Source organism: Hyaena hyaena, unplaced genomic scaffold (assembly GCF_003009895.1).
Source record: "Hyaena hyaena isolate Hyena2069 unplaced genomic scaffold, ASM300989v1 scaffold_114, whole genome shotgun sequence".
In the NCBI taxonomy this organism is placed as follows: domain Eukaryota; kingdom Metazoa; phylum Chordata; class Mammalia; order Carnivora; family Hyaenidae; genus Hyaena; species Hyaena hyaena.
The window spans coordinates 1,462,678-1,527,939 of NW_024080746.1; the positions used below are offsets into that span (position 1 = coordinate 1,462,678).

The 65,262-nt window shown below is 45.0% G+C and overlaps 1 protein-coding gene and 1 pseudogene across 1 annotated transcript; one reads left to right on the forward strand and one right to left on the reverse strand.

The window, feature by feature from the left end:
- Positions 1-15,031: 15,031 nt before the first annotated feature.
- SLC34A2 (solute carrier family 34 member 2) lies at positions 15,032-41,464 on the forward strand. The gene is made up of 13 exons (XM_039236674.1): positions 15,032-15,069; positions 25,559-25,673; positions 25,760-25,897; positions 27,161-27,289; positions 28,726-28,869; positions 30,209-30,320; positions 32,709-32,904; positions 33,691-33,786; positions 34,206-34,326; positions 35,443-35,610; positions 37,005-37,121; positions 37,209-37,333; positions 38,874-41,464. Exons 2-13 carry the CDS (start codon positions 25,562-25,564, stop codon positions 39,498-39,500), a joined length of 2,085 nt encoding a protein of 694 aa, XP_039092605.1. The 5' UTR covers positions 15,032-15,069; positions 25,559-25,561; the 3' UTR covers positions 39,501-41,464.
- A 14,226-nt stretch (positions 41,465-55,690) lies between these two features.
- Positions 55,691-61,266, reverse strand: LOC120234694 (annotated as a pseudogene).
- Between the last annotated feature and the right edge of the window lie 3,996 nt (positions 61,267-65,262).

Consider the following 65,262-nt stretch of genomic DNA (forward strand, 5'->3'; position numbering starts at 1 on the left):
CTCTCTCTCTCCTAGAAATGAATGAAACATAAAAAAAAAAAAAAAAAAAAAAAAAAGAATGAGGTCACCAGAAAGGGCAACTGCGGTTCCGAACAGAATGGAGTCAGATCCGTGGAGTCAGCCTGGTACGAGTTGAAGTCCCACAGCCTCTGTTTCACACTTGTGTATGAGTCAGAGAAATGTGCCCTCTCTGGTTGGATGCAAGCCCTAGGTGAAAACCAAAAACAAGAAAAGCTCCTATGTGTAGAAAAATAAAGAAGAGGAAGGAAATGTACCCAAATTGCCATGGTGGCTATTCATCAATAGTAACTTGTTCCCTCCCCCTTTTTGGAAATTTCATGATTTTCCACAGTAGCTATAGATTTTTATTTTTTGAAATTTGTTTTTAATTTTAAATGTTTTTTTTTTTTCATTTATTTCTGAGAGAGAGACAGCGTGAACAGGGGAGGGTCAGAGAGAGGGAGACACAGAATCTGAAACAGGCTCCAGGCTCTGAGCCATCAGCACAGAGCCCGACGCGGGGCTTGAACCCACAAACTGCAAGATCATGACCTGAGCCAAAGTCGGATGGTTGATGGACTGAGCCACCCGGGCGCCCCTATAGATTCTTTTTATAATAGAGATCTTTGATAAATTTCTCCCCCCCCCCCCCACGTGGGTTAGGTTTTCAAACTACAACTCAGGACGACCAACAGCTTTGGAGCCCCCTTAAATACACACCCTACCCCTGGGTTATCCTGGGAAGGATATGGGAGACAGGACACCAGGTGGGGGGTAGGGGGGTCAGATCAAGCAATCAATCCTGTTATCTGTTTTATGTTTGCCCTGGAAAATCACTGGACTGAGATGATTTCTAAGGCTTGTTCCAACTTAAACATTCTGTGCTTCTCTTCTTCCCTATAAATTCAGGTGATAGGAGCAAGGTGATTTTATCTGAGCAGTTTTCCACGGAATTATACACAGGATGGTCTCCTCAATTTTGGGGAGAGAGGAGAGTGTTTCTGATGGGTGAGAGGAGGGTCAGTGGTTACCACAGTGCTTGGCTCAAAAGAGGTTACTCTGGAAGCTTCTGAAAAAGAAGCAAATTTGGCCAGACAGACCATAAAGGAAAGAGACTATGTGACTTGTGCAGTGACCCCAGGTTGGGAAAGGCCCACTTCCTGAAATAAGATGAGACCAGGTTGTGATTGCCCCACTGGGGCTGTCCACTGCTTTTCTGAGTCACATTCAGGGCTTCTACCCCCTGCAGATCGGAAAGAATGAAATAAGTTAAAGGTAGCAGTGAAGAATGGCCAACCTCCTTGCCCTTTCTCAGGGATTATAAAGCCTCTAGCAACGGAGGAGGGGAAATATCTTAATTTTAATGGGTTCTTGTATGGACAAAGAACTTGTATTGTTCATGGTAGCCATCTGTAGTTCCCAGTGTGCAACCCTCTGGGTACCCGCTCAGTGTAAACATGGATAATCATAGGGGCAAGGAGCCTTTCCCTGCTTCTGCGTTCTGTCATGGGAGAAAGCCAAAGAGGCCACCCACCACATTGTCATTAGCAGTGGGAGAGCACTGGGTGTCCTGGAGAGTGACATCAGGTGGGCTCTTAGGTGCCTTCCTTCCTGAGATGAGCCAAGTTCAGATAAGGGGGGAATCTGGTAAAAAGAGGGGCCGTGATGTTGATGGTGTAAGGCTGGCCTCTGTTATTATTAATTCATTCCTCGAATGTCAACTGAGCTCTGCTCTGAGCCTGGCACCCTCCTAGGTTTGGGGAACACAGCAGTAAGAGACAAACCCAGGCCTTCATGATGCACATACTATATTGTGATCAAAAACTCATTCTAGGAAGAGCTAAAGTGGTGCAAGGCAGAGGTAGTAAGCTTGCAAATGCTGAGGTTGCACTGCATGTGGTCTGAGATGTGCTTTATTTGGCTCCTAAAGTTGGTTTTTGGGAGTTTTGTTTTGTTTTTGTGTTTTTTGTTTGTTTTGAGTCAACATCTAAAGGTCCTGAAATTTTACCTGAAGGTCCTAATTTGGCTTCTGAAAAGTGAGCAAAATAGCAACTCCAGTCCCCATGCCTTCCCAACAGTAACAGCCAACTGAAACTCAGTAGTGGCTGCCCCTTTTAGGGGGGAATTAAGTGGGTGGGTTCACTATTCTGAGACCTTCTGTGGCACCTGGCCTTTGTCACTCAAGTCTTGTGACTGCAGCCCGAGGCCATTGGCCAGAGTTCTGGTTCCGATAGGGGTTGACTTCTCCATGGTAACCACACCCTGAGCTCCACTTCGCACGTCCTGCTTTGATTTCGTTGTGATTCAACAGTCATTGACTGAGCAGCTTCTGAGAACCAGGGACACAAAAATTAATAAGGCAGTGTTTGCCCTTCCGCAGGGAGGGCTTCCTGGAGGAGGTGATGCAGGGAGAGGGGAGAGATGAGGCTGGAGGTGTGGACAGAGGCCACGGAGGCTCTGTTAGAGCAGAGTTGGGGTTCTACGTTACACAGGTCAGCTGTTCTCAAAATTAAGGGCACACCAGGATCCCCTGCACAGTTGCTGGGCCACATCTGTGCACTTTCCATTCAGAAGATCGGGGGTGGGCGGGGAGGGCAAGGAAGCTGTGTGGCCAACAATGTCTTGGGCTGGTGTTGCTGGAGCTGCTGGTGCTACTGGTCTGGGAACCACACTAGGAGCTGCTGTTGAGAGGATGAGGAGCTGTTGTGAGTTCCCTGGCTTCCCCCCCAGCTCTTGGCTTGGCTTGGCTCAGCTGGCCGGCTTTAGTGCCTGGGCGAGTACAAAATATCCTCGGCCATTTGAGCTGTGTCCAGTCCTGCTAGACCACTCGGCCATGATTTCAGTTCAGGCTAGCTGGCAAACTGTGCCAGCACACAGAGCACACTTCCTCCTTAGAGGCCACTGGCCCATAGATTTGTGCCCCTAGAAAGCCAGGAATGGAGGGACCACCCTGTTATGCTTCTGGAGCTCTGAGCTGGGTTGGGGCAGGACAAAATATGAAGGAGTGTACAGGTGGAGAAAGACTATGTTTAACAAAACCTCCAAGCTAAGATCTTATCAGGTAGGAGATGATGCAGACATCAGCAAACTTTTGGGGGTCCTATAGGAATGGAGATGTGCGCACTTGCACGAAGCTGATGGTGAACATTTTGAGTTCTGCATTTTAGGTGCCTCTTGCCCAAGCCTGTGCCTAGACCTGAACAGAAGCATAAGCTTTGGAGCTAGGCGGGCTTGAGTGAATCCCAACAGGCTGGGGAGGTAATGAACCTCTGTGGTCCGGGTTTCTTATCTCTAGAATGTAAACAATAATCGAGTCATCCTCACGAGTCGCTGTGAGGATGAAGTGAGGTAACGCATGAGTTGCTAGGAGTTAGTGCTGGGAGCAGAGAGGATCCTTACACGGAACTAAAGGTAAGATCCACAGCTGGGTGCCTACTATGTGCCGAGCATTATATTTGGCGCTTTGCGAGTAGCAGTTAAATTACTCTGACAGTCCACCCTCTACTATAGCACCAAGAGGGTGGGGACCAGGCCTTCACATACAGCCGGACACTCGGCAGATGCTCCATGAGGCTTGACCGATGGCTGTGGAAGGTCTCTATCTCTAGAATGCGGAGGCAGCTACTGGCCAGGGAGAAGGAAGAGGAGAGACCAGTTTCCGGGGGACAATAAACAGGAATAATTTGTTGCTGTGGCAGAAGTGACAGAAGGAGTTGGTGAGGATAAATTAAGTCCATAGCCGTGAAAAGATTTTAAGGGAATATTTTAACTTAAAAAAAAAAAAAAACCAACACAACTGTTTTGAGGTGAAAAGTTCAAGGTTCTGAGGCCTGATTCATTACACTGATAATTACATATTATATCTACTCTGTGTTCAAAATGTGTATATAGTGTGGTGGGAAAGGTTTGGGAGCCAGAGAAGCCAGGATTTGAAATCCTGGCTGTGCCTCTAATTATAACAGACCCATAACTAAAGGAGTAGATTGCATGATAGCTATTTACTGAGTCTCTACTATGGACCAGGCACTATAATAGTTTATAGTCATTGACTTCATAAATCATTTATGATATTTATGAAGTTCTACAAACTTAATTAGGATCTATTAGTTTAAACATTTTTTTCTATGATTTTATTTTGTTGTTTTGAGAGAAAGCGTGAGCAGGGGAAGGGCAGAGAGAGAGAGAGAGAGAGAGAGAGAGGAGGCCAGAGGATCCAAAGCAGGTTCAGCAGCCAGCCCCACATGGGGCTTGAAACCACGAACTGGGAGATCACAATCTGAGCCAAAGTTAGATGCTTAACCGACTGAGCCACCCAGGCTCCCCTAGAATCTATTAGTTTTGACTTGGGTAAAGCATTCTTTTCTTACTAGTACTGTCATTACTGTGATGTATCTCCTAGGTGCCAGATGTCATGCAAGGCACCTTCTCTAAAATGTTTAGACTCACCAGTTTCATATGAGTTTGTTGTGTCAGTGACTAACCTTCTCGAGCTTGCTACTGGACACAAGCACAGTATTTGACTATTGCACACACTCAAATGGTTTCATTAATACAGTTTGCAAATCTTAGTTAATTTCACAAAACATCATCTAATTTGAGTACTCAAAGCTACATTTGGAAGTGGGTTGAGCAGAGATTTCCTCCTTTGAGAAATGGGGTGAAATGACCCCCAATCTGGGGACTCAGATGGGGGACTCAACCAGCATCAACTTCTTTAAAAAGCATTTATTTTAAAAATCTCTGGTTACAAAAGGAAACTATGGTCTTAGAAAATACAGAAGGAAAGCCCTGAGCATCTCATTTGTTTTCACCTGATGGACCCTGAGGGTTTTTAACTGGTGCTTTTTCCTTCTTCTAGTTGGTGACAAGACAACAGAGAAGTAGCCTTAGCTTCAGCAAGTGTAGATAGATCTACTTTTTGTATGAAGTTCAATCACATGATGTTGACCTAAAAAAATGATAATCTCATGCATTTCAACTTCTTATGTAGCTGTAGCCTCAGTATCACTTCCCAACGTTTCTCTTTGCCTCTTCTTTCACTTATTTTGAATCAAGTTTCCTTTGTTCCGTAAGTTGCCTTAAATCTGTTTTGGAGCCACATACAAATCAGGAAGATGTGGTTTATCTGTACAATGGAATACTATCTATATGGCAATGAGAGAATGAAATCTGGCCACTTGTAGCAACGTGGATGGCACTTGAGGGTGTTATGCTGAGCGAAATAAGTCAGGCAGAGAAGGACAGATGTTTTCATGTATAGGTGGATTAGGAGAAACTTATGGAGGAAGTTAAGCTTCCTTAACTTAATGGGGGAGGAGAAGGGAAAAAATAGTTGGGGAGAGGGAAGTAGACAAACTTCCTTAAGACTCTTAAATGCTGAGAACAAACTGAAGGCTGATGGGGGTAGGGGAGGGGGGAAAGGGGGGAAAGGGGGTGATGGGCATGGAGGAGGGCACTTGTTGGGATGAGCACTGGGTGTTGTATGGAAACCAACTTGACAACAAACTATGAAAGAAAAAAAATACCCTCACAGAAAAATAAATAGATAAATAAATAAAGTCACCCATCCCCACCATGAGAGATAACCGCTAGGAAGGTTTTCGTGTATCAGTTTCCAGAGTTTTCCCCCTGCACATTTATGTGCATATTTAAGCCAGGCTGAAAGCAGCCTATAATTATGCCCTGTGTTCCGTTAGCAGTTCTCCACTTAAATCTGATCCTTTGAAATCTAGTGCTTTCTCCCAACCATGGAACACATTATTTGACATTTCCTGAATTCTGGCAGCATCCAGAGGGGACAGATTCCCTGTCGGGGGGCCTGACTGAACAATTCTAAAATCATCAGCGCTGTCAGGAGAAGCTCCTAATGGATGTGAAAGTGGTTTTGTGCAGGGGTTATTTGTGGAGCCACTGTTTCAGACACAATCCACCTCAGCAGCGGTGGCTGCCTCCAGGAGAGCGCCATGCTGCTGGCTCACTGGTTGCAGGGGTGGGGGCCTGAGCACCTGCTGCCTCTCCAGGCCCTGCCTGGGCAGCTCGCAGGCTGGCAGGCTCTGCCTCTGTCTTCTTGCTTCGGTCACCGAGGGCTTCTTGCGGCTCAGTTAGGAATGCACAGGGCAAGGCTGGGGCTTTCCTGTCAGCCTGGGTACCTTGGTTTTCTCAGACTTGGTGACTCGGGGCAGGGCAGTGAGCCAAGGAGGAGTAATGAGAGCCGGGCTCCTGCATGCCCTTCTCTGCTGGCACAGCCACCTCCCGGGGACCAGTGTCGTTCCCCCCGCTGTGCAGTCTTCGTCACTTCTGCTTCGTAAGAGAGTGCCAGCCCCTCCTTATGCAGTAGGAGACTGGAGGGAGGAAGCTCTGGGGGACCCTGGCGACAAGCTATATGTGCTGGTCATACGGGCACTGGGCCAGGGCCAGCACACCTGAGAATATATTCTGGCGTCAAGCTGAAAATCAGCAGTTCACAGACCTGCTTTGTTTGGCCTGTCCAGTTCTGGGTTGTTTTTGTTTTGTTTTTAGTGGTAAATTTCACAAAACTGGTTATCAGGCTTCTCCAGAAAAGCCCAAAGGTCTGGCAGCATCACTCCACGTCGTCTCATGTGACACCTAGAACTGAGCCCTGGACGGGGCATGTCCCCTCCAGACTCACTCAGCGCACCTGTCTTCTACTTGCCTGGCTTCCCCGTGTGTGTTTCCTGCTTGCAGCCTGCTCTGTTCAGGCACTTTATCTGTTTCCTCATCTGCTAAGCAGGCCCGATGGGTTCTAGAAGCAACAGCCTTGCTTAAAGAGATGTTTTCCTCTCCTGGCCGTGGTGTGTCTCACCACTCCGAAGGCAGCAACACGGGGCCGGAGGGGGTAAGAAGGCAGGGACGCTGGGGGAGGCTCTCTCAGGCTGCTGGATTTCCAGGAAAAAGATCTTTCATAAAGGAAAATGTGTGGGAGGATCTTTTTTATGGGCAAGAAGGGTAAAAGTGTTCAGTCAGCTGGTAGAGTGTGGGGTGGATAATGGGGGTGAGGGGGTTAATACAGGAAGCACTTGGGGAGGAAGAGAGAAGACAGTCATCTTGGTAGAGGCCAGGCCTCCCCTGAACCCCCCCTCAAGCATATTCCTTCTAGAGGTAGCATTTGTTATTTTACATTTACTATGCATTTTGGCAGCCTTTCAGGTAATGTGAATGGACAGATAACTGATGAAAATGTTTATAATTTTTTTAAATGTTATTTATTTCTGAGAGAGAGAGAGAGAGAGAGAGATAGCATGCGTAGAGGAGGGTCAGAGAGAGAGGGGGAGACACAGAATCTGAAACAGTCTCCAGGCTTTGAGACAGCTGTCAGCACAGATCCTGATGCAGGGCTGGAACCCACGAACCGTGATATCATGACCTGAGCCAAAGTCGGATGCTTAACCGACTGAGCCACCCAGGTGCCCATGACAAAAATGTTTAAATGCAATTCTAATAATCCTCGCCGATGCACACATGCACATTTGGTAGAAGTATTGGAGATATGGGTGGATTACCTTGTTTTCTACATTTGTAACATAACATGTGTGCATGTATAGTATGTCAATAACAGTCCAACTACCATATATCTGTAACTCTTTACAGTGACAAAGCCCTTTCCTTATGTAATCTTACTAAATGTTCATCATGAGTTAGAGCAAGTAGGTTTAAATGTGATCCACATTTAATGCATAAGAAAACTTTGACTCAGACTAGGTAGCTTCTCCTGATGGGTGTATGGATACAGAATTCAATTTTTTTCTAGTTTTAAAATTAGTATATATGGATAGTTCTATCCATGACAAGGAATTATTTGGTTGTGCCCTCAGATTATCCCTATTAAGGTTGGTATATGACTTCCAGTCTTTTCCTTTTCAGGGCTATTTTTCAGGGGTACCCCATTGGCTCATGGCTGGCTTAACAGGGGGTTTTGTTAATGTATATATAAAGCAGTAGCAACAAAAAATATTTTTTGCCTACACTGCAGCATTATAATATGGCAATGTGAAAAATATGATATATTCATTTATGTGGTTTCCCATTGTTTGCTACCAGAAGCGTTACCTTTAGGAACACTTAAAAACAAAATACTTCTGGGTGAGGGTCATGAGACAATCGGGGAGTATAGTAGCATAAAGACGATTTTTTTTTTTATGTTTTAAAGCTTATTTACTTATTCTGAGAGAGAGAGAGAGAGAGAGCACTGTGGGGGGTGGGGGGCAGTGGCAAAGAGAGAGAGAGAGAGAGAGAGAGAGAGAATACCAAGCAGGCTCCACACTGTCAACCCTGATGTGGAGCTTGAACTCACAAATTGTTAAGATCATGACCTGAGCTGAAATCAAGAGTCACTTAACAGACTGAGCCACCCAGGCGCCCCAAGACCATTTTAAAACACCACTGTCCCTGATAGCATCATCTCCTAAGATAACACACACATCTCTTTTTCCTATAGCTCCACCTACACTGGCTTCTATAACTTTCCCTTTTTTTTTTGGTAGTTGCACATAGTGGGAATATGAGATGCCTTAACAGGCTGTAGGATATCTTTCTGTGTGAGCAAGTGGTCAGGAATCATTCACATCTCTTCCTCTGGCATCTCCAACCAGGCCTGTGGGATCCAGACTCAACAGAGAACAGAAGATTCGAGCCTCCAGGATGGCGTTCAGACTTAAGTTCAGAGCTGTGAGTTCCTCCTTAACTTTAAATTATCCTTTTATCATTTGATTGTAATTAATTAAATCAATTTTAAATAAATCAATCAAAAGTTATATATTATCTTAACTTTAAGTCCCCTTTAAAAACTTAAGTTGAGTAAAATATTTGGGAAGGAATTTGAACCTCAAATTGAAGTCCCTCGGCCCAGACCATCTCTTTGGAGATCTACTGTTGAAAAAAAGAGGCCATATGACAATCTGTGAACAAAGGAAAAAGGAAATGCCCAGAGAAAGGCTCTGAGACATGAATGATAAGGAGGAGTTGTCCATGTGAAAATCTGGAAAAATGTTCTGGGTAGAGGGGATGGCCAGAGCATCGGCCTGGGATGGAAATGAGTGTTAGACTCAAAGAATGCCAGAATGGCAGGGAAGGTGTCTTTCTCTGCACTGGACTCCTGGCTACCACCCAGGCTGGGGGGCCCCTGGTGATGATCCAAACTGCACTGGTTACCCCAGGCCCTCTGTATGGTTCTGACTTGTTAGCCTTATTCCTTTATGCTATGTCCTTATAAAATAGGATTTTATTTATTTACTTATTTTTGCTTTTTATTTTATTTTTATTTTTAAAATATAGTTTATTGTCAGGTTGGTTTCCATATAACACCCACCAGTGCTCATCCCCAACAAGCGCCTTTCTCCAGGCCCATCGCCCCCTCATCCCCCATCAACCCTCAGTTTGTTCTCAGTATTTAATTAAGAGTCTCTTATGGTTTACCTCCCTCCCTCTCCTTAACTATTTTTCCCCTTCCCCTCCCCTATGTTCTTCTGTTAAGTTTCTCCTGCTCCACATATGAGTGAAAACATATGGTATCTGTCCTCTGCCTGACTTATTTCACTTAGCATAATACCCTCGCGTTTCATCCACAGTACTGCAAATGGCCAGATTTCGTTCTTTCTCATTGCCATGTAGTATTCCATTGTATAGATAAACCACATCTTCTTGATCCATTCATCAGTTGATGGACATTTAGGCTCTTTCCATGATTTGGCTATTGATGAAAGCACTGCTATGAACACTGGGGTACATGTGCCTATAGGAGGGTACATCAGCCCTCCTATATCCCTTGGGTAAATTCCTAGCAGTGCTATTCCTGGGTCATAGGGGAGTTCTACTGTTAATTTTTTGAGGAACCTCCACCCTGTTTTCCAGAGCAGCTACACCAGTTTATATTCCCATCAGCAGTGTAGGAGGGTGCCCGTTTCTCCACATCCTCACCAGCATCTAGAGTCTCCTGATTTGTTCATTTTAGCCACTCTGACCAATGTGAGGTGGTATGTCAGCATGGTTTTTATTTGTTTTTCCCTGATAATGAGTGACGTTGAGCATCGTTTCATGTGTCTATTTATTGGCCATCTGGGTGTCCTCTTTGGAGAAGTGTCTATTCATGTCTTCTGTCCATTTCTTCACTGGATTGTTTTTTGTGTGTGGAGTTTGGTGAGGTCCTTATAGATTTTGGATACTAGCCCTTTATCCGATATGTCATTTGCAATTCTTTATTCCCCATTCTGTTGGTTGCCTATTAGTTTTGTTGATTGTTTCCTTTGCTGTGCAGAAGCTTTTTATCTTGGTGAGGTCCCAATAGTTCATTTTTGCTCTTGATTCACTTGCCTTTGGAGATGTGGCAAGTAAGAAATTGCTGCAGCTGAGGTCAAGGAGGTTGTTTCCTGCTTTCTCCTCTAACATTTTGTTGGTTTCCTGTCTCACATTTCAGGTTATTCATCCATTTTGACTAAAATGGGATTTTAATCTTGGTGTCCTCAACTCTTTAGAATCTAGCTCAGTACTACATAGTAAGAAAATGTTTTCTGATGATCTAAAGTAAACATTAAGTCGAAGCAGTAAAAGATGCACATAAATAGACCCATTAGGCCTTTCAGGGTTACTTCCTGTTTTATACACAATTTTAATGATACTGTTAATTAATGAATGAGGCAAGCTATATTCTTAGTCCACAACAGGTTAGAAATAGCAATATAATGATGTCAGCTGCTGATAAAGCAGGGTGGTTATTGCTACATATACTTAAAGTGACAAGTCAGAAAGAGCCTGTAATGGCCTGACGGCCAATACTATGAGCAAGGAAAGAAGCAGAAAAATCACCAAAAACTTCTCCAAACGTGCACACACACATTCATACACACACATGCACACACATGCACATGTATGCACACACAGAAAATACTTAATAGTTAGCTTTCTGGGCCTATTTACGGTAGAAAAACAGCTCTGAAATGCTTAAATTATAAGATTGTCACTGGATTCTATAAAATGATCACAAGGCATCTGTAAGTTGTTAGATTCCATTTGCTCCTGATGTGAAAAAATCTGTTCTTTTTTTTTTAAAAAAAGTTTATTTTTGAAAGACAAAGCACAGGGGGGATGAGGGCAGAGAGAGAGAGGGAGACAGAATCCAAAGCAGTCCCCAGGCTCTGAGCTGTCAGCACAGACCCTGATGCAGGGCTCGAACCCACGAACCAAGGGATCATGAGTGGGCCGGAGTCAGATGCTCAGCTGACTGAGCCATCCAGGTGCCCCTCTGTGTATTATATTTTAAAAGTTCATCACATAATGTACTGCTTTCAAAAGCTTTCAAACTCGGAAATACAACTCGGAGCCTAGTCTCTCCCCCGTACCCTTCCCCAGTACCACTAGATTTGTTTCCTTGAACTTTCTAACCTGTGAGATATTCATAGGAAAAAAACTACACGGGATTAGTACAGGTCAAGGATTTATCACACAGTAAATGACCACGACCCAAAAGGAGGACACTGTCAACCGCTTAGGATTCCCTGCATGTTCCCTCAATCTTACCCACTCCCTTCCCAACACAGGGACCCCCACGTGACTTCGCTGGGAAGTCCTTGCTTCTTTTCTTCATAGTTTTACCACTTAAGCATGCATTTCCGAACACCAAGACTTAATCTGGGCTGGATCAGGAATTTTGTGCAAGGGAAATCAAACTATGAACCCTTCTTTAGCTTATGTTTGTGAAATAACATCTATGCATTTCCTTCCAGGTAACAATCAGTTGTTCCTTGTCATCACATGTTATCTGGCCACTTTTGACTCCCAAAGGTGATTTCGTAATGGTATTTCACTGTCTGCCTGCTCTGCAGATAATATTTCCTTCCATGGAAATGGACATCTGAGCACTTTTGTGGGCTGTGCTGCTATGGGCAGCTTTGTGTATGTCTTTTGTTGAACACAGGGTACATTTCTCTTGGGCTTATGCCTGGAAGATGTACACTAGGTTTAAATCTAACTGTGGTCTAATTTGCATTTCCTTCAACTGTGATCTAGAGCACCTTTTAATGTGTTTATTAATCATCATTGTGAAGTGCCTGTTCTAGTCTCTTGACCATTTTTTTTAAATTGGATTTTTTTTCTTGGTATATGAACATTCTGTACATATTCTGAAATCCGCTCTTGGTCAGTTCTGTGTGCCCTAGGCCTCTTCCTCCACCCTGGCCTCCATCTCTCTGTGCAAGTGTCTTTCCCTTTGGGTAATACATCTTGTATGCTATTTGAGAAGTCTGTCCCCACTCGGAGTTCATCAGTCTTTGTTTATACTGTTTCTAGAAGTCCTATTATTTTGGCTTCTACATTTAGGTAAATTCTTTTGTGTAGGGTGATAAGTAGAGGGTCAAGTAAGTTTCATTTGTTGTCATTTGGATATCCATTTATTACCGTTTATCTTGACCCTGCTGCTTGGCAGGGATTTGGCCACAAATCGAGTGTCCATATATATGTTTCTGAGCTCTATTGTTTCTACTCAGACACATTCTTGAGGTATCTGAATATCCCTATAAGGGAAAGGAGGTAAGAAATTAGTGAAAATTATTAGTGATTATGTGGGTGAAATCAATAATTAGGCTAGGATTTTAACTCTGCCACTGACGAGTCCTGTAACATTGGGATAAGCTATTTAACTTGCCCCATTTCCTGGCTTGTATACTTAGCTCTGAGTATTACAAGGATTGATGACTTGATATATGTAAAATGTTTAGCACACGTGAAGCACTCAGCAGTCACGATCCTTAATCTGCAATTTAAAAACTCACTTAGCCCCAAACCCTAAACTGAATTGATGCAAAAAATCAAAAGTGTTGCCGTTCAGTACAATATTCGTGCATTTTTACAGCAAACAGTATCTGTAGGTTTGATTATAGGGCAGTCAAGGCCCCACAGAGTGTCTCCCATCTTAGTTTCTAAAACTGGAAAGTTATACATTCTGAAACACATCTGGCCCCAGAGGCTCAGTAAAGGTTGTGGGTTGATGTCAGCTCAAGGTTTTGCAGCCTTGGGCAAGACTCTGGGTGGCCCTCAATCTGCATTAATGGTGCCATTAATCCAATCAGTTTTAACTTACAGGACAAGAGGCACCCAAAAAAGCAAGCTGAATGCAAGTGCTTTCGAAGTGTGTGTGTAAACATAGGCTGTTTAGAGTATGTGTTAAGTTCTCAGCAGTGAACGTTCCCTTTCCAATTTTTTGAAGTTTTGATCAGCTCCCGGTTGGAAGTGATATAAAGTGTGAGCGGTTAGCTCTGTGCCCCACATCCAAGCCCACAGTTACAGGGGTGGGGAGGCTTGTCAGGATGAATGTCCAAAAAGAGATGAGATGGTGTCCGCAGCCCATGTGGCCAGGGCTGAGGTGTTGCTGAGCTCAATGAGCAGGTGCCAATGGATTGCCACCACGAGGAGATTCTGTTTTGGAGGTCACCCCGAGGAAAGGTGCTGGTCGATAGCTATCTCCAAGGGCTGGCTTTGAAGTCTGGCACACAAGCAAAACCACAGTCCCTCTAAAAAAGCCTGGGCTGATTTGATTTCCATGTCTGCTCTCCAAGCAATATGTCCTGGCCCTTGGACTGATGTGCCCAGCATCTGAGGCTGTGGAGTAGTGACGTCAGGGCCCCAAGTTTCCGGATGACACTAATCAAAGCTTCCCACTCAGTCTCGTCCCAGCACAAACTACAGTGTGCAAACTACAATGGTTGCTATGGATTGAGTACTCCTCATGTGCACATCAGGTACTATGCTACGTGCTATAAATAGCTGAGCTCATTTGCTCTGATAGGGACCTTATTCCCAATTTACACAGGAGCAAATGAAGGCAGGGAAAGCAAGTGGTAAAACAGGAAACTGAGTTAAGCCCTTTGGCCCAGAGTTGGTGTGCATAGCCACTGACTTTTCTCAGAGCCCTGCTCTGTAGCTTCTAGGAAGCAGCACTCCCGACTCCTTCCCCCTGATGGAGGAGAGAGCTCTTGCTTTGGGAACGAAACCAGCCTCGTTCCTATGGGCCTTTCTATCTACTCTTCCGTCGTGCACAGCAGGGCAACTAGTAAGCCGAGCCTCACTTTTCCTCTGCTGTAAAACCAGGACCATGTGGCAGAGGGAAGAGTCTGGGATTTGGAATAAGATCGAGGTTTGACCCCTGCCTAGCAAATTTCGAGCAATCCTATGTCATGCCCCCCTAACCTTTCTAGAAGCCTCACCTAGAACAGGAGCTGCTCTCACTCCCAGGAAGGTGTGGGGGGTGGGCATTGGAGAACTTCTGCCCGCACATAACCCGGCAGCTCTTAGGAGAAGTGTGACGATGGACGCTCCCTGGGACAGGTCTGGGTGGAGAAAGATGTGTGGCCACACAAGGAAGACACGGGCAGAGCGCACATCTGCTACAGCGGACGAGCTGGCGGGGATGCTGCTCTGGAGAGAAGAGCAGCCCCTCTCCCCATGCTGGCTAATCCAGCCCCATCCCTGGCAGACCCAGGGCTCCCCGCTGGCCAAGTGTCTTAACTGCAGAGTCCAGGCTTCTAGGGCAGAAAGCACCCCAAAGCCTGATAAGGCCGAACAATCCCGGCTTTGTTTTTAGAAGGATTTGTCTCTGAGTTTCCAGTTGGCTTTTATCTGTGTCTCAGCGTCTCTGACCTCTTCAGCCTCACAGGCGCTCAACTAGAAGATTCAGCCTCTTGGGGGAGGAGAGCGCAGGGGACCGGGGAGCCCCGGCTAGTCCCCCACTTGCCCGGGTCTCCCGTGGCCCCGCTGCGCTGGGGCGGGGAGGGCGCGCAGGGCGCGCGACCCGGGCGCTGCCTTTGGGGCCCAGGGACCGCGTGGGGATCTCGTCCGCAGCCGGCCGCCTGTCTTCCCTCCGCAGCCGGCCGGGAGGTCACGATGGGCTCATTAAGCCGGCAGGTAGGCAGTGCCCCGGCGGCGGCAGGCGGTCCTGGAATGTGCGAGGGGCGTGATGACAGCAGCTGCCGCCGGGTTTTTGCGCAACACCTTCGCTATATATACCCTGGCGGCTAGGCTCCACCTGGTTCCTCCTTGGGTCCATTACCTGCGCTGGGAGCGCTGGTGAGTACCGCCGCCGGGGCAAGGGCTCTTCCTTCTCCCCTCTCGCTCTCGAAAGAACCTTCATTTACTTTTAATTTACTTAATTCTTTTAGACATCCCTCGATGTTGACCTCAAGGAGCTTGGCTGGCTTTGGACTGCGGAAGAAAAAAAAAATAATAAACCTTCTCTACATTTTCAGATTATAGTTTTCTTTTCGATGTTAATGCAATAGCTGTTATTACAATTCCCATGACTAGCTATTTACCCCTGGCCATGTTATTAATTAGCCACCGTTGAGGGTTCTGAAACTATAGTTGTCCTGGGATTCGTGGTTCCGGGAGGAAAAACGGAATAGAAGGTGCCACTTAGAGATTGGGACGTCTGGCCTCTTTTTTGGTCACGAACTAGCTGTGTGACCTAAAGCAGGTTGCTGTGAGCCCCTGGGCCTCAGTTTCCCCCTCACAGAGGAGGAACCCTCTCAGTCTTTTCCTGCGCTGAAAATTCTAGGTCTGTGTGGCTGTCCAGTAAGGCAATGCCCCCGAGTGTGACTTCCACGTGCTGCCATTCTTGTTTGCCTAGGGATTAAAGTGACTTCAGGATATAGTCTAGTTTGCCGGTTGCATCGGGGCAGGTGGGATCTGCACAGGGCTGGTCTCTCAGCTTGGCTTGGGAGAACAGAGCCCAGAATTTTTCACTGTTTTGAGTCAGGGGAGTCCCAAGTGAGCAGTCTGGGGAAATGGCTTGCAAGGAAATGTGTTCAGGTGGGGGTGGGTTTGGGGGGGGCACCCAGCATCTCCAAGGCTAGAAAGAGGGTGGCATGTGGAATGGATGTAAATTCAGTCTTCAGAGTCCCAGAGGCAGATGCCTGCCACGGGTAGCTGGTACTGAGGTGGAGAGAGTTAGAATCACTCCTTTTCTGGGGCGCCTGGGTGGCTTAGTCGGTTAAGCCTCCAACTTTCGCTTAGGTCATGATCTCGCGGTTCTGGGTTCGAGCCCCGCGTCGGGCTCTGTGCTGAGTGCCAGCTCAGAGCCTGGAGCCTATTTCAGAGTCTGTGACTCCCTCTCTCTCTGACCCTCCCCTGCTCACGCTGTCTCTCTCCTAGAAATAAAACATTAAAAAAAAAAAAAAAAAGTCACTCCTTTTCCATAAGGAAGTGGCAGCTATCTGAAACATGTTGATTTCATGGAAGCAACTTGTGGATTTCTTCACATAGAATCCCCTCTCCCTCCCTGTTTCTATTCAGAAGTGATTTCTGTGTTAGCCTTGCTTGCGTCAGTCCTGTTTGTCTTTCTCTGCTTCCCCCCACCCCTGAGCCAGAGCTCTTTGAGTTGTTCTGGGCCTGGTGTTCTTGAAAAAGTTGTGCCTCATAGGATCAACAATTGTTTCGGGTTGTTAGGAGTGTTTGAATCTCTCTGCTCCTGCCAGCCAACAGCCAATAAGGATCTCTGTTTTTTCTAACTTTGGGGACTGGTGGCAAGAGATGGTGCTTGTACAACATTTGGGTGTTTAACAAATAGCCACCTCCCAAGTCTACCCCAAATCACCCAACTGTTTCATTGAAACAAGTCCCCAGTAGTGGGAGGAAGATGGACAGGATGTCTGGATTATAGCTGTTAGGCACAAAGCTGACATAAAAATAGCCTGAATTCAGTTTAATGAAGAAAACAGCTTCTCGGGATCAGTCATTTGGAATAAACTTTTCATACCATTTTCAGTCACCGTCTTCCCCGCCTTCCCTCCTTTTCTCCCCCCCCCCCCAAAAAAAAAGGCACAGAATGGCAATATCAGCTGGAGGTAGTCAGGACATCCCAGTGAATGTAAAAATGCTCAAGAGTGTAAAATGAGAGCTGCAAATAGACTGCAATATGTTAAAACTGTTTTTTTGTGAATTAGCTCTTTTAACCACCCTCCAACACAATGCAAAATAATGAATATGGTTCCAAGTTAATTGCAGGATTTAAAGTATCATAAATGCAAATTGAAAGTGCACCATGAGGGTGTGGTTTGGTAGTACGGCCCTAGTTTAAAAAGAGAGCAAAATGTCTGTTTAAAATCCTGTTAGTGCATATGGTCAAGAGTCTAACCTAAAGCCACTCATGAATGCAAAACTCAGGCCAATTACCTCTGTCTCCTGTCCCACGCACCCCCCTCCCATCACTACCGAGTCATTGGGGGGATTATTTTGCCTTGTGATGATTGAAGGAAGATGGAAAATTAAGTAGCCATTGCCCTCTTAGGAATTTTTAAAGTCTTGGGCATTCTTTCAAAGTAGGAAAAGATTTCTTAAGCGTCTTGAGAACATCAGCATCAGACTACCTGAGTCTGAATTGTTTCTGAGGGGCCAGCATCTTTATAACTTGAACCAATGCATTTCTTTGGGTCTTGTTTTCCTCCTTGATGGCATTAGTACTAAAGTATGAATACTTGAAAGTAAGTTCACAGAAATAAAAGGGTTGATTTGTGTCTAGGGCTTGCACAGTACCTGATTGAAAATACTCAAGGACCATTTGGATGGCTGCAGGTTGGAGAAGCCCAAGGAATGCAGAGCGTAAGGGTTGGGCGGTCACCAGGTGCTCTACGTTTTCCTGCTCCCGGGTCTGAGAGGAGCCGAGAAGTTTCTTCTGCTGGCCTTCAGGAGTTTTTCCTGGCATGGGATACACATGTGGTTGCAGGGAGCCGAGCCAGAAGGGTTGTTAACATAGCCAGATCAGTTGTAGGGCTGAGTGGCGAGGAGCAAGGAAACAGATGTGAAATCATAGCCCTGAACCTCATGCTTAAGCATTAAACACACACACACACACACACACACACACACACACACACACACACACACATCTTTGTGGGTTAGCACCAAACGGTGGAAATGGATGACTTTATCTATCCTTTCTTCTCTGCTTTTTTCTGGCAGGTGGCAAGAGTGTGCTGGAGTGTGTGCCGTGGGGAAAGTGGGGCGAGGGAAGAGCTAGGTCAGAGAATGCCCTAGGGACAGATAGCCTGTGGAGGGGCTCAAAGACTCCAAAGGCCTCTGCTGATGCCCCTTTCTAGAGAAGCAAGCTCCAGACAGGCCAGGGTCTACCCGCTCCCGAGAAAGTGGCATCAGATTCAGGCTGGGGCTCTATCCGGCCCATTCCGTGTCTGCCTGTCCTGCTTAGCCGACACTCCTAAAAAAGCCTTGGCATACGCCGCGTCCAGGGCTCTGGTATGCCCGAAGCCTTTGTGGGAGCTCTCAGCCTGTCATTACGGCGTTCTTGGCTGGCAATTCTAGGTGCCTTGAGTGAGTCTGCAGGATGGACCCCTGCAGAGGGATGAGCCCAGCCAGCTCTCCCAGAAGCACCCACTGAGCCTGGACTGAGTGAGGCGACTTGGGCCCTTCGGTGCCATGCTGCTTGGATGGGGCCCAGAGGGTTCCTCCTCCCTCCCTCTCTCTCTCTGTGGCAGCACCCGGCCGAGAGGTCTAGGGAAGGGCCCCCAGCTTTGCGACCAGCATTCTTGGGTTCAAATCCGGACTCGTCTGCTGGAAGCTGGGGGACTTACTTGATTTCTCTGTCTCAGTTTCTTTGTAAACAGGAAAGAACTTCGTTGTTGTACAATTTGACGAGGTCACGGATCCCATAGGACAACCCCCCATCTCTCTCTCTCTCTCTCTCTCTCACACACACACACACACACACACACACACAGACAAGATGTTAGTGCCTTTCTCTCCTGTGCTTCAGGTTCCTTTACTGCACGGATATTTACAGAGGACCCACTGCTGTGCTGAGCACTGAGGTGAGGAGCTGGTGGCCCAGGGCGCAGTGGAGTTTAGGCCGTGCATTGTTTGCGATACAATTCGTTCCGCAAAGCTCTGCGTGTTGACTCTGCTGGGCACCCTGCCCGGCCACACCTTTGCTCGTTAATCAGTCTGTCTTACCACAGATAAATGAGGGAGTCGGTATTATCCCCATTTCTGAGCTGTCGAAACTGAGGTTCAGAGAGGCTCAGGTCACCCACTGTGTGGTTCTCTCGGTGCTGTGTGCCAGGTGCTGTGATGTCAGCAGACTGGCAAGTCCCAGGCCCTGGAGAACCCTGAACAGCTGCCCAGGGCCGATCATGGGGAGTTCACTCCGGGCCCTCCCTTTACTCCAGATCCGTGTGTCAGCCGCACAAGAGCTGGGGCTCTGCTCCTTGGGAAGTCTGGTGAGTGGGACCTGTGTGCCCATGCTGCTGAGGACAGTGACCGCCGGCCAGGTGCCCTACATTCCCTCACTTCCCAGGTCTTGAGAGGAGCAGCTAGAGCTGTGGGGGTGGAGAGGGCCAGGAGGCGAGTGGCTGGCCAACCGGCCGGCCGGCCGGCCGTTGCAGAGTCCTCTGGGCTTGGTCAGATGGCTCACCTGGCTGCCTGCCCCGCCAGGGGGGGCAGGGCAGAAGTGGTTTGTCCCGCTCCGCCCCTCCTTTTCTTACCTGCCAGGGTCTGTGTGGCACAGTGAACTTCCACCGAGCGGTGGTGGAGTACGCGAATGTACCAGAAAACGAAGTAGTGCACGAGGGGAAGTGATTGCTTCATCAGGGAAGTGTTTGTAAAGAGGGAATGGACTTGGACAGATGTTGGACTTGGAATAGGGAAGATAAGACTTCTAAGAAGGAGGAGTGGAGACATTCAATAGAAATTTTCTTTTGCTTTCGGTGGTACTGGTGGTGAAGTGAGGGCCTGCAGGTGAATGAAGCGAGCACTGGCCTCACACAGAGCAAGCAAGTATTCAAGGTGTTTTAGCACGTTGGGTCCCCTGCATGATACGCTAGTCCTTTCTGCTCAGGTCAGTGCAAATGAGTGTCTGCTTGTTCTATTGCTGACAGCGTCCTAAACCACCTGGACATCAGCCCGTGGAAGCGTCTGTTTCTGTATTTGCTAGATACAATTATTTTGTGTTCACCCCAGGCAATTCTGATCAGCCAGAGAAATCCGGTCACTGAAAACATGATTTAAATAGGCAAACAGTCACTCTTCTTACACCTTACTGCTGATAAGAGCCCAAATGGGGCTATTGTGACATTGAGGGTGCAGTTTCTTGATATAGTTGCCCCATCGAACAGATCTTGTCCAGCCCAACCTCATCATCATGATGAGGAACAGCCACTCAGTAGTCAGATTCAGGCTTGATTCGTTTCCTAGGCGTGGGTCCAGTTCATCCCTTCAGTAGCCAACCCTGTGTGTTTGACTCTTCCTTTCACAAATATGAAGGGCCTACTCTGCATATGCTACTGAGCACTGGGAGGAAAAGTATAATATATAGGTCTTGCCCTCTAAAACTTTGATAAGCCTTCTCAACTGGAATTAATGTGCAAAAGAGATTGGGGGATAATTCTAGCATGAATTAAGACTATGAAAGAAAGGAGCAGGTAGAAGGTCACGATTTTCCATTTTTTTCCTTCCAACCACCCTTAAGGGCAGAATAAGCCAAACATATGGACCTCTGCAGGTCTGTGAGTAGCCCAGAGTAGCCCACTGCAAGCTCAGAACTCATGTAACCCTTGTACTCTATACATGCCCCTGCTTGTGTTAGTATGATAGCTGCAAACTACACAGGGTTTACAATGTGTCAAATGCTATTCTGAGAACTTTTAAAACATAAGGCACTTAATCATAATAATCCTTCATCAGGAATAATCCTTCATCAGTGATGTTATCCTAATTTGACATGTAGGGAAACAGAAGCAAAGGAATTAGCCCCAATTCACACAGCAGATGGCATTGCCAAAACTTGAACCCAGGCAATCAGGATTGAAAGTCTAGTCTCCTAACCTGCAGACCTCCTCAGCCCTCAGTCCCCAAGGGATATCTGTCAATGTCTGGAGATATTTTTGATTGTCCAAAATAAGGGTGAGGGGGTGCTCCTGGAACTAGTGAGTAGAGATCCGGGATCCTGCTAAATATCCTACAGTGCACAGGGCAACTGACCCAACAAAGCATTATCTGGCCCCAAATGTCAATAGCGCCAAGGCTGAGAAACAATGTGCTCCGTGTAAATATCACCTCTCCAGAGTAAATCATCTACCAGTCACTCTACTTAACATCCTCTCCCTCCAGTTAGGTGAGTAAGATCAGTGCTCCAGGAAAATAAGTTTATGTCACGGCCAAGGAAATTGTAAATCAGGGCCCTAACCTCACTGACAGGTTGAGCTGTGTTTAAAAACTGTCTCTTGTCCCTCCCCTGCTAGGTGACTTTGAACAAGTTGCTTGGTCGCTTGGCACTCCAGGCTTGTGCCCCCTTTCTTGCATGAAGGTAGAATGAGAGAGGATATGTGTCAGGGCCAGCATAGCACACGGCACCTCGCTGGTGCTCGTTAAATGGTAGTTGTTATTAGAAACCAATTACACTGTGTGTGGTGGAGTGCCGTGTGAGGAACACAGGCCCTATGTGTAGGTGTGTGGGGAAGGGCAGAAGGGAGAGGCCTGCAGAACTCAGGCAGGAGAGAAGAGAGGACGTGGGCAAGCCCACAGACGAGGGGGTAGGTCTTCTGGGCGGGGTGCTTCCTAGGCAAGAGGAGAGGTGCTGGGTTGGGGGGCCGTGGGAGATGACCTTGCCGATCTGGGCAGACAGTAGCAAGAGTCACAGACAGCAAAGTTCCCATGGAGGGGGACATCCGGGGTGATGGGGAAGTGAGTCGGACTTAAGTCAGAGTCAGGTTGAAGTGTGGACTGGTGTTAAGTGGCCTGTGGACAGTGACGCCCGAAGGTTGACGTTCAAATGCAGGTATTTTGTACCAATATCTAGGTCGGCCGGTGCTTCTGGGACCCAGTTCACAGAGCCCTGGCTTCCTCCCAGGACGCTGCCTGCGGAAGTGGGGTGCTGACTTCTGCCACTCGGGATGTTGAGGCATCTTCTCCAAGTAATGGGCCTTCAGTCAGATGCATCGCACTTCAGATGCTGTTATTACATGACTCATCCCTTCGAGGAGTGTTGCATTCACATCATAGTTGAGAGACAAATGCAGACTTTGGAGTCAGAGACTCTTTTAAAAAATTTTTTTTATTGTTTTATTTATTTCTGAGAGAGTGAGAGCGTGAGTGGTGGAGGGTCAGAGCGAGAGAGACACAGAATCTGAAGCAGGCTTCAGGCTCTGAGCCATCAGCACAGAGCCCGACGCAGGGCTCGAACCCACAAACTGCAAGATCATGACCTGAGCTGAAGTCGGATGCCCAATCGACTGAGCCACCCAGGCACCCCTGGAGTCAGAGACTCTTAACTGCACTGCAGCCTTGGACCAGGTGGCTTTGCCCCTCTGAAAAGCTTCGGTTGTCTCATCTGTAAAATGGGAAGAACGCTAGCCTCTCACAGGCTTGCTCAGAGGAGGAACATGAACCAGTTGGACAGGTTACCGTTCCAAGCACTTTGCAGAAATTAACTCACTAAAGCTGTCTAATAACCCAGTGGGCTGCAGACTGTTATAAACTCCATTCTGCATATGAAAAACTGAGGCACAAAGCAGTCAAGCGACTTGCTCAGGTCACAGTGCATCTGGGGCAGAGCTGGATATTGGTTCTGAGCCTCTGTGCTGTCAGGTGCCCAGACTAGTGCCTGACTGAAAGAAAGAGCTCCAAGATTGTTCCTTTCTTTCCGCCAGTGCACTGTGGCTAAGGATCCCTGTGTTGGGAGAGTCACAAAGCAGACACCTGAGCTATACTCCCCCAAACACGTGGGCCTCGCCCTGTCTTTTCTTTTTAACCTGCGTGCTGTTTCAAAGCCGAGCCTGTTCACCTGCATGGTGGCCTTGAGGTGAGCTTGGAGCTCTCCCAGGCCAGCCTTGGTCTCCTCCCCAACCACTCAGCTCTGCCCCGCCTCCCCTGCCTGCGCCCCAGCCTTGAAGCTGCTTCCCAGCACACCCTGGGAAGGGGGCCCCCCAATCCAACACACCTTGAGAGCAACAGGCTTGTCAGCTATAAGACTTTTCATTGAGCCTGAGGGAGGAGTCCAGCCTCTGACAGGCACAGCAAGCAGCTCCTGGAGGCCGCTCTTTAGAAGCAGCCCTGCTTCTAGAAGCCAACTGAGTGGCTTGCAGAGAACACCCAGCCTGAAAGCAGCTGCTGGAAAAGGCTCTGGATTCAAACTGACCTGGGCTCAAGGCCCTACCGCTTGGGGCCTTGGGCAAGTTACTTAGCCTCCTTGTGCCTCAGTTTTTTCGTCTGTATAATGGGAGAATAACAACGACTCTCTGGAAGGTTGAGCACAGCCTGGCTTAGTAAATGCTGGCTCTCGCTGGCCAGCAGGCCCCAGCATCCTGCTCAGAATGCACGGGAGGCCTGTGGTGTGCCCGGCCCCATGTTGGATGCTTGTTAGGTTGAAATGAAAGGCCCGGCTTGTGCTTTCATGGAGGCCAGTGACTGCAGGATGTTTCCTGTGATCCAGGCTTCTGCAGTGGCGTGGGCAAAGTCAAGAAAATCCTTAGGCTAAACAAACCGACGAAAACCCCTTTGTGATGGGGACACAAAATCAGCGTAAGTCCTAGCGTTACCGGTTCGCCTAACAGTGACTGACGTCCCTGGGTGTCTCTGAACCATCTCACTTTGTGGGTCTGGGGTTGGGCTACAAATGAAAAAGAATTTGGAAATTTCATAGAGTAGAAAACAAGTCGCCCATAATCCCATCACCCACTGTGAATCCAGGGAACGTTTCTAGACCCTGTGAGAACATGCTGTGAGTAAGACAAAAAAAAGTACCTTTTATTCACAATTTATCTAAAGCATTTTTTCTGATTCTTTTAAAGGTTATTTATTGTGTGTGTGTGAGAGAGAGACAGAGACAGAATGAGTAGGGGAGGGACAGAGACAGAATCCCAAGCAGCCTCAGTGCTGTCAGTGTGGAGCTGATACGGGGCTCGAACTTGTGAACAGTGAGATTGTGACCCAGGTGGGGATCAAGAGTCGGCCACATAACTGACCGAGCTACCCTGGTGCCCCTTTGCTAATTCTTTATAACCTTTTTAATGGCATGTGGCATGCATGCTATTACATTTCATGGATGTATCATGGTTAGTACAATAATTTTCCTGTCTTTGCTTTTCAAACCCCAAGTGACTGCGGCAACATCTTTTTTGGTCTGCATCCCATTCATTTCATCAGCCACCACTGATGGGGGCATTTTCAGCATGCCTGGCATAGCTACAGACCCCAAGGATGCAGTGTTGTACAAGACAAAACCTCTTTTTTTGGTAGAGCTTGCATTTTGGTGCACAGGAAGTGAATTCATTAAAGAAAAATAGGAAAGGGCAAAAAACAGAAAACTAGGAGTCAGATGCAGATTCTGGGAAAACCTCTTCAAAGAAGTGTTCAGAACAGGAAGGTACTTAGGATTTTCTGAGAGAAAATATTCCTAGATACTGAGTTCCTAGAAGTGTATTGAAGATGTACTGAAAATGTAAAGCACTTTAGACATGTTGCCAACGGTTTTCCAACAGTGCCCATCTCACTGCATCTTCTCCAGCACAGCATATTATACTCAAATTATTTTTTTCTGCTGATTTGATAGTTGAAACTTATCTCACTGTTCTAACGTGCATATCTTGTTAATGAGGCCAGACTTTTTTGTAGTATTTCAGCCACTTGTATTTCCTCTTCTGTGAATTGTTTGTTCCAGTCCTTTGTACTGCACTAATGTGTGTCAAAGGACAAGGACCACAAAGAGGGGACTTTCAAGTGTGTCAGAAGCCACACTTCCTCTCTGTGTAACCAAGAAAGGCTTTGTTGAGAAAGTGGCTTATGAGCAAGTGTCTACCAAAGGTTAGAAACCATGTGGTTCTGACAAAGGGTCATTAATCCAGGCAGCATGTCATAGGATAATTGCTGCCATTTATTGGATGCTTGCTTGGTTCTAGACACTTTCTAGGTATCACCATTAATGCTATAACCCTGTACACATAGCCTGGATTGTCCACATTTTATAGATGGAGAAACATTTATGCCTTTATGCTTGGAGGTATAAAATGACCGACCTAAGCACACAGCCACTGATAAGTGACACCACTGGGATTCGAACTAGTTCCAATGTGTCATGCTGCTCACAGAAGACTGGGTGGTGGGTAAAGCAGGCAGAATGCATATGAACATTACGTATACATTAGGTCCACTGTGTGGGGTTTGGTGCAGATGTGCAATCTAGAACAAAAGCGGGAGGGAACCATTGGAGGACCGAGAGGACTTGGTGTACCGTGAGTTGATGAAGAAGGATGGCTTTGAATCCCCTTTCTGACTAAAGGAAAGAGTTAAGACAGAGGCTGAGTCAACAGTTGGAGAAATCAAAGGAAGTTCAGTGGATAGATTTGAGGCAAGAATGGAGAGAAACACTATAAGAAGTGGGTTGACTTAGTGACAGCCTGGGAGAGCGATTGAGGGAGATCCAGAGGTGGAAGAGCCCAACCTTGGAAGGTAGATTCTCTCCCAAATCTTGGCAACCACTAGTTCTTCCCATCATGGCACCTGAGTGGGCCTCCCTTCTGTAGCTGCTGCTTTAAGCTCTGTTTTCCATCTGCAGACCATGGCTCCTTGGCCTCAGCTGGAAAATGCCCAGCCCGATCCCAGTAAATACACAGAAGGGTCCACGAGCCAGCAGCCCATCACATCTGGGAAAGGCAAGGACACCAGCCAAAGTAAGTGCCCATCAGCCCACCCCCGACTGGCCTCCATGGCTCAGGTCTGAGCCTCATTCCTCATGGCCTCTGTTGCTTGTTTTAAGTAGATGACAGCGGGACCTCCGTCACCAAGATTGAGCTTCTGCCATCCTATTCCACCGTGGCGCTAATAGAGGAGCCCACAGCGGTGGACGACCCCTGGGACCTGACGGAGCTCCAGGACACAGGGATCAAGTGGTCAGGTAAAGTAGGTGGGAGGGATTGGGCTCACTGCCTCCACAGGATTGTCTCCTTTCTGTTACCTTCTTTCTTTCCATTGCTCTGATGTCTTTCTTTCTTTTCATTAATTTTTTAATGTTTATTTTTGAGAGAGAGAGAGCGAGCATGAGTGGGGGAGGGGCAGAGAGGGAGGGAGGGAGGGAGGGAGGGAGGGAGGGAGGCGCAGAATCGGAAGCAGGCTCCAGGTTCTGAGCTGTCAGCGCAGAGCCTGACATGGGGCTTGAACTCACAAACCGTGAGATCATGACCTGAGCCGAAGTCGGAGGCTCAACTGCCTGAGCCTCCCAGGTGTCCCTCTGATGTCTTTCAAAAAAAAGTCCTGGCTAGGGATACCTCCCACAATCTTGGAGGCTTGGAGTCAAAGCATAACGTGATAATTGGGGGATCTTTTGTTCTCTCCTGCACTCAACAAATGTGCCAGCATGGAGGTAGTAACAGGCTGGGTGCTATGCTGCTCCTTATAACCCGCTGTGTGCTGACTGGTCCCAGGCACTGTGCTATGGGTACAACAGTGACCAGACGAGGCCCTGCTCTGAGAGCCCCTGGATGGAAGGCTCTCCTCACCTAAACATGGGCATCGAAAAAGGCTTCCAGAAGACAGAATATACAGCCAGAATGGCTGGCGTGCAAACAAATGCTGCCTTTCTTTTTCGGGTGCTGGGTGTAAGGTCTGTCTGTAGATCAGACAGCTGGGAAGGAGGAGGTGAGAACCACTGTAAAATCGAGCAGAGAAAATAGCATCCAAGGACATAGCATTCCAGGATGCCCTCCCCAAATGGAGGCTGTGATTGCTACCTTGTGGCCACATTCTAGAAAATAGTCTGTGCTGTTCTGAAGGTGCTTAGGAGGGCCATTATCTCTGACCCGCACTTAGGTGTCAAGTGCCCATAACTGCCTCACTTCAGCGACACCGGTTCAGCTGAGCGTGGAGTCTGGTTTGCCCTGTCAGTGCCTCAGACCACATCAGACCCCTCCTCCCTAAAGCAAATCCTTTAGAGATGTTTCACCACAGATTTCAGCTAAATGGACTACAGTGGTAATTGCTCTGAAAACTGCAGTTATGGTCGCATCCCATCTCTAGGCCTTGCCATACATAAGAGCTTACAGCTGCCTGGTGATGGGGGGAAGGGATGGTGAGGGAGGGGAGGTAGGAGCTCTGAGCTCATTGCCCAACTTCTCGGTGTTTCAGGCACTAAAAGCCTTTGTACTTTTTTCCCTCAACCCAGAGAGAGATACAAAAGGGAAGATTCTCTGTGTCTTCCAAGGAATTGGGAAATTTATTTTGCTTCTGGCATTTCTCTACTTCTTCGTGTGCTCACTGGATGTCCTCAGCAGTGCCTTCCAGCTGGTTGGAGGTATGGATGAAAGGGACAGAGATCTGGGGTGGGGTATTTTCATGGACTTGGGTTCAGATGTTACAACTCAGCAAGCCCTCTCTAGCCGAAGCCTCCTGGTGCATTTTAAGACAGAAGGTCACTGCGTATCATCTTGTGAAGTCATGCCCCCGTTTTACAGAAGAGAAAACTGAGGTCTTTAAAGGAGCTATGACTGGCTGAGATGGCTTAGGCCAGCAGCCAAGGCTGGGGCCAGTTCCAAGCAAGTCAGCTTGTGTTTGTCCACTGACCCCAGACAGGAAGCTGTTTGATACAAGGACGTATCTAAGGGATCCCTGCTGTCTTTGGGCCTTCCCACTCGCAGAGATTGTTAGATAGGAATGCTCTCAAGCTAAAGCAACTATAGAAAATCAGGGCTGGGCCTTTGTTGGAGAAGGACAAGGGTCCCAGAGCTGGTGGATCCTCAATCCTTAGCAGTTGCCTAAACATCTTCCAGGACTGAGAATAGCTAAGCAGTGTGAGGGGGAGCCAGAAGCGAAATCCCATGTGCTTGGTCAACTGTGTTCCCCTGATGGGTGCCAACAGTGATAGTCAGCACTTTGAATGCCTCATGCAGTCCTACACATTTCTTCGCCAAGCTCCCATTTAAGAGGAGCATCCAAAGTTTAACGAGGTCACACTACCCAGCGCTTAGTTTCACAGCCTTGAGTTGGCATAGTGGGATCCGAGACACAGAAGACCATGGAATCTATTCCCCTGGGTGCCTTCTTGGGAACTCATCTTTGTGGCCTGGGAGAATTGGGGGACGGGGCACCTGTGAGGGTGTATGAAGGGCAGACTGACTTCTTGGAAGACACCCCCAGCACCCCTTTTCCAAAGCACGATCAGCAAGAGATTTTGCTCTCCTAGTGTCTCAGATGAGTTGCCTCCACTCTACTCTCTTGGGCCTCAGTCATCTTCAGTGAATGGATTGGGGAATGGATTGATGGCCTCAGGCATCTGAGGCTAAGCTGGAGCTAGAGAATGGGGGTTGGGTAAGGTGGACAGAGAAGAATGAGAATATCCATTCCTTGGGGGGAAATCTTCTGAATTGAGAACATATGCCCAGAGACAGGAATAGCATATCTGGAGAATCACCAATACCTTTAGGCCAAGTGCAGAGTTGAGGCCAGGTTGGTGGTCAGAGAAGGCTGGGGGAGGGCTTGCTGATGGAGTAGTAGAAGTATAGGAAGCTGCAGGGTGAAGGAACAAGAGAAACAAGGGGTATGGCCTGGGTGGGGAGTGAGGTCACATGGTACCAGAGTAGCACTGGGAAGAAGCATGTGGAAGTAAGATTCCAGGGTACCAGCTGGGCTGGAGGTTGGTCTCCCTGACCCACAGGCAGCTGGCCATGGCTGGAGACGTCTGTGTATTCAGTGCCATCTAACTTTCCATCTGGTGTCTGGCTCGTTTTTCAGGAAAGGTGGCCGGGCAGTTCTTCAGTAACAACTCTATTATGTCCAACCCTGTGGCTGGGCTGGTGATCGGAGTGTTGGTGACTGTCCTGGTGCAGAGCTCCAGCACCTCCTCGTCCATCATCGTCAGCATGGTGGCCTCTTCATGTGAGTCCAAGCACCTGTGGGCCCAGACATTCCAGGCATTTCCCCCTCCAGCTGAAGAGCCCGGATTTACTCTGAATGTGTCCAGGCTTGTCACCATTGTCTTCCTATCTTGTGTGTCTGTGATGTGCTCTTTATCCCAGGAAGCCGCCTGTTTCCAATTCCCATAGCTGTGTCTTAAAATCGTCCCCGGTGCTTGAAGACTCAGCTCTGAATTCTCTAGAACTGTGTTGTCCAGTCCACCAGCCACCACCCACATGTGGCTACTTAATTTTATTTAACCCTAATTTATTTTCATTTAAAATATAAAAATTAGTTGCTTGGTTGCACTAACTATATTTCAGGAGATCAATAGTCAGATGTGGCCTGTGGCTGCCATATTTGACCATGTATCTATCTACGTGGTTCTTCTCAAGAACATTTCCATCACTGAAAAATTTTAAAGAAATCCATTACACATTGGTTTGGGGACAACCAAGCATGGGAAGCTGGCATTCCAAATATGAACCTGCTGATATTTGCTCTGGCTGAGCTGGGACAGATATTCCGAAGGGGATCAAATTGAACAGGTTAATTTTCAGTCCAAACCAGCATTTGAGCAAAATTAACTAGAACTTTCCCAGGCTACATTAGAAAAAGGTAGTCTTCAAAATCACTTTACTTTCACATCACATGTTAGAACATTGTGGCAGTGTACTAATTTGCTAGAAAGCGAAATTATACTGCTGGGAATTTGCCATAATAAATACACAAGTCCTTACACATTGTTTCCTGTTCTCCAGTAAATTGGCTTTGCATCTGTAATATGGAGGACAGACAAATTTAGAAAAGCACTTTGAAACTGGGGTCCACAGAAGGGCTCCTTCATGGAGCATGTGGATTCCCTGAAATTATGTGCTGGAACTTTTTGTCTGGTACATGTGCATATATCTGTGGTGAGCTGTCTTAAATCAGATTCATAGCCTGGTGAAGACCCCAGAATGGGTTAGGAAATGCTGCTTTGTTAATTACCAGCTTGAATGAGGTCTTCCTGCGTTGGGCCACATTGGAATATGGCCAGGCTGCCTTCCTTTTTTTTTTTTTTTTAATGTTTTATTTCTGAGAGAGGCAGCATGAGCAGGGGAGGGTCAGAGAGAGGGAGACACAGGATCTGAAGCAGGCTCCAGGCTCTGAGCTAGCTGTCAGCACAGAGCCTGATGTGGGGCTCGAACCCACGAACTGTGAGATCATGACCTGAGCCAAAGTCGGACACTCAACCGAATGAGCCACCCTGGCACCCCCAAGCTGCCTTCCTAAACTTGCTAACTCTAACTTTCTCTTTTCCACCCCCCACCCCCTCCAGTGCTGACTGTGCGTGCTGCCATCCCCGTCATCATGGGTGCCAACATTGGGACCTCCATCACCAACACCATTGTGGCGCTCATGCAGGCAGGAGACCGGAATGAGTTCAGAAGGTAGGAGGCCCACAATCAGCCTTTGCTGTCATGAGGTTCATCAGTTTGGGCCAGGTTGTCATAACTACCTTTAACTAGCCAATGAGAACATTCTGGTCATTCCTAGAGTTCTTCTAAGTAGCCATTGTGGAGTACAGCTGGGGGTTGGAATCACATACTTACCTGTTGATTAAACTCAGCTCCCTGGTTTGCAAAGCCAGGATAATTGTGTCTATCACCGCTGTTGTCCAAAGGAGTAAACCCAACCAAACAGGTAAATGCTTAGCAAGGTACCTGGCACACAATCAGAGCTCCCTAAATGCAAGCCCTAGCTAGAAGCTTACTTGCTGTGTGGTGTAGTTAAAACAAGGCCAGTAAGGATAGGATTTACCATCCCGCTTAGTCAGAAATAATTATAACCTCCTAAAGCTTCCTCTTTGGGCGAGCTCAACCCCAGTTACCTTTCCTTTGTTCTTCGCTTGCCAGTAAAAAGCAAAATGTAGCTTTTGTGGATGCACAAGATCTGAACATGGGGCAGGTTGAAACAGGCAAAGGTTAATGTGAAAATTAAGCACATTCTCTGGCCTGTCTTCTAAACTGATGGGCTTTTTCCAGAAGTTCATAAAATAGAGAAGTAGTTTGTCTACATGATGTAATCACCATGTGGGTCAGGCAGACAGCATTAAACAGGCTGGCTGGGGAGTCAGCTAATGTCATCCCTCTTCTGTGGGTGAATTGGCAGGTGGCAGAGGGCCTCAGAGCTGCTCATTTCCATTCAGACAAGGCTAACCTTCTTCGGTCCTTGGTGAAATGTCCTGAGGGTTGCAATAATAATACACATGATGGGAGGTGGGGGAGGTTGTTAATTTGATCTTCTCAAGAAGCTGAGTAGACTTTTCTTTGCCTCATTTCATTAATACAGAAACACAGAGGTTAAGTAACTACCGAGGGGCATAGCTTAGACTCAATCTAGGTTTCTTCCAGATTCTGGGTTCTTTTCACTGCTACCTATGAAATACAAACATGATCCATGAATCAAGTGCCTGTACATAGTAGTATAACTGAACTAGCTCAACCCTTGTTCAGATTATTTAAAGAGATTGTTTTCAGTAACATCTTTGGAGATGTGTATCATTCTTTCCTGGTGGTTTGGAATACCTCCTTAGATTTTTAGAAAAATAACAACTATATCTAACTCTTATAAGGCTCTTAAAACATTTTGCCAAACTACTAAGGAATATTTACATCACTTTACACTTTACATCAGAAGTATATGAAGATGTCTTAACTCACCCTCTTTAGGAGAATAACTTTTAAAAATATTGGCTAATATGATAGACGAAAATTTGTGCTTGCAAGTAAATTGTAAATAAGTTTCTTTTATTGTAGTGAAGTTAAGCATTTACTCCACAGGTATACTAGCTTCTACCCATGTCCCTTTGAGTTTAGAGTGTTTTTTTGAACATGCAGTTTTTTTAAGTTATTTTTTTAGGATTACCTAAATCTTTTACTTCTTTTGAGAGAAAGAGAGAAAATGCTCTAGCGGGGGAGGGGCAGAGAGAGAGGGAGAGAGAGAGAGAGAGAGAGAGAAAATCCCTAGCAGATTCCATGCTGTAGCTCAGAGCCCGACTCAGGCTTGAACCCACAAGCCATGAGCCGAAACCAAGAGTCTGATGTTTAACCGACTGAGCCACCCAAGTGCTCTATGCAGACGTATTTTAAGGAAAAATTTTTTTCATTGAGCAAAAAAAAGATCTCAAATTTCTTGATGTGGAGATAGGATGGAATTCAGGAGAACTTACAAACCTTCTCAGATATACATTGTGGTACATACGGGCCTTATGGAGGTTGTTTCATTGAACGTTGTTCAAGTTTTTCATCAGAGTCTCAAGATCTTAACACAAAGTTAATAATACAGTTGTGGGTTTTGATTACCATGATACTACTGGCCTCTACCTTTGTGAAGGAAGGTTGTCTTCAATATGCATGATTCAAAAGTGGTCTTGATGCAGTTCTTCCACCAAACTGGTCGTTGAGTTAATTTTTGCAGCCATAACTGACCTACTTCCCTTTTGCTCAGCAGAAAGAAAGAACGGAGTGCTCTCTGGCTTGGTGGGAAAGGCTCTGCTGGGCAGTGGGAGACAAGGGTCCTGGACCCAATACCCATGTGGTGGTCTTCAATCACTTCCCTTCTGCTTGCTGGCCCTCAATTTCCTCATCTATCAAATGGGGGATATTAATCCCACCCACTTGGGCATTGCTGTGAGCATGTAAATGAGATTGTACACATGTGGACATAGATAGGTGACTCCCTTGCAGATAATGCAATCAATGACCAGCCTAGACTGGCGTCCCCTTGCTTGTTGACCAATCTGACTGTTGGCTTGGGATGGGATTCCCTTCTTATAGGGCTTTTGCGGGGGCTACTGTCCATGACTTCTTCAACTGGCTCTCTGTGTTGGTGCTCTTGCCACTGGAGGCGGCCACCCATTACCTGGAGATCCTGACCAACCTGGTGCTAGAGAGCTTTAACTTCAAGAATGGAGAAGATGCCCCAGCACTTCTGAAAGTTATCACAGATCCCTTCACGAAACTCATTATCCAGGTAACCCTACTTCCTTCAGAGAGGGAAAGGAAGGAACTAACTCCTTCCCTTTCCCCCCCACACCCCAATCAACTGAGCAGAGATGGTGAAGGATGATAGTCTATAAACACTGCTCTTTGGTTGCCTTTGAAAAAGGCCAAGGAAGGCAAGACTTCAGGAGCACCTGATAGAGTAATTGGACTTTTTTGTTTCCTTGACCTCAACATGTTCATCTTTATTGGGGAGGGAGCAGGGCAATGAATCGTAAGTGATTCTCAAGACTCAGAGTTCATTGGATGCTTGGAGCCATTGTATTTCTCCTACTTACTTCAGCACCTATTGGCTCAATAATAAAATGTTCTGCCCCTAGCCAAAGAGGAAGGTTACTGTCCTTCTCTTCCATCTCACCCCTCTGCTCACTAGGATCTGTCCATATTATTGACATAAATAAGAAAAGGTTTTGTGGTTCTTGCCTTGGGTAAAATGGGTCAACTTGGACCTTGTCCTTTATTATCCTTATCTGCTGGCTTTTGCAGTAGATAGTCATTCAATCTATCTACTATCTACTGCATACTTCCTAGTTACTGGCCCATTTTTTATACAATCATTCATTTGTCAAGTACCTGCTAACATACAGGTGCTGTGTTCCATCCTGGGAGTACAGATGGAGTGAGTCCTCATTCACTCCTGCAGGTGCTCTCAGTTGGGTTCAAGTTCTTGAAGCCCTTTAAACAGCACCTCCTATCAGCTCATCCCTCATCAGTACTGAGGACATGCTAACTCTCTCCTGTCTGTTGCTTTCCTCAGTTGGATAAGAAAGTTATCAACCAAATTGCAATGAATGATGAAGCTGCCAAAAACAAGAGTCTGATCAAGATGTGGTGTGACACTTTTACCAACGTGGTAAGTTTTTAAGAATGTTGCTGGGTTGGCAGACTCTAGCATCTGTGCCTTAAACAAAACCTTTAATTCAATGTGGGCAAATGAAGGTAAGGGGAAGGAAAAATTGGACCATGAGAATCCTTAAGAAAGCAAGTCTTTGAATGCTGTATGGACAGACAATGCGGTAGGACAGGCTGACCCCATTTTGCTTCATTCCACACCACGGATACGTTATTCCTGGCTTGTTATTTTCATTCCTTTTGGCTTACCTCTGGCTGCCTGTGTTCCCATTATGGAGGGACCTGTAGAAACAGTGCATCACACTTACAGACACACACATTGATGTGTGTCTCCCTCCTACTTGTCACATTGCCTGCCAGTCACCACCAAAAGTGAGTATTATGGACTATACATCCCATGTCCCAATGTTTGTCATCCAGACTCAGATGAATGTCACTGTCCCCTCGCCTGAGAACTGCACCTCCCCTTCCCTTTGTTGGTCGGACGGTTCCTACACCTGGACCATCAAGAACGTGACCTACACGGAGAACATTGCCAAGTGTGAGTGGAACTCAGCAGAGCATCAGCCCACTAGGTTGGGCTGTTGGGGGGTTGTATTCATTATCTGTGTGAGACTTAGTAAGTGAAGGAAAGAAGGAAACTAGGACTCACAGAGCACTGGCATCATACCCAGTAATGACTATGAACTTTTATAACACAGGAACAGGTGCTATGGACAAGGTTCCATGGTAAGGGGCAGAAGTAGGACTTGAAGCCCAGCTTCTCTGGAAGTTCAGCACTTCATCAGAACTCATCAAGAGATTCCGGAGTGCTCCCTCCATATGCTTTGGTATCCCTTGGGCTCCAGGGAGATGCTAGCCATATTTGCAGGAGATGTGAGGCCCATGCAGAACAGAACAAACACATTCACCCTGAAGCCATGAGTCCCTGCTATACAGCAGGCCCCATTCAAGGGTGTGGAGCTCTAACACTGAACAAGGCAGTGAGCCTACGTGATGCTCCCATTCTTTAAGAAGCTAGACTGTTGCCCCAGGAATTTCTTCCAGCCCAGACATCCTTAACTCTGCTAACCATTCTTTATATACCCATATGTGTATCTCTGCTTCTCTTTATTCTCTCCATATCACCCACATTAATTTTGAACGGTAAATATTCCAACTGCGGTTTAACTCATGGAATCAATGGGTTTATCACTTCCCATGTTCTAAGTGCTCCATCAATAAAACTGTATAATCATGGGGCCACACAGGGTCTTCTAAAAAATAAGGAGGTTTATAATTAGCAATAATTCCTACTCTGACTTGCCCATCCTACACCACTTTGCTCTTCAAACTCTTCGTTGTAAGTATCCTCAGTATGAGTAAAACACAGCATGGGATTTAGAAGTAGAAGAAAACCCCTGACTAGCTCTGTGACTGTAATGATTTCACATCACGTTCTAGCTTTGTGAGGTCCCACTGGCCAAAACATAGCCTCAGGCTTACACTTAGCTGCAAGAGAAGCTGGGAAGTGTGGTCTTCATTTCAGGCTGTCATACATCGAGCTAACAACCAAGATTCTGCTACTGTGATACAGAAAGATGTTGGGGAATGAAAAGTCTGTAGTCTTGGGGGGACCTCATTTGCCTCCTAACAAGGTTTTCCATTGTCTCTTCAGGCCAGCACATCTTTGTGAATTCCGGCCTCCCGGATCTTGCTATTGGTATAATCCTGCTCTTAGTGTCCCTGCTGGTCCTCTGTGGCTGCCTGATTATGATCGTCAAGCTCCTGGGCTCCGTGCTCCGGGGACAGGTAGCAGTTGTCATCAAGAAGACCCTCAACACTGGTAGGCACACTGCCCTTCATTCTGGGCTTTCTAGGGCATGGCATCACTGTGGCCATCTCAGGGGGCTCCTTTAGATTTGTATTTAGCAATGGCCTCTACATGGAGTTTCTCTTTTGGATATGACAAGCTGAAAAAGTTAAGGTGCCCTTTGGTCTTGAAATCTCCCTTAGTGTCTTGGGTAGAGGCTGGGGGAGTAGGCATAAGCTTCTATCACATATTTGCAAGGTCCTGAAGAAGAACCAGCTCAAATGCAGAGATCTGTGGGACAGGGCTTCCTTCCTGGCAGGTTTCCTATGCCCAGGACTTTTGGATCTTGTCAGGATCCCATAGGAAAAGGGTAATGGATGCCTTCCCAGCCCCCTCCTTCCCTTCAATTCTTGGGACAAAAATGTGGATCTGGATAATACATCAGCATCTTGAGGCAGGCAATTCTCCTGCTGATGGCATCCTGGCCACTGGGAGTGTACAAAGCTAAGGACATTGCCTCCCCCATGAAGCCTCAGTGAAAGCTGAGAATGTCTACCTCCCAGGGTTGCCATAAGGTTGTCATGCAGCTGAGCTGGGTGACTCTGGGTGCCTGCTGATCCTGTACCAGTGGTGCCGAGGGACTGATATGTAGGACTTCCAAGCTGCTACACTGCCTCCATGCAACTCCACAAAGGTGGAGAATCAGCAGCTTTGGGAGACCAGGACAGGCAGAAGGAAGGAAGTTCAAGTGCTCCAAGTGCTTTGTGGGAGGAAGGTGATTTGGGTGATGTCTTAGTTCTGCTGCTATAGCAGATTATCCTAGACTGGGTGACTTAAACCAGAGACATTTATATCTCACCGTCCTGGGGGCTGGGAAGTCCAGTGTTAGGATGCCAGCATAGTTAGGCTATGGTGAGGACCCACTTCCTGATTTACAGATGGCCAATGTGTCCTCACATGGAAACAGTAGAGAGGAAACAAACTCCCTCTTGTGTAAGAGCACTCACTAAGCCGCCATTCACGAGGACTCCCACCCTCATGTTCTAATTGGCTCCCAAAGGCTCCTGTTCCTAATAACAATCACAGTGGGGATTTCATTTCAACATATTAATTTTGGGGAAACAGACATTCAGCCCATAACATGTGGGTTCAGCATTTCTGGAGCTTTCAGTGAATATATGGTTTTTCTTTTTCTGTAACACATGCCAACATCCTTGGCTCCACCATCCGAATATGCAAGGTGAAAGGATTCTAAAAATCCAGTTTGTAATTTCTGACTGTGGTGTGGGGTGAGGAGGGCTTCTGTACAACCTGACCTTCTAGTTCAAGCCATGCCCCCCCGGTCCTATGGAGGTGCCAGCTGGGCCTCCAGCCCATGCCTTCTTTTAGAAGGCCTGTGACAGATCTCTTTTCCTTTTGTCTTCTAGATTTTCCTTTTCCTTTTGCCTGGTTGACGGGATACCTGGCCATCCTTGTGGGGGCAGGTATGACCTTCATCGTGCAGAGCAGCTCTGTGTTCACATCCTCTATGACCCCACTCATCGGTGAGTTTCTCCCTGGCTTTTCCCCTATTACCATCTCCCATCATCCCCTGAGGCTGACACTATATACTTTTTGCATTTTCCTGCCAGGTATTGGTGTGATCACTATTGAGAGGGCATATCCACTCACGCTGGGCTCCAACATTGGCACCACCACCACCGCCATTCTGGCCGCCTTAGCCAGCCCAAGCAATACTCTGAGGAGTTCACTGCAGGTTAGGAAATGTTTTGTGGGGCAGGGGCTCTGGTGGGATACAACCCCATTCGTGGTCTTGCAAGCAGATGGTTTTTGAACAGGAGCCAAGTTTTTCTCTCTGTTCAAAACTGTGATGTGAGGAGAAGCCGTGCAGGAAGACAGATTTGAGAACAGTCAAAGCCATATATTCCTTAGAGAGCCAGTGAGACCCCCATCACTGGTGTTTGTTTAAACAGAAGCAGGGTGACCACTTTGATAGAGATGGAAAGAGTATTCAAAAAGCATAGAGACACCACTTCCATTCTCTTGCCTCCCTCTTGGGGGACTCTGCCTGGATATGAATGAGGTGACCTGTGTTCTGGACCTGGAATCAAGAAGAATCAGGAGGACCTGCCTTGCCCAGATCAACTAAGTGATGTTGGGCAAGAAGACCTTTGGCATTTGAATTCTTGGCCCGCCTTTACACACTAATTGACCTTAGACAGGTGATCTAACCTTTGAACAATTCCCTCTGAAAAATGTGTATCAGATCTCGCTAGGATTATTCTAAGGATCTGATGAGGCTCTGTCTAAAGCCAGACTGTCCAACAAAAATCTGAGTGTAGAATGTAAGTTTGAGCCACATAATTTGAAAATTTTAGTAGTCACATTTTTAGAAAGTAAAACGAGGAGATCAATTTTTATTTTTATTTTTTCTTTTATAGTTTATTGTCAAGTTGGTTTCCATATAACACCCAGTGCTCATCACAAGTGCCCTCCTTCATGCCCATCACCCCATTTCCCCTCCCCCCCACCCCCATCCACCCTGTTTGTTCTCAGTATTTGTATTTAAGAATCTCTTATGGTTTGGCTCTCGTATAGGACAGGCTGGTCCAAAGCCCCTAGCATGATGCCCAGCACCTAGTGAGCACACAGGAAAGTGGCCCAGTGTGTGGCCTCTGGAGCCAGACTACTTGGGTTTGAAACTCACCCCTACCATCTCCTACCTGTGTGACTTTGGAAAGAGAGCCTAACCTCTTCAATTGCCTCCTACATCAAATAGAGATAATGATTTACCACGTCATAGGCTATTTTTTTGAGGATTGAGGTAATCCATATCGGATGCTTAGAACAGTTCCCTCCTACATAGGAAGCACTAAAATCAGCTGCTGGTGCTATCATTTTTATTAACTGTAACCAGCTCTCTCCCCTCCATAGAATGGGGTTGAGCCAAGAAAGACCAGCTCTCCAGCAAGCCTCTCTTTTGGCCCCACCAGCTCTTAACTGCTCAGCTGGAAACAGCAAGTTCAAGATCCTGGACAGCAGCAGGCATATTAATGAAGTTCATTATTAGATTGTGACGTAAGGAGTTTAGGTCCTAAAAACTGAGCTGTGATTCATTTGGTCACCTCCCTTGCCCTCCTCGCCCCCCCCCCCCATGATCCCCAGGTAATGCCTGCCCCTTTCTGAACAGCACTATGAAGACAAGACCCCTGACTCAAGACAGCTACTAGACGACCCTTTCCCCCAACTCCACTACGCACCACACCCATGCACCTGTCCAACCTCTTGTGTTTCAGATCGCCCTGTGCCACTTTTTCTTCAACATCTCCGGCATCTTGCTGTGGTACCCAATCCCATTCACTCGCCTGCCCATCCGCCTGGCCAAAGGACTGGGCAACATCTCAGCCAAGTACCGCTGGTTTGCCATCTTCTACCTCATCTTTTTCTTCTTCCTGACCCCGCTGGCTGTGTTTGGCCTCTCGCTGGCAGGCTGGCCAGTGCTTGTGGGCGTGGGGGTGCCCATCATTCTCGTGATCATCTTGGTGGTGGTCCTCAGGGTCCTTCAGTCCCGCTGCCCCCGCATTCTGCCCAGGAAGCTCCAGACCTGGGACTTCTTGCCACTGTGGATGCACTCACTGAAGCCCTGGGATGAGCTGATCTTCCTGCTCACTGGCTGCTGCCAGACGCGCTGCTGCTTCTGCTGCCGGGTCTGCTGCCGTGCCTGCTGCCTGCTGTGTGGCTGCCCCCGCTGCTGCCGCTGCAGCGGGTGCTGCCAGAACGTGGAGGAAGAGCAGGATATGCCCATCAAGGCCCCCGAGGCCTTTGATAACATAGCCATGAGCAGAGAGGCCCAGGACGGGGTCCCCAAGTCTCAGGCAGAAGGCCCGGACACAAAGGTCACCTCCAGCAGCACAGCCTTATAGGGGCTGCCCAGAGGTGGGAGGAGGGGCCACATCGCACCTGTTTCCATGAGCCTTTCTCTGCCTGGCCAAGATTCCTTCCCAGCTGAGAAATGGAGTTGACATCCACCCTGACTCTGGCTCCCTTTGACCCAGTGTATCAGCCCACACAGTGGCTTCATCTCAGCCTGCCCCCACTTCCTGCCTCACCACCCTCCCCTCCACTGGGCTTCAGCCCATGGGAAGTTGCATAGCAACCCAGAAAGACGATGAAAGACAATGGCTGGAGATGAGCACCCACGTCCACCCCCTGCAACAGCTGGGTTGGTCAATACGACCTACTTTCAGACTCAAAACATCCTCTTCCAAAGGAAAAGCCTTGAAGGAGAGATTTGTGGGAGATTCTCAAAGATGCAAACGTTAAGTGTGTATGTTATTGTGATAAAGCTCAGACAGCTCTCTCTTTGACCAAAGACTTGCTTCAACCAAGATCAGCTGCCCCCAGGAGTCCTTGCCCCAGATCAGACCTACTTGTGGGGAAATAGTGTCATTGTTTGGAGACTTGAAGAGCATGGGGTGGGCTCTTTCCCTCTTCTTGGAGCTCCCCAAGGCCCTTGTTAGGGGGTCCTCAGCTGGGCAGGTCTGGCCATGTCAGTTTCCCTGCTGTGTCCTTGTCCAAGTTTTCAGGGCAGAAGCTGCATCTGAGCTACCGAGAGAGGTTCAGGGTGCACTTTAGCTCACGTGTTAGCTTCATCTTTTTGAGAAGATAGTGTTTTGTTCCCAAGCCAGGCAGTTGGAGGATGAACTAGGGAATGGTGATCCTTGGAGGGAGTTGGGGCGGGGGCGGGGAGGGGGGGGAAGAGATGGTTTATCTGCTAGAAGGGCCTAGGGCTCTTCTTGATTTGGCTACTTTAGAAGCCAAATTGATAGTTGTGGCTAAAGCCTAGTGCTGCTCTCTTGGTCAGATAAAATCATCCCTGATGAGTCTTTTAGAAGAAGATAAGGCAGCCCCTCTGAGTCCCTTCCACTGCTGCAACCTTGAACCCCAGGAAGGATGTGAGCACGGAACAGTTGGAACTTCTTTCTGCCAACTCACTCTCCGTGCAAGATAGAGGTCTGGGTTGGCTTTTCAGTGGGCAGCTTCCATCCCTCCAAGTCAGAAATGCTTTCCAAAAATTCTCTAACATTCCCTTAGATAGGTGAGCTTTGATTTTTCTGTCTTCCCTCCATGCTTGTGAAGATCCACACTTTTCTCAGAGGGCAGAAATCAGAGCATGACTGGACTTTCCACAGAACAGTGGTCATCAAGTAGAAGTAGGGGCTCTTGTGTGTGGCTGCGGATCCAAAGGGCGTCCTATTTCTTGCCGCAGATACTTTCTTTGTGCCTTCTAGAGTGACCTGTTGTGTTTATACCTCCTTCCTCCACTGCTTCTTACCGTGAACAATCCCAGTCCTCCCCAGAGAGGGAGGGAGCTTCAGTTAAGTTTGGGGAAGGGAATTCAGTACAGCTTCACTCCAAGACCCTGTTTGCCCCCATCTTGGCTTATCCTTCATATTAGCAGGTTGGATACCAAACTGAGCCCTCCCCTGACCCTTACCCATGTAGATACCAGTTCAGAAACAGAGCCATTTATACTCTATATTTATAGTCGCACATGTGTACAGCATTTTTCATAAGTTATATAGATAGTAGTGTGATTTGTGTTTTATAGTGCTCTCATTTGGAAATGAAGCTGGGTTCTGCTATGAAATATAAAGAAAGCACCTTTGTATATTTTGTAACACTGTCTTTTCAATGTGTTCCAGTAGCTGAGCACATGCCACACCCCCTGTAAATATGTAAGTTAAACCCAGGCAGGGCTGTGGCCCTCTTTGCACACTGACTTTTTTTTTTTTTTAAATTGGATCCTTGTACCTGAATTGATTGTACTTTGGGTTTTTTTTTTTTACTGGTTGTGGGAAAGGAGCAATAAAAAAAGACAATCAAACCCCAAAGGAGTGTGTTGTTTTCAATTACAGAGAAACAGAGGCTTCCTGGATCTAGTTCCTGAAAATGTGGGGTCTCTTTCCTCAATTAACATCACAGCCCACCTCTCCATCACCAGGTCCAGCTATGTAATTTGTAGGGCCCCTTGTTCAGGAAGCAGAGGGAAAGTGCCATTTATAAGGTACTAAATATAAAGCTTTTCTTCCTTCAGTGGCCTTTCTCTTGACTTAGGGCTTTTAAAAATGTTGCTTTATAGTGCTATTCTTTTTTTTCCTTTTTGCAATCGGTTTATTTCACTTAGCATAATGTCCTCAAGTTCATCCCTGTTATAGCATATATCAGAATTTTCTCCCTTTTTTTTTTTTTTAAATATCAAGTTGGCTAACAGTGTATCCAGCATGCTCTTGGTTTGGGGGATAGATTCCCATGATTCATTGCTTATATACAACACCCAGGACTCATCCCGACAAGTGCCCTTCTCAATGCCCATCACCCATTTTCTCCTCTCCCCCGCCCCTCCATCAACCCTCAGTTGGTTCTGTTTTGAGTATTGCTATTCTAAGAGGTTTAAATTTAAATTATTAGCATCAATTTTATGGTTCATCCTTGTATTGTGCAATGCCAGTTTTAATTTTTTTTTAATGTTTTATTTATTTCTAANTCTGGGTTATAAAAAAATAATCCATACTGAACCTTCATGTATTGCAGACCCAATGGAAACAGTAAACCAACCCTGAAACAAAGTGTTCTTTTTTTCCCCAGCAGCCTTAAATGTTGTCTCGATTTTTATGTCTCATTCTTTTTTTTTTTTAATATTTTTATTTATTTCTAGAAGAGAGAGAGAGACAGCGTGAGCAGGGGAGGTTCAGAGAGAGAGGGAGTCACAGACTGAAACAGGCTCCAGGCTCTGAGCTGGCAGTCAGCACAGAGCCTGACGTGGGGCTCGAACCCACGAACCGTGAGATCATGACCCAAGTGAAAGTCGGACGCTTAACCGACTAAGCCACCCAGGCGCCCCTGTGCAATGCCAATTTTAAATGTAAACATAAGCTTCTAACTCACATGTGGGACCACTGAAAGCACACAATTCATATTTTGTAGCTTATACATGTATTTTTTTTCCTGTCAGAACAGTGAGAAAGCTGCATAAAAGTCATTTTTCCTTTCTTTTCTTGATTGGAGCACATTCTACCAATACCCTACCTTACTGATAAGTAATGAGGCAGTGAAAAGAAGGCACAAGGGGTTGATCTTTCTATGTCATCATCCCAGCCTAAGTAGGTGGCTAACACAGGCAAGTAGCACCAGTGAAAAGGGGTAAGATAGGGTTCCTTAGTCCTTTCTTTTGTTGTGTTTGAAGAAAATTCTGGTTTGAATGGAAAGCTGGTCTTCTTGAGGTTGTCAGTACCCCAGTGTACTCAGTTTCAGTTATCGAGCACTTGTACGTGACATTGAGTGACTTGCTGCCCTTAGGCTTGTTGTGGATCTACCAGAATTCTGTCCTCATGGGGCATTACCAATATTCTGTGTGAGTGGGGTGGCAAGGGACTGTGAGCACGCATCTTGCCCATTCTGCTCACCCACACGCCGCAGTGTTCCATTGGACTTCACTTACAAAACCGAGATGAAGATTTTCAGGACCCTGATGGCAGAGTGTTTCCCTTCCCAGTGTGGGATCCCCATGTGACTGCATGCTCAGAAAGCTGGCCGTGTTCACCACCCCATGACAGTCACAGTGTTCAGAAAAAGATGATTTAAATTAAGAAATGTGTGCAGAAGGACTATAAATTGGTAGCACCTCTCTAGAACAGCTGACGCATGTGCAGAGAGCTGAGCTGGCACTATAGAGTGACAATAAATTCAGGATTGGGATTGCTTGGGGAGCTGGGTCCCACTCCTGGCTATGTCATTTACTAGTTAAACTATTAACATTCCTCAATGTCAATCTGCTCACCTGGACTATGGGGCAGTAATGCATGGTTTCCTAAGATGATTAAAACTAGGCAATGTATATAAATGTTTAGCCCAGAGTTGGTTACTCTAAGTGTTTGGTATGTATAGTCATGCTTCAAACTACAGGGGACCTAACGTGACAGCTGTACCGGATACACTTTTGATGCTTGAGGGCATTTTTCTCCTCTGAGTGTTTCCACAGTGAAATGCTGCTATCAACCCAAGACGCAGAGGCCAGAACAGGCCTTCGATTCCTTATCAAGGTGAGGTGGATGAGTCATGTGACTCATCTCCAAATGGACCTGGGCCAGTTGCAAGACTGTGCTAAGAATCTGCAACCAGGAGACAGGATGCAATGAGCACTTCACGATTCAGAAACTTGTGCTATTTCTAAGAAAAGGCTCCCTTTCTAGTCCCAACCTAGGATGCAGAGGTAGGCATTGCTTTAAAAAGGTTTTGACATTATTTTTGTCTAAGGAAAAATCCACTAGTTACAGAAAGTTCACAAGTTGCCCTTGTCATTTTCTCCATCCCTCCCCGTTCTCCTGTCTGGTTTTCCAGAAACATTTCCAACTGCTTGGATGCTTGCTTTTGGTGTTTTGGTCCATAACCATCATATGATTGTAATGGGTTTTCCTTATGCATCTGTTCTTTGGTAAATGTTACTCACCTGTTATTCCCCTATTTTTTGGTAAATGAGGTTTATCTAATTAACACATTCCCCCACTGCCACCCATTTTCCAAATCAGTAGTCAATATTCACATCATTATGATTAACATGATTTACATTATTATGATGATGCAGAACATTATTTTCTTTAATTTTTTTCATCAGTGATGTCATATACTCATAAATATTTTTTTGCAATTGCTTCAAAGAGTTTGACAACCTTTTTGGTTTCTTTTCTTTTTTTTTTTTTTTAAACCGGTATCCTCTTGAGCCAGTATCGAAGAGCGTTTTGTCTGCTTTTTGAACACTTGTCTGTCATCTTTGGCTTTGCCACTCTCCTTGGATGGATACCTTGTTTTCTCAAGTTCATATTTCATTATTTTACTCTCTAGTTTGCATGAATTACCAGAGAAAGTGTACAAAGGAAATGAAATTTTTGTGTCCATGTATGTATAGAAGTTCATTTTATCCTCACAGCCCAAGAAAACCCTTCCCAAATTACTGAGCTATAGTGTGAGCAAATAAAATGATGGTCACTTATAAGGCACTAAGTTTTGATATTGTTTGTTACGCAGCACTAGATAACGGATACAGAACCAATTGTTCAAAGCAGAGCATTTTACTTAAGTCTAGTGTTTCTCCTGCACCACATTTCCTACCACCTGTCCTTCCTATCATCGCTTTTTTGGCTTAATTCCTTGATAGAATAAATCTCTTCTTGCCTAGAGTGGTTGGAGCAGATCTACAGGTCCATCAGGGTGCATTATTTAAATTTTAGTTTCAGCTTAATGTCACTGGTGTGTCATATTAGTAGAAAAAATCATCCTCAGGTACTGGCTAATGTACGGCCTGTGAATAGAGTGTAAATTGTACTGTACATTTATAGTGTAAATTATGCCTTCACATTTGGCTCAATTTGATTACATAGGATCCAATGGGGACTCGACATCTGCTGGTGGGGGTCCTGAGGTTGTAGTTTTACACTTTACAGAAGCTTGACTGAAGTCTTAGGGAGTCAGTAAATAATAAAATAATATTTCTTTCTTTCCATAGAGAATTTAGAATCAATTGGAAAATAAGACATAGAAGACAGACTGATGGAGATGAAAATACACATTTTATTACTAAGGAGCCTTTTATATCTTCAGGGTGGGAGAAAGCTTCTTAACATTCCATTGTTGAATTAAACCAATTTGCTTGGCCAATCACAGGCAGAGGTGAATGCTACAGGCACCCCCATGGGGTAGAGCCAGCCCAGAGAGTACTATCACAGCTGACCAAACTGAATGGGACCCTGTGTGTTCCAAAGCTGAGCATGATCCATTTCTCATCCCAGACTTACCCACCAGATAACTGGGACGCCCAGACTGTGACTGCCATGGAGGTCCCCACTAACACCATAGACGGAGTTGGAAGGCCACCTTCCACAGCTAACAGCACTTGAGACTCCTACATAGGTGTTTTCCGTGCATTACCTCATCGACTGTCACTGGAGCCTTAAGAGACAGGAGTCATTTATGGACAATTTAGTGAAGCAGATTCAGAGAACTTAGCTGATGGTCCAGGATTATAGGAATCAATACAGAGTCCAATGTCCCATCTGATGAACCATGCTGCCTTGTGACTCACTGACCTCCAGATTATAGGACAGGTTAGAGTCATTTTGGAGTTGAAGTGTCAAGGCATTGTGGAGTGTAGAAGCTTAGAGAGAGGGTGTGGAATAGTCTAGGAATAAGGAATAAAGAGTCTGGGACTCCAGTCTTATCCAACGTGATAAACATGTGCTGAATATGTACCACTTTCTGTATCACCCTCCCAAGGCCAACTCCCTTGACCTCACAGGTGCCCTGGTTTTGGCTCTCCACCACCCAGTGAAGTATGTGTGGGACATAACACAAAGCAAAGCAAACAAGTCACTCCCCAAGCATCCAGGGCTGAGGGGAAAAGAGCACCATGTTCTCACCACAGACCATTCCAGAACCAGATGAGAACCTTGAGGTTTACTGGTGGAAGGAGAAAGGTCTCGCTTTTCTTCCTTCTGAAGTTTTAGGGCCAAGTAACCAATAGGGAAGCTTTACTCAGAGAACTGTTTGCATCCCGGGCTGTGATCTTACCCTTGACCTCCACCATTCTGTCTGAAAACAAGGAATCTTGTTCCTTCCTTGATCTTCCTAACACCCTCACTTTTGCTCCTCAAGAAAAAAAAGAAAAAATTAAGAATCTAGATGTGGTGGAAGAAGGAGTTTTTTTTTTTTTTTTAACAGAGCGGGAAGTTTGGGTATAAGCAGGCATCGTTGGTGGCAGACCAGGCTGATGTCACAGAACATTGGCTGTGACTATTAGCTCCTGCTCCCCACTGCTTCAACCTGTTTCTGTCTCAACAGCAATCCAAGATGGGCATGCTTCATCTCTGACTCCAGTCTAGTGAGGTAGCTGCAGTGAACCCCTCAGAAAGTGAGGTGGTAATACTCTGCAACTGGGGACATGATCAAGCACTACCTGACTTGTGTCTGAAAAAAAGTAGCCGTGGCAGCAGAGAAAAAGGCTGTGCTTGGGAAACAACTGCTTTCCACTCTGAAAGCCGGTTGAATGATGTCTAAGATGGCTCCGTCACAAAGCTGCTGGCTGGGAGCTCGGCCGAGGGTATCAACCAGGTACCTTGGTTTTCTTTCATGTGGCCTCTCCATGCAGCATAGGCTTCACGGAGCATGGCGACTGGATTAAAAAAGGGAGTGTACCAAGAGTGGGAAAGAAGCTGCAAGTCTCTTAAAGCTTAGCTTCAGAAGTTACCCAGCATCACGTTCGCCACATTCCATTGGTCAAAGCAAGGGCGGTCCCAATTAAGGAGAGAGGAATGGACTCCACCATTCCACAGGAAGAATGGCAGAGGATTTGTCACCATCTTTGACCACCACACTAAATTTGTGACTTAAAGTGATCCTAAGACTTTTTTTTTTTTTTTTTTTACCTGAGAGTGACTAGAAAACTTCTGAGTTTTTATAAGGAATCAAAGAAAGAACCTCCCATTGCAAAACTTTAAGAGACCAGAGAAGAAAAAGATAAAGCTGCAGTCTGGTTATATATAACTAGTCATATTAATTTAGTTTTTCAGTTATGATTATAAAAATAACAACAGGATTGAAATACATAAAGCAATATCCTGGAAATTGGGATAGAAGGAATTGATAAATGGAAAAAGTGTAGTCCAAAGTTTTAAACGAATTTTACCTTTTTATTATGAAAAGTTTCAAATATATAAAAAAGTAAACAGAAAAGCATCATGATTTCCTATGTACCTGTGCACGTAAGCTTCAACAATTATCAACTCAGAGCCAGTATCTTTTCACTTATACCCGAGCCTACTTCTGTTTTCCCCATGTTTCTTTGAAAACCAGTCTCAAAGATCACATGATTTTATTCATAAATGTTTCAACATGTCTTTGTAAAATACAGGAATTCTTTAAAAAAATACATGGTGACAAGTATTAACAGATTTGTAGTGATGATTATTTCACAATAATACATTAGCAAATCATTACGTTGTACACCTGAAGCTGATATAATGTTATGTCAGTTATATCTCAATAAAATTTTTAAAAATACTCAAATACCATTACCACATGTAAAAAAAATTAACAGGAATTCCTCAAAAGTAGTTGGACATTTTAATACATCTTTATTTGATAGGTCACACCGGAGAAAATGAATAAAGATATAAAGCTGCACTAACCAGCTTAGCTGAGAGTAACCACATTCGGCTGTTGAGAACTTGAAATGTGGCTAGTAGAACTCGGAAAATGAAGTTTTAATTGTATTTAACTCTAATTAATTTTAATGTAATTTTTAAAATGATGCCTGATTCAGTATTGGCAAATTTTTTAAGGATGTTGAGAACAACCTAGGTAAGTGAGCCTACTTTTTCAACTATAAATTTCATGGAATCTAAATATCGATCATGTGTTCCTGATGACAATTTAGCATCTGAATTGAGATGTGCTGTGAATATAAAATATACACTGACTTGAAGACTGAATGGAGAAAAATAGACAATATTTCATTAATATATTTTATATTGACTACATGTTGAAATGATAATATTTTGGATATAGGGAGTTATTACACAGATATGCTAATTAATGTCACCTATTTCTTTTTACTTTTGAACATGGCTACTAGAAAATTTTAAATCCCATATGCTTTTTATGTATATTTCTATTGAATAGCATAGAGATAGAAAGTCTGGATGATATAATCAATAAGGTCAATTTAACAAAGAAAATTTCAATAAATTTCCCAAAGCACAAATTATTCAAAGCACTCTCTAACTAATTTAATAACACAACTGGAATCAAGAAAAAGACTCAACCCTATGAAAATAACAAAAAAAATTGCATTGCAAAGTAGAAGTGGACAGTCCTATATATATATTTTTTCAAATAGTTTATTGTCAAATTAGTTTCCACATAACACTCAGTGCTCATCCCCACAAGTGCCCTCCTCCATGCCCATCCCCCCNGGAGAAGCCACAGAGTTTATTAGAATTACTCCATTATTTTATTTCTTTTCACTTCTATGTTAAGCACTCTAATAATAGTAAGCAAATGTGTACAAAAATATTCCTTCCCTCTAGCAACCAAAGGAGTGCAAATTAAAGTAAACCCAAGAGAACTTTTTACACCAAATTATCAAAACACAAAAAGTGATAATGTTCCATGCTGGTGAAGATGTGATGAAACTGGCACTTAAAAAAAAAAGTTTATTTTGAGAGAGAGCGATAGAACTCCCCTATGACCCAGCAATAGCACTGCTAGGAATTTACCCAAGGGATACAGAAATGCTGAGGCATAGGAGCACATGGACCCCAATGTTCATAGCAGCACTCTCCACAATAGCTAAAACATGGAAAGAGCCTAAGTGTCCATCAACAGATGAATGGATCAAGAAGATGTGGTTTATCTGTACGATGGAATACTCCATGGCAATGAGAAACAGTCCTATATTTTTATTTTTTATTTTATTATTTTATTTTTGAGAGATAGAGCGTGAGTAGGGAAGGAGCGGAGAGAGAAGGAGACACAGAATCTGAATTCAACGGGGGGAAAAATTCCCATTGACAGTAGTACCAAAGTTTTTAGCTCTCTAGGAATAAACCTAGGAAGAAATGTGAAAAGAGAAGGAATCAAAATTAATGTTTATTTATTTTGAGAGAGAGAGAGAGCGAGCGAGCACATGAGCAGGGGAGGGGCAGAGAGAGAGGGAGACAGAATTCGAAGCAGGTTCCAGGCTCTTAGCTGTCAGCAGAGAGCCAAACGCGAGGCTCGAACCCATGAACAGTGAGATCATGACCTGAGCTGGAGTCAGTCACCTAATGAATGGACTGAGCCACCCAGGCGCCCCAGGAATCAAAATCATATATATAATAAAACCTTCACTAAGTTTATTAGAGACAGTGAGCAACTTTTTAAGTACTTTCTTAAACTTTTGATTTAGCATAAGCTAAATTTTACAATCAGGAGAAGATAAATAACAACGAAGACAAAAGTTCCTGGAAAGAGAGCGCGCGCCTGGGAAGAACCGGTGGGAAGTTTGCAGTGTCGGGAGGGGAACGTTGGGAAAGGAATGACCTGAAACCGAGTGCAACGACTTCTCAGGAAATTCTACTTCCTGGAATATGTCTGTCTTCATCCAGAGATGAATGTGACTGACTGTCAGAATCCTGCAGGGCAAATTCCTCCGTGAGTCAAGCTGAAACCGGCCGCAATTAGCCGGCTATAAAGGCCGAGGACAGCGTGCCGAGCGATAACGTTTTTCCAACTGGGTGAGGCCCCCGATCCCGGAGAGAGTGACCGGGGCCCCAGCTTTTCACAGTGAGACGTGGTCCCAGCCCACGGCAAGAATGAGTCTTTTCGAGCCAACTTTATTATTTACTTCCGGTTTCCTAGTGACAACATGGGGAGAGGGCAAAAGACATTGTGTGTGTCTGTGTGTATACAAAAAAGTCACTATATTTTCCAGACATTTCCTTTAAAAGTCACCCTCTGTCTTGGGTAACAGGAAGTCTGGCTCCCTCCCATTAACTTTTTTTTTTTTTTAATGTTTATTTATTTTCAGAGAGAGAAAGAAAGAGTGGAAGCAGGGAAAGGGCAAAGGGAGAGAGGGGAAAAAGAATCCCCGAGCAGCCTCAGCAGCCAGCATACAGTGAGCATGCAGCCCAGTGCAGCCCAGTGCAGCCCAGTGCAGCCCAGTGCAGCCCAATGCAGCCCAATGCAGCCCAATGCAGGGCTTGAACTCACGAATTGTGAGATCATGCCCTGAGCTGAAATCAAGAGTAAGATGCTTAACTCACCGAGCCACCCAGGCTTCTGAGGGTCTCTTGGAGGGCTTGCACCTTCTGGTCATGATGGGTCATCTTTGCCGTTCACTAAACTGCACCTTCTGTCTCCTTTTCCAAGCTCCTGGTCGACACATTGCTACTTATTTGGTGCCACTTCACCTTTTTGTTTATGTCTCCAGAGCGCCAGGACTAGCTCTTGAAAGTCACAGGCTTTCCTAAAAACTTGAAGATCGTTGAGTTTTCCAAGTAGGAAAACTTTCATCTCAACTCAGTCCCTGAGCCACATGGGATCACCTGGAGGGCCTTCTTGTCCGGCTGTCTCCTGGGCTTACGTCCCCGGTGCTCAGCCGGCTCCTTCCTCCCAGATCTCAGCCTCAATTCATTTCTCCCTCCCCCTAAACACAGGGACCTCCAAACTCCCTCTGCCCCGCGTGTCCATAGAGGAAGCCCCCAGTCAATGAACACCTTAGCAAGCCAAGGCGGACTCGTTTGCCCTTCACTGCGCAGAATGGTGGAGCCCTTTCTTCAAAATTGCGGTGTCCAGGCTAGGCCTTGGCATAAATATGATGAAGTTCTTCTCCACAGGAAGCAGTACCCTCCAATCCCCTATTTCTGGGATGACTTCTGTGGGTCGCTTACTCCAGGAATGTTTTCAACTCTGCAGAACCAGTCCAAACGATCACCCAGGCCCCATCCCAGTGATGGCAATTCAGCGGTTGAAGCCCTGGAATCTACATGTTTAGAAAACTCCCCAAGTAATTCTGATGCAGATGATCCTCAAATCATATTTATAAGACCGGGGGGCGCCTCGGTGGCCCAGTCGGTTAAGCGTCCAACTCTTGATTTCGGCTCAGGTCATGATCTCACGATGGGCCCCACGATGGGCTCTGTGCTGACAGTGCAGAGGCTGCTTGGGATTCTCTCTCTCTGCCCCTCCCCTGCTTGTACTCTCTCTCTCTCTCAAAATAAATAAGTAAACTTAAAAAAAAGTTTATAAGATCTATGCCCCCAGCCGAGTGTAAAAATTAAGACTCTTTTAACACAACTTGCCAGCCCTTCTCATTCCCCTTCCTTCCTCTCCTTTCCTCTTCCTCCTCCTGCTGTCTACACACACAAAGGTTAGTCATTTCTGGGTGGAAAGAAATAATGATAAAGAAAATTATATGTAATTATAAATACTATATATTTATTTATATTATGTGTTTATAATTATATAGTCACATATAAGAATTTATTAAAATTATAAATACATATGTATTTATCTCTCCTTCCAATTTTTGACCTTGAACTTACAGTATTTGGTCACAAAATTATAAAGAAATGCAAACCTCCAATGACCCCCAAGAAGTATGTCAGTTGGGAAATTGAGTTTGTCCCCTTGCTCGAAGATAAGGCTTCATCTCTTAATATCTTATCTTAAGTCCCAAGTGACAGTACTGACCAAGGACAGGACGTTCTTATGACTTTGGCCTTCTGAGCTCCGAAGTTGGAAAGGGGAAAAGTGCTCAAGGTGAAAGGTCACCTGCCTCGGATCTGGAGGGTAGGACCTGGATCATTTGTTTCCTCTTTCCCTCTCCGTCTCTCACCTTCCTGTCCTTCCTCCTGGGGCCTCTGTGGCACCTGGTGAGCTGGTCCCTCTCTGATGCTCCCATTCAGAGGCATGACTCTGATCGTGGTGCCCTCACCCGGGAAGCAGGTAAGGAGACCAACAAACCTTTCTTCACGGGAGCATTGGGACAAGTGAATGAAAATGCTCTGAGTGTCCTGCAGACCATATGCCAGTCACTCGGGCAGTTATCTCTTCTTTCCACAGAACCTTAGTAAATTCCGCCGTGTCAGGAGATGCCCTGAGCACCTGATGCACAGACGACAGACGTGTGTTCCTGCTTCCAAGAAGCTTCAACCATCCAGAGAGGGAGACAAAGTCAGGGCAGGAGGAGCCAGTCCAAACTGGGAGCTACTCCTGTCCCCTCCTTAAGGGTGCTGTGACCAGAGGCAAGTTATTTAACCTCTGGGACCCACGGGCTTCTATCTCAGAACTGTGGGGGTAACATTTTCACAGGGTGGGTGTATGGATTAAATGAAATTTCCACAAAACTCAGGAATTGGCATTGGCCCTTTAAAATGTTGGCTCCATCGGGGCGCCTGGGTGGCTTAGTCGGTTAAGCTTCCGACTTTAGCTTAGGTCATGATCTCGCGGTTCGTGGGTTTGAGCCCCACGTCGGGCTCTGTGCTGACTGCCGGCTCAGAGCCTGGAGCCTATTTCAGGGTCTGTGTCTCCCTCTCTCTCTGACCCTCCCCTGCTCACGCTGTCTCTCTCTCTCTGTCTCCTAGAAATAAATTAAAAAAAAAAAAATGTTGGCTCCATCTCCCCACAAGCTGTGCAATTAGTTTATTCACATCGCCATCCACTTTCGCATCATCCTAAGTGGCAATCTTTGTGAAATCTCGGGTTTGGTGTGTGAGTCCTATTTTTTGTTTCCTAATGGACATTACAGCGAATGCATAGCTGTTAACATTTTTAAAGTTCATGTGGGTCAGAAACATTTCCTGTGCCCCCAGGGATATAAATACTCTGCTTAGGACAATGAGTTTCATCGTTATAGCACCTATTGCTTGCTGTTGATGCCAAGGAGGGAAGAGGACCCCATGTCTTCAAGGTGGGGGATGGGGAAGCAAACAGGGTGATATCTGAACATAGCACTGAAGACTGAGCTGTCTGCCGCTGGACATGGGCACCAGGAGAGGGCTTGAGCGAGGCGGGAGGGGAAAAGGGAGGTGCTTTCCAAGAAACGGGAACAAAGGCCAGGATCAGAAGGGGGACCTTAGAACTTTGAGGGATTGCTGCAAAGGCTGCCTGTAAAAAAATGAGCCCGGAGAGATAGATAAGGTGGCTCAGAAAAAGATACAGGAGGACATGCATGCTATCTGAGGAGTTTGGACTTGATCCTGATGGATATAAGGAAACTTGCTGAGAAGTCATGTATTCCCATTTACAGCCTAAGAAGATCTCAGAGAATGTTGAGTGGCTCAGTGCAGAGGCCTCCACAGGCTCTATGCACCAAGGCTGCCTGATAAATCTGTAAAAATAACTCTCAACCTTCCATGTCGTCATTCACTCATTGGTGCTTCCAAAGAATGCAGCCCACATGGTCCTATTAGTTTATTTCAGTGGAAATGAGCACTTTGCTTCTGATATCAGCTTCTACTGCCCAGAAGAGCTATGGCTGCTCAATGGTCATTCACCGGGCGCTGTCTGCAGTTATCTCTTTCTCCGTGCGCCCTCCACAACCAGGGGCAGCAGGCCTGTCAATTTCCCCTTTTCAGTAGTCATCAAATCTTGTCCCTCCTCATATCCTTCCGTCCTTGCAATTCAGGCTTTTTGCATCTCTGGCCTCAGGGCTCTGGAATGGGCTTCACACCAGTCTCCCCCCTGGTCACACCTGTATCCTTAAATGTAGGTATTTACCCAAACCATGAGAGACTCTTGAATTCTGAGAACAAACTGAGGGCAGATGGGGTGGGGGGAGGGGAAGGGAGATGATGGGCGTGGAGGAGAGCACTTGTGGGGATGAGCACTGGGTGTTATATGGAAACCAACTTGACAATAAACTATTAAAGAAAACAAAATAAAAGGTAGGTATCTATAGGGTCCCAAGCAAATCTTTTACTCTTACTAAGTCCCTGTTTCCTCCTCCGTCAAATGGAGATAACGTATTCATACTTCTGCCTCAAAGGGTTGTTGTGAGGATTACGTGATGAGATACTAAATGTACAACATTTTGCTTTACTGCATGGCGCATGGTAGACATTCAATAAAGGTTAGGTATTATTATAGGCCTTTCTCCACCTCCCTTCTGTAATCTATGGCTGCCTAAAATACCAAACTCTGCAAATAAATAAATTGACCTGGTATTAGTCATCAGCCTCTTGGAAGAGTCCGTGGGAGTCTGTCCTCTGAGTGCAGAGATCTTCCATGAACCCTGAGTAGACATGGGCTGGCCAGTAGGCTGATGCCTTTCAGGATGAAAGCGTGGATCTATCATTCTCCCACTCCCAGCTCAACCTTCCAGCAAGGGAGAAATCTGCCTCTTTGACCTCTTGGTTAGCCCCAGCCATAAATTACTAAAGTATATGCTCATTAGCTGTCATGAGCTAATTCTTCCATGTTCTGACTAGCCTTAGAGTGCCGATTACACAGGCAACCGCAGATCCACTGAGTGAGATCCTGGGGTTTGGGAGGGTGGCAGAGAGCAGGAATAAGGCATTATCCTATCAGGGCGTGATGGGGACAGACACCTCTGACATGAAACACTCACATCCAGCAAGAGTAGAAGCTTCTCTTACAGCACTGGATGATGCATGGGCATGGAGTGGGAGTGAGGTGGAAGAAGAGAACAGAGAGAAGTCTCAGATTTCCCAGGCCTCTTTCCTGGCCAGTATTTTAGAACTCCTTTCAAATCAGCAGGTTAATGTAGCACAGCGAGGCCATATCAGGCTGGTCCCAGATTGGTGCTTGGGATTAATGTATCATGAAAGAAATCAAGAAAGTGGCCAGAGACCAGTTAGAAAGTCAGTGGTGGCGGTGGGGATTAATAGTCAGCAGGGATTTCACACCCCTTCAGGGCTTTCAGTCTGCCCTGGGGCTCTTCTTCCCCCTTCCCCATCCCCTCAACTGACCAACAATTTTGTTTGTTTGTTTTTTGTTCTTTCTTTTTTTAAAATTTTAATGTTTTATTTATTTCTGAGAGATAGAGACAGCGTGAGCAGTGGAGGGTCAGAGAGAGAGGGAGACACAGAATCTGAAGCAGGCTCCAGGCTCTGAGCTAGCTGTCAGCACAGAACCCGACGCGGGGCTCGAACCCACAAAGTGTGAGATCATGACCTGAGCCAAAGTCAGACCTCTCACCCTTATCCCTCTCAAGATCTTGGCCCAGAGAGTGACTTTGAGGAGGGAAAGTTATGCAGTGTACCGGGAGCTTAGGAGTTTGGGGAAATGCTAGACTGGGTTTGAATTCTGGATTTGCCACTGACCGTCTATGAGGTATTGGTCAACGCACTTAACCCCTTCGAATCTCAGTTTCCCCAGCTGCAACATGGGGCCATGTTGATACATCCTGAAGATGCAAGGGTAAATGTATTAGTGTTTGCAAAGCACCTGACAGTAGATTCCACTGATGCTTGTTACACTCAAGTTAATTCTGTCTCACTTTTTTTTGTCAAATGAGTCACAGTTTATCTTTTGTTTATAAAGCAAAAATTCAGTTTATTCATGTGTGTGTGACACGGTACACAAGAGGCAAATTGTTTCACATCATAAGTTTCACTTCCAACTCCTTGGAATGTTCATTTCTCGGGCTAAAAGGAGAGACTAGACAAGAGAGGCAGGAAATGTTTGGCAAATGAAATAAGGATGGGGAGGGAGCAGTGCTAACATCATTCTCCCAGGGCTGGGCATAAAGGAACGGCTAGTCACAAGCTGTTTTCTAGAACTGTTAGCTGGAAACAAAGCCACGCCCTTCCTGGGACAGGAGTCACCCTTTAAGTCTTGCTGATTGCAGTACTACAGGGACTTGCCATACTTCTTCTCGAACTCAGACCTAATTTTCAACATGTCCACCTAACTTCAAGAGACCATGATTCTAATCAGAACTTTATTGTGAATCCCCTTGCCCTGCATGGAGTAGTACAATCGGTCAGCAAAACAGACGGTCTTGTTCTGAGTACACTGGACCAGGTTCAGGAAAGCATTTTCCAGGTTTCTCCGTTGACTTCCTTCTTAATGCTCCCCAACGTGTCATAAGGGGTGTAGCCCCTGTATCTGTCAAATACTTTCTGGAGATGACAGCTTCTGCTAGGTCATGATGCTGATCCACTCGGGCACATCTGTTCCTTTCCTTTATTTTATTTTATTTTATTTTATTTTATTTTTTTAGATTTTAGAAAGTATTTTATTTTGAATTGATTACTTAATATTACTGCTATTTTTTTTAATTTTTAACATGTATTTATTTTTGTTTTTGTTTTTTTGTTTTTTTGTTTTTTTTTACAAATAGTTTATTGTCAAATTAGTTTCTACATAACACTCAGTGCTCATTCCCAAAGTGCCCTCGTCCATGCCCATCCCCCCTCCCCCCCACATCCATCAGTCCTCAGTTTTTGTCAGCATTCAAGAGTCTCTCATGGTTTGCCTCACTCCCTTTCCCCCACCATTTCCGCCCTTCTTCTCCCCCTTGTTCCTCCGTCAAGTTCCTCCTAATCCTCCTATACGTGCAAACATATGATATTTGTCCTTCTCTGCCTGACTTATTTCGCTCAGCATAACACCCTCAAGGTCCATCCATGTTGCTACACATGGCCAGATTTCATTCTTTCTCATTGCCATGTAGTATTCCATAGTATAGATAAACCACATCTTCTTGATCCATTCGTCCATTGATGGACACTTAGGCTCTTTCCATGTTTTAGCTATTGTGGAGAGTGCTGCTATGAACATTGGGGTCCATGTGCTCCTATGCATCAGCATTTCTGTATCCCTTGGGTAAATTCCTAGCAGTGCTATTGCTGGGTCATAAGGGAGTTCTATTGTGAGTTTCCTGAGGAACCTCCACACTGTTTTCCAGAGGGGCTGTACCAGTTTACATTCCCACCAACAGTGTAGGAGGGTGCCCGTTTCTCCACATCCTCGCCAGCATCTAGAGTTCTCTGATTTGCTCATTTTAGCCACTCTGACTGGCGTGAGGTGGTATCTCAGTGTGGTTTTGATCTGTATTTCCCTGAGGAGGAGGGATGCTGAGCATCGTTTCATGTGTCTGTTGGCCATCTGGATGTCCTCTTTGGAGAAGTGTCTGTTCATGTCTTCTGCCCATTTCTTCACTGGGTTGTTTGTTTTTCGGGCGTGTAGTTTGGTGAGTTCCTTATAGATTCTGGATATTAACCCTTTATCTGATATGTCATTTGCAACTATCTTTTCCCATTCCGTTGGTTGCCTATTAATTTTCTGGGTTGTTTCCTTTGCTGTGCAGAAGCTTTTAATCTTGATGAGGTCCCAACAGTTTATTTTTGCTCTTGATTCCCTTGCTTTTGGGGATGTGTCAAGTAAGAAGTTACTGCGGTGGAGGCCAAGGAGGTTGTTTCCTGCTTTCTCCTCTTGGGTTTTAATGGTTTCCTGTCTCACGTTCAGGTCCTTTATCCATTTTGAGTTTATTTTTGTGCATGGTGTGAGAAAAGGATCTAGTTTCATTCTTCTGCATGTTGCTGTCCAGTTCTCCCAACACCACCTGTTAAAAAGGCTGTCTTTTTTCCATTGGATATTCTTTCCTGCTTTGTCAAAGATCAGTTGGCTGTATACTTTTGGGTCCACTTCTGAGTTCTCAATTCTGTTCCATTGGTCTATGTGTCTGTTTTTGTGCCAATACCATACTGTCTTGAGGATGACAGCTTTGTAGTAGAGGCTGAAGTCTGGGATGGTGATACCTCCCGTTTTGGTTTTATTTTTCAGGATTACTTTGGCTATTCGGGGTCTTTTGTGGTTCCATACAAATTTTAGGATAGTTTGTTCTAGCTTTGAGAAGAATGCTGGTGCAATTTTGATTGGAATTGCATTGAATGTGTAGAGTGCTTTAGGTAGTAATGACATCTTAACTATATTTATTCTTCCTATCCATGAGCATGGAATGTTTTTCCATTTCTTTGTGTCTTCTTCAATTTCCTTCATAAGTTTTCTATAGTTTTCATCATACAGATCTCTTGTATCCTTGGTTAGGTTTATTCCGAGGTACTTTATGGTTTTTTGTGCAATTGTGAATGGGATCAGTTTCTTGATTTCTCTTTCTGTTGCTTCATTATTGGTGTATAAAAATGCAACCGATTTCTGTACGTTGATTTTGTACCCTGCAACTTGGCTGAATTCTTGGATCAGTTCTAGTAGGCTTCTGGTGGAGTCTGTCGGGTTTTCTATGTAGAGTATCATGTCATCTACGAAGAGTGAAAGTTTGACTTCCTCTTTGCCAATTCTGATGCCTTTGATTTCCTTTTGTTGTCTGATGGCTGATGCTAGGACTTCCAGCACTATGTTAAACAACAGTGGTGGGAGTGGACATCCCTGTACATCTGTTCCTTTCCTATTCACTCCAGGATCATAGAGCTCCTGGGCATCTTGGGCAGTCAGTTCACAGTCAATGACAGAGCCATACTTTACTCTTCTACCTTTTGCAAGGGCAACCATCAGCTTGTGGAAGTCACCAGATGTGTCAGAAATTATGTCCTTCTCCAAATCAGTCTTATACACTTCTTTGTAGACTTTGTTCATTTCTTGAAGCTCTTGGCTGGTCCTTGAGCAGATGATCTCAATAAGGGAGTCCTCATCAGTCCCCAGTGCCTACATGGAGGCTTTCAGCTCAGAAACATCATACTGAGCAGGTGTTTTCAATAGGCTCCAATCATGCTCTCTAGGTGGCCAGACAAGGCTGACTTCAGTGCAAATGCAAGTTCTATTTTGGTCCTTCTCTGGTAGGTGAAGGCAATGTCCTGTCTCTTTTCAGTACTGCAGTTGGTTAAAATGTTGACAATGGTGATCTCACCCATACCTTTGATTTTGATGGCCATTTCAACATTCAGAACATCATGCTCAGCATCAAAATTGGTGTACACTTTGACCGACCCATATGCACTTGGGGGTGTGGAATGATTACTGTCCAAGCTGAGCTTGCAGAGAACTTCATGAACAGCAGAAATTTTGAAAGAAGCTGGGCTGGGCACTGAGAGCTGTGAGTGTCCTCAGTTGTGGAGCCAATAGTTTATTCTTTATCATCTTAATAGGAATGAAGGAGAAAGTGGTTTATGTCAGGACTTTTTGAGGAAGCTTTCTAGTGGGTTGTTGGGCAAGAATAATAATAATGATGATAGACAACATACATGGAACATTCACTGTGTGCACGGCCCTGTTCTAAATTCTTTACATGGACTACCTCATCTACTCACCCAGCAGCTGTGTGAGTTAGGGACTAATGTCATCCTTACCTTGCAGACGAGAAGACGTGCCCACATCCTCTAAAGAGTGTGCCCACCTTTTTATTCCTGCTGAATTATTCCTTTGTCTGTTACAGAGTGGCTTTGGTCTTCTAGTGGTTTTTAAAAAAGAATTTATTAAGGTGAAATTCATATCGCATAAAATTAACCATTTTAAAGTGGACAACTCAGTGGCATTTAGCACATGCATGATGTACAATCCCCACCTCTATCTAGTTCCAGAACATTCCCATCACTTTAAAGTCAAACTGCTTGCCCATTAAGCAGTTTCTTCTTGTTACACCTTCCAACCCCTGGCAACTGCCTATCTATCTTTTTTTTTTAAATAAATACCCCAAATCCATTTTATTATTTGTCACTGGGGGAGATGTCATTTCACAGAAGTAATTATCTAATGCTGCATAACAAGTACCCCAAAACTTACTGGCTTAAAACATGAATGATCACTTCTTATCTCTCAGTGTCTGTGGGAAAGAAATTCAGACAGGGCACCGCAAGGTTGGCTTATCTCTGCTCCATGTCTGGGACTTCGGCTAGAAGTGTCAGAGTCTGGGAGATGGGATGATGCCCCTTCACCACCTATCTGAGTGATGCTGCTTGTTAGCTGAGAGCCCTGCTGGAGAGGTCAGCCAGAATATGCCGTGTCGTGCCTCCACAGGGCTTGGGCTTCCTTTCTATGGATTTTTCCATTCTGAATATTTCATGTGAATGGAATCATACAGTATGTGACTTTTTGTTTATGACTTTTTTCACTTAGTGTCATGTTTTCAATGTTCATCCATACTGTGATATGCATCACTACCTTTTTATGACTGAATAACCCACTGTATGTACATGTCACAAATTGCTTACCTTTTCATCCATTGGTGGAGATTTAGGCTGTTTCTGCCTCTTGGTTATTGTTAGTGAATGCTTGACTGAAATAAGACCTCCTTCTGGTTTGAGGTAGTCAATGAACATGAAATTATAAATAAAACTACTTGGGAAGGACTCCACATTTATAATGTATATGCCACATCAGATTTCCTGTGGATTAAGAAGGAAATAAGATTCATGCTTTCTAAGTATTCACTGTATGCTAGTGTATTCATGTGCACAATTTTGCTTTCTCATTTAATCCTTGCAACAGCCTATGATGTAGATAGCCTGACGCCCATTTTACAGATGTGAAAACTGAGGCAAAAGGAAATTAAGTCTCTTGCTCAAGGCAGATCTGTTAGAAATGTAAAAGCCAGGATTTTAGCCCAGATCGTATGGCTTTAAAGTCCACACACTCTCTTTTAAAGAGTGGAAAAGAAAGTTTAGTTCAAATGCAATGAAAAATAAAAACAAGCTAAAAATTATTCAATTAATTTAAACTGGAGTTTCTTTTGCCTATGTATATTTGAGCCACTGGAACTGAAATAATACATGGCCTTTAGTAAACTGCAACAGAACTTTATTTAATAGAATTTTAGTACCTGTTTAGAGTCACTTGACTCTTTTATCTAAAATCAATTTGGAGAGGCAGTTTTTTCTTCCTCCTTACCCTGACCAGATGCCCAAGGGATTTTCAGAGCTGTCCCTAACCTGGAGCTGAAAATTCTCACTCCAAGTTCTAGAAGTTCTAGATTCTACCAGAGGATACCATGAGTGCTTCTGATTTTAATTCTTCAAGGTGAGAACAGGTAGAAGAGGTCTGGTTACCAAGGATCTCAGTGCGACAGTCCAGCAGTGGGAAGCCAGCTGCTGAGCTCTCAAGTGCAGCTTTACCCCTGGAAGCCAGAGTTGCTGTGACTTCTGCTGGAAATCCAAACATCTTAAGCAAAGTGGTCATGCCAGTCCCAGCCTGAGATGCTGAACAGACCCAGATGTATACAGCAAGTTTTAAACTGTATCCTCTCAATGATCTAGCAATTCTATTTCTGTGAATTTACCCCAGGAAAATTGGTATGGAAACTACAGATTTAACTACAAGGATTTTTTTTTTCTCAGAATTTTTGTAATAACCAAAAATCAGAGATAACCTAAATATTCCATAAGGCAGCATTGGATAAGCCAAATACAATATAGCCATGAAATGTAATACAATTTAGCCATTAAAAGTATGGTAAAGAAAAATTAAGTTTTTGACATAAAAAGTTGTCTTGTTAAGTGAAAACAAGAGTTAAGTCAAAAACATTTGCAAAGCAGTACTGATTGCTAATCTAGCTTCATCTATCTACCCCCAAAGCCTCGAAGTATATTAACAATAGGAGTTCTCAGCTAGGGAGATTATGGAGATTTTTGTATTTTCTCATGTTCTCTAGATTTTTTTTTGTAACTTACATGTTACTTTTGTTTGGTTAAAAAAAATATATATATATTTATTTAAACGAAAATTAAAATGGAGCTAGAATCTCATAGCTTTGTTTGGAGAAAACATAAGATCCCATCACTCTAATAGAGTTTGCTTTCCAGAGGATGAGACCTGTGAGACTGATCAATCTAGAGAGCTGAGAGCAGATGGTATTCTGGCTGTGACAGTCCTTTTCTGAGGACCACTACCTGCTATGGAATCAGGCTCTTGTGGTTGGTATGTCTCTTGAGTAGCTAAAGAGCAGGTATCAGTCATCTCAAGTGAGTGTAGGAAGGATCTAATACCTTGCACCGAAGTCCCATTTATCACATGTTTGTTAATTAATTGATAGAGCATCTTGACCCCCTTTAGAGGTCCCTCCAAGAAGCAGGAAGAAGATCTATTGATAACCTACTCAATGGTCATTAACTGCTTCAAATAGTAAAGGTCTGACAGTCTTTGAAACCACTCATAAAGATGAGGCATTTTCTTTTCTTTTATGCTTCATTTGTATTCATACTTGGCATTAGGGCACTGGCACTGACTTGGGGTTATGAAGTCTTCTACTCCTGAAAGCTCATGACACTATTGGCTTTCAAGTATATGAAAACAGCAACCTCACAACAGGGGGTCTGGAGGTGGACAGGTGCACACTTCCATTATGCTCTGCACCCAACCTGAAAGATGAGATGATCTTGGGTGAATTATTCATCTATCTGGGTCTTGGTGTCTGCAGTTTACAAACAGGAATAACAGGATTACTGGAAGATTCAAAACATGTGCCCCAATCTCTGTCTCAGAGTACTTGTTTTTTAAACGTCTCCTTCCCTCCTGGTCAGAGGCTTTATTTTAAGTAAATGTATGGTGTTTTTAAATTTTTAAAAATTCATTCCCCAAAGCAAGACTGCCATCCTCCAACTGGATGACTTTGGGCATGTTAAGTAATTTGTCAATGTCTCAGCCCCTTCATTTATAAAATGGGAATAATAGTAAAACTACTTAATAGGGCTTTTCTGAAAATTGAATAAGTTAAAGTATCTAAAGCCCTTAGAATAATGCTTGTCTATATAGGAGACATATACTATTGTATAAATAGTAATAATATTATTATTATTATCATTATCATGTTCTCCTCGTTCTTTAAGCAAGAGAAAAAAGGCACAATTTACACACAATGTCCACAAAACAATAATATGCCAAAGAGTAGATATAGCAAATAATTTGCTAAACCTTTATAATAAAAAGTATAAACCCTCATTGAAAGGAAGATGATAATGAATAAATGATGTATACCATGTTCATGGATAGGGAGACTGATTAGCATAAATTTATATTTCAAGTCTCTATTTCAAGTCTCCGAATATTTCAAGATCTCCAATCTGTAAATTACTTCACTTAAAAATTCTTTCAGAGGGGCACCTGAGTGGTTCAGTTGGTTAAGTGTCTGACATTGGCTCAGATCATGATCTTATGGTTTGTGAGTCTGAGTTCCACATCAGGCTCTCTGCTGTCAGAACAGATCTCACTTCAGATGCTCTGTCTTCCACCTCTTTGCCTCTCCCCTACTAGTGTTCTTTCTCTCTCTCTAAAATAAATAAACATTTAAAAAATCTTTTAAAAATTCTTTTAGAAAAGCAAAGGGACAGAAATGAGTTAGTTAAGACAAATTTGAAGAAAAAAAAGAGAAGTGACTTGCCTTACCAAATACCAAGATTACAGGTACCATCCCTCACCCCCTACCCTGTATAGTCAAAAATCTTCATATAACTTTTGACTCACCCAAAAGCTAACTATTAATAGTCCACTGTTGACCAGAAGCCTTGCTGATAACGTAAGCATGATGTAGGCAGGTGATTAACACATAATTTGTGTGTTATATGATTATAGACTCTATTCTTACAATAAGAAAGAAAGAAAATGTTATTAAGAAAATATAAGGAAGAGGGGCGCCTGGGTGGCTTAGTCGGTTAAGCGTCCAACTTTCGCTTAGGTCATGATCTCGCGGTTCGTGGGTTCGAGCCCCGCGTCGGGCTCTGTGCTGACTGCCAGCTCAGAGCCTGGAGCCTCGTCTTCCTCTCTCTCTGACCCTCCCCTGCTCACGCTGCCTCTCTCTCTCTCACAAAGAAATAAAAAAAAAAAAAAAAAAAAAAAAAAAAGAAAATATAAGGAAGAGAAAATACATTTACAATATTTTACAATGTAAAAAAAAAAAAAATCCACGTATAAGTGGACCTGCACAGTTCAAACCTGTGTTGCTTAAGAGTCGACTGTAATTATAGACATAGAGCAGTTCGACATTGAGGTAAATAGACTTGATTCTCTTCCATTGTGTTAAAAATGTGCTGGTATATTGATCCTGCCAACTCTTGAGTGATCTTGGGGAGGGGTCCTGGGGGGGCCTAGAGCAGGTGAAGTCCCAGGAGAGACCATCAATATGCAAATCAAAGATGATCTTTCTTGATGTATTCATGATGTGAAAGGTTATGAACACTGGAATAGACAAGCAGACTAGAAAGAACTCAAATAGATTCTCATGTACATGGAGATTTTATTAGCTCCAAGAATGCCATTAATAATCCAGAGAGAATTATTGAATACGTGGTAAGTAAGTATATATACACATAAACATATATATACATACATATGTATATGTTGTAATATAGTTATAACTATAATATGTATAACTATATATAATAACTAACTACATATATAGAGAATAAACTAAAATTGCTTTTTTACCTAACACCATGACAATAATCAATTTCAGATGAATTGAAAACTAAATGGTAAAAGGCAAAATCTTACAAATTTTAAACAGAAAACCCAGGAGAAATATTTTGATGACATCAGACCAGAGAAGAATTTAGCCAAAGTAGTGATAGGCATAGAATAGAAAACCCATGGTGGGGATGGGGTTCCTGGCTGGCTCAGTCGGTAGAGTGTGTGACTGTTGATCTCTTGATCTTTGGGTTTTAAACTCAAGCCTGAGCCCCATGTTGGGTGTAGAGATTACTTAAAAACAAACAAACAAACAAACAAACAAGCAAAAACCATGACTATAGTAAAAAAAATTAAGGAACCACCTGGAGAAAGATTTACAGCTTATATCACAAAGAGCTAATTTCATGAAGAAATAAAAGCCTTCTTGCAAATCAATAAGGTACTAATAATTTGATATGAACAAATAGATCACAGAAAAATATATGCAAGTAGTCTTTAAAAAAACTAAACTTTTTTTTTGAACGTGAATGAGGTATTTATTTTTTTTATTTTTTTATTTTTTACAAACAGTTTATTGTCAAATTAGTTTCCACATAACACTCAGTGCTCATCCCCACAAGTGCCCTCCTCCATGCTCATCCCCCCCTCCCCCCCGCATCCATCAGTCCTCAGTTTTTGTCAGCATTCAAGAGTCTCTCATGGTTTGCCTCGCTCCCTTTCCCCCACCATTTCCGCCCTTCTTCTCCCCCTTGTTCCTCCGTCAAGTTCCTCCTA

What these genes read in the sequence shown, in the direction of transcription:
- SLC34A2 (XM_039236674.1), top strand. Translation starts at nt 25,562, where the DNA reads ATGGCTCCTTGGCCTCAGCTGGAAAATGCCCAGCCCGATCCCAGTAAA. An exon ending in TCACGAAACTCATTATCCAG is followed by an intron (nt 32,905 to 33,690) that starts GTAACCCTACTT and finishes TGCTTTCCTCAG; the next exon opens with TTGGATAAGAAAGTTATCAA. An exon ending in GTGACACTTTTACCAACGTG is followed by an intron (nt 33,787 to 34,205) that starts GTAAGTTTTTAA and finishes TTTGTCATCCAG; the next exon opens with ACTCAGATGAATGTCACTGT.